At 41.7% G+C, this 60948-nt stretch overlaps 2 protein-coding genes and 1 long non-coding RNA gene across 4 annotated transcripts; all 3 read left to right on the forward strand.

The window, feature by feature from the left end:
* Positions 1-30458: 30458 nt before the first annotated feature.
* On the forward strand, positions 30459-30999 carry LOC134082129 (uncharacterized). The gene is made up of 4 exons (XR_009939572.1): positions 30459-30545; positions 30622-30685; positions 30766-30804; positions 30882-30999. It is a non-coding gene; the product is annotated as an uncharacterized LOC134082129 (long non-coding RNA).
* A 17209-nt stretch (positions 31000-48208) lies between these two features.
* On the forward strand, positions 48209-52843 carry LOC134083044 (uncharacterized). Of its 2 annotated transcripts, none has more exons than XM_062539153.1 (7): positions 48209-48283; positions 48815-48972; positions 49128-49268; positions 49456-49480; positions 49676-49744; positions 49838-49940; positions 50051-52843. In XM_062539153.1, the coding sequence occupies exons 1-7, from the start codon at positions 48262-48264 to the stop codon at positions 50151-50153; spliced, it is 621 nt and encodes a 206-aa protein (XP_062395137.1). In that variant the 5' UTR covers positions 48209-48261; the 3' UTR covers positions 50154-52843. The 2 variants fall into 2 exon arrangements, with proteins under 2 accessions (XP_062395137.1, XP_062395138.1); XM_062539154.1 differs by having other exon boundaries at positions 50054-52843.
* Positions 52844-56730: 3887 nt separating this feature from the next.
* LOC134082130 (uncharacterized) lies at positions 56731-59269 on the forward strand. The gene is made up of 7 exons (XM_062537777.1): positions 56731-56886; positions 57396-57544; positions 57703-57843; positions 58045-58069; positions 58348-58416; positions 58511-58607; positions 58720-59269. Exons 1-7 carry the CDS (start codon positions 56859-56861, stop codon positions 58859-58861), a joined length of 651 nt encoding a protein of 216 aa, XP_062393761.1. The 5' UTR covers positions 56731-56858; the 3' UTR covers positions 58862-59269.
* Positions 59270-60948: the final 1679 nt, after the last annotated feature.

Genomic DNA, 60948 nt, shown 5'->3' on the forward strand with positions numbered 1-60948 from the left:
ATGCACATATCAGCAAAACTTCAGCTGTAGCAAGTAGCAGCCTACCATTGGCAACGGGAGAGCGGATATAGTTGTAACACAGGGAGAGTTGTAACACCACCATTTCCAAAAAACAGTAATAAGATTAGACAAATAATCACCTCAGCAGTTGCACAATTCCATCACTAGGCCTACTGAACCTGTGGTGATTGTTAAGCCTATAATGTCACCCGTTCTAATTTAACAAAGGAAAAAGTGATTTTGACACAAGAAAGTAACATTTTTCACCATATTTCGTTTAGTACTTTTACCAATTGAAGATACAATCACATGCCTCATATTATATGAAAATGTAGTCTCTGAGGCAAAACATAATGCATTTCATCCAAGCATAAACCACAGCAGGCCTATACAACAAAAGATGGCTGTCAGGGATCGGGGTAGGTTCAATTGCTAGATTTAAAAAAAATATTACAGAATGCAGTATTGGGGGGTGGGGGTAGACCTGTCCTACACCTCACCTCTCCCTTCCAGGTGGCTTAATATTATTTATGTGTATTTTCAATCATCATTTAATGTAATTTCTCTGCCATTGTTTTTGTCAGTTTATCAACACTGGCACATCTGTAGTACAAGTTTTGTGCATTAACATTTTATACTATCCAGTCGAATTACACAGAGAAACACCCATACAAAGGCTACTTTGGTTGGTCTCCCCTACTACACTAATCAGAGTGAGAAAATGTCTGAGAAAACGAATATCCAACGGATATTAAAACCTGCTGCTAACCTACCACTTCCCTTCATTACCAAGGTCCTAAATGCATTCATTGCACAGCAGACTTCGGTTCATTTTTTTTTTTTTTTTTTTTAATGTTGACGGCAGTGTAGGCTATACAAATAGGCTAATTGTCAGTCCATTCCAACTGGAGCTGCTCATTTTCATCTTGCATTTTGCGTTTCTTTGATTCATGATTGATATTACTGCTCCCGACGCGTGCATTCTATATGTTTATGGATGCGTTCGTAAATTAGGCCTAGCCTACCACTTCGAGCACAATCTGAAACTTTTTAACCGTGCGTTATTCTTTTCAGAATGTCAGATTGTACGAACGCACCCTATCCTAGTGTGACAGGCGAGCTGCATTGTTTGCTTTCTATGTCAATCACTGCTGTCGTTTTATTTGATTGATTAGGATAGCATAAAAGCCAGATTTGAAGTCAGTTTGCGGGCGGGTCGCAATTAACATCCAACACTCAGCATCCTGCCCGCGGGACCTGGACTACGATTTATCATTATAATGACGTAACAAAACGATGCAGGTCGGTACGTCATAGAGCGCGGAGTTCAGTGTTGTATTCACTTTGATTTCACACTGCGATCGTTATACACGGTAAGTGCACTGTCCCCTTCAGGTATGAATTACTTTGGTCAAATTGTCAAATTTCTTTTCCCTTTATTTGTGTCTAGTCGAGGAAGTTTTCATTTCAGCCTTTCTTATATGGGTTAGAGTATGCTAGTTATTTCTTGTCTCTTTAAAAGCCAACTACACGTTGACCAGGTCAACTTCAATGTGTCTTTAGTTGGAATGGAAGCTTGCATTGTTAACTTACTGACCAAAAGTGCTTGAACCCTCTAGCTCTCACTTAACAAAGATACGGGTCTTCAAACAATATACTATGGCAACGATTCATCATGACAATTTTGTCAGTGATGGCTCAACCACTGGGAAGAATACCTGGTAAGCCGCTGCCTCACCACAAAGGATTCTTCTTAATGTGAATAATAATCTGAATCACTAGCTAATAGGCTATACCTTCATTTCTCTCCTCACATAATATTTAGCCTACAATTACATTAAATGAACAAAAACAAGATAATACTGTACAGAATCATTGTAAAATAATAAAAGGCTTTCTTTTGCTTTTCAGGTGTCTCGACTCTGCTGTCGAGGAAAAGCCCAAATACAGGCTGAACATACATGAGGTGATGGCCAGAGCTGGGGGCAAAGAGGAATGGGACATGGACCTGGGCTCACTGGACTTTGATACAACCTCCATCACGTCGGACACAGTCATGTCCAAAGATGTAGCTGGGGACAAAGAGGAATGGGACTTGGACCTGGGCTCGCTGGACTTTGATGCAACCTCCATCACGTCGGACACAGTCATGTCCAAAGATGTGGCTGAGGCCCCAGAGTCCTCAGTGGAACCCAGCACTGGCTGTACAGTCACTGGCTGCACAGAGGCAAAGGGCAAAACCACTGTGAGCTTTGAGGGAAATGACTACTGTTCCCTAGTCAGTAATGTGCTGGTCCAGTTGATGCGAAAGATTGAGCCCACCACCGAGGACATGGCTGATTTCACATCCTTCCACAGCGGCCTCACTGAAATGATCCTCTCAGAGCTTTGCTCTGCATCAGGCCTGTTACAAAATGAGGTGTACCCACAATCTATCAAGATCCAGAAAATATGCAAGAAAATGCACAAGGACCTTTTGAAAAACTTTGTCTCCAAAGACATGGTCCATAAACTTTTAGTTTATCGGCTGCCTGTGTTCAGCACGATCCTGACTAAATGTTTAGTGAAAGAGCTCCTTCGATTAAGCCAGGGGGAGGCTGAGAGAGCACCTAGATGCAAATTATTTAACTTCTTTCAGAGATTCCAACTTTGCAGAAGGCTTTGTGCAGCTTTCAAGAAAAAGGTAGTTGTTTCCATTCATTCTCAAAATTCAATTTGTAAAGTAGTATTAGTGTGATAATAATAATTATAATAATCAGCATCGTTGTGTTTGCTTTCATTTCCAGAATTCCAGAACAAACCGGAGAGCCAACAAAGTGCAGCCCTTGTCTGGAGAAGTCACAGAAAACTAGCCATTCAATTAATTTGATTATGCAGATTTTTAAAAATATATGTATACATGATATATTGGTTGCTGTGATGATTCTTTATTTGAATTCTATTATGTTAAAGAAAAGAAGCGTGTTAGACATTACTTTTTTGCTTGTTTGAGGGAGGGGCATGGTTGGGATGCCTTTAAGCAATACTTTAAAAATGTCTATCTTCTTTACATTGAGTTAACTGTGGTGATAGTTAATATGCATTAACTTACATATTGTTTCCCAATAGGGTGTACAGAGGCAACATCTTACCCAACATCAACATGACGCACAGTGCCCAGCAGCTGGAGGGGAACAACAGCAGGCCAAAGCACCACAAAGCTCTCAGGATAAAACTGGGATTTTGATGTTGTCATACTCATACACATGTCCAGATTTTCCAATTGTCAGTAAATAAATACATTGACATGTCCAACTTTGCCTTTCTATACCTACTTGAAATTAGTGAGTTGAGTTACCCCTTTTGGTTTATCTGAGATCGTTTCAACTCACATTATTATGCACACAGTGTGTTATATATTTATATATATATATGTTATATTTGGACAAAAGCGTCTGCTAAATAACCATAACCATAACCATAACCATAACCATATATCCAGTACGTGTGTATATAGATGAGATAAGACGTAGGCCTACAGTGTGTCATACACCTCTGGAAAAAAATGAAGAAACCACTGCATGTTTTTGTAAGAATACAATAGTGTTCAAATTATGTCGAGGATGACCAAGGAGATATGAGTAGATCCACAGTCATGTATGGATAATATTGTATAGTAGTGTATGCTCAGACCCTAACTGATAACAGCTTGGTAACAGTGCTATTAGAGCCTGATAGGAGACATAAGGAAAAATCTGCAAAAGCATTCCTTCTTTGAAGATTGATGCAGCAGTATGTCGCTAAAGGAGCTGCTTAGCACTCCCGCTAGTTGTTCCGTGCAGAGGGTGAGAGGGGTTAGCTATGATGGATGCAGGTTTGTACAACATCCTTCTCTCAGACTCAGCCACCACAATGGAGTCCAGAAAGCAGACCATTACAGAGCCAGCGGTCCTAACTATCTTATATATGGCCATTTCTCAATTAGGTGTTCCCTCACAACGTCAGAGCGGCTGGATCGAAGTCTGATGGACTGAGAGCTGAGGCGAATTAAGACGGACGGGATTTTAGCCCTTTTACCATGATTTCTCTTTGTTTTGTTTTGTTTTTGTGTGTGTGTGTGTGTGTGTGTGACGGTCTAAAATGGTACAATACTGTTAGGCGGTGGGCCGAAGCCCCGTATCTGTTCAATTGTGGAAAAAGTGAGAGGGATTACATGCTTTTTTACTATGCAGTAGGATACATTTATTTTAAGCGATATGCCACTTGTTGCCACTGACGTCGTGTTCAAAAAAACTTGAAATATTAGTTTGATTAACTCTCAGTAGTACAGGCGAACGCTGTGGTCGCCAATGTCAATCTATCAATAGCATTGTGCGCTACTGACATATGAATATTACTAAGCCTATCAGATTTGGCTACTGAGGATTCCGGGCGCGTCACTATTCCTCACTGTTCCCATAACAACCAGCATATAGATATTAACGCCGCCATTTTGGGAGTCAAAAAATAGCGGAGTCCAATAGCGACACACTTGAGATTGAATCAAAGTTTGCTTCATTGAGTATTTTAAATGACCTGGTGCAAGGTGATCGACTTCCTAGACCTTAAGTAAGATACTATGACACTGATTATTTAGTTAACACCACGTCTTGATAAACGCTTGACCATTAAAGCTTAGAGTTTGAAGATATTTTCAGGCTGGATTTCCGTAGGCTATCGATAACGCTGCAGGGAACAGCTTCTATTATCGGTCCTAAACAGTGCTATTTGTTCCTCAGGCTTGGACGTGACAGGTAGTCAGCCTACATGAATAAACAAAAATATGTGCCAAGGTATATTGCCTGAAAGAGTGGACGTGCTAGCAGTGCATCCAAGCTGCCTACCACAGATCCTTCAGCGAACTGTTTTGACTGGCTATCAAACATATCAATGGGGGCTACAGTAGCCTAGGCCTATCTGGATTACATCTATTTATTTCGTTTGGCAAATGACAACGTGTTAACTACGATTACATTTATTTCGTTTGGCAAAATGACGACGTGTTGGATGGTCACTAGACGCTAGTTAGCAGGAGTCATTAATTAGCCCACTATGTGTTTCTATAGGCATAGGCTACAAGTTATCTTAACTAAGTTTACAGCACACTTGGATTAACTCTGAAAGACAGCATATGACGTTTACTGGATATCTGAGGATTTTTCTCCATGGACAATTAGAAAGCAGGAGAGAAGAAAGATGACAGAACAGAACTGGCCGTCAGCTTATAGCTAGCTTTCAAGCAAGGTATGAACTTTCCCTCCAGTGCTAGCAAGGATATTGTTATTCAGTTGTGTTATCATTTGCCTTTAAATTGAGTGAACGTATCTATTCAAAATAAACTGAACGTTTCCCCAATCTGGACATACGTTTTAGTTTGGTGCCACCGATTCATGAGCAGTCGTGCAATGTGTGGTCCCTGCAGTGAAACCATACGAAGCTATAGCAACGATATTTAACATACGGCCTACGATTGATTCCTGCAACTATACCCATGCAGCATAGGCAGACTGCTAATCCTTGTTTTTGAAATGATTTAAGATGATATGATGGTGAAACGATTTAAGATGTTATGAACACAAATATCCCTTTGCATACATTTGCAAACATGCTTTGGGTAGACACGTTTTTGAATTTGATCTTACAGTTGTCATCATATAGCCTAGCATAGCCTAGTTTAATTGGGCTATATTTTAGGCCTATGCATAAATAACCTAGCCTGATAAGCTACCTCGAAACACTCCGACATTTGATGTCCGTAGGTACATCGCAATTTTAACAGTCTTGCAACTGCAACAACATTTTCTTTTATTTGGACTTCAGAAAGACTTTCAATGAGGAACATTTAAAAACCCATAACTTGAAAGTAGCCTAGGGTGTACGCCTTCTAACACGAAGACATTTCACAGACAAAATTGTGAAAGCCTACCTGTCGAAATTGCTGCTTTTATAGCTTTGTTTAATGCTAAATTATAGGCTCTGAAAGAAAAACACTGTGCGCACGACGTTGGTATACGGCATATTTAAATGAAATCGGTTGAAAAATAAAGACTTGAAGACTTAGGCTAAAGTTAATTGAGAGTGAGACCTCTAAGATTGGACGCTATCCTTGGTGTTAAATTATACAATAATGCCATTGTTGACTCCCGTCATGGCGAAACGGGGGCGAAACCTAGAATTCTGTGACATCAGCTAGGAAACCTCAATACGAATCAGCTGCTGGACAACAACATACAAACTTTTTAGCAGCCGGTTACCTGTATGGACATCGCCGAAGAGGATTGATTTTGTGGGGGTAAGTATCTTTGATAGGCTATATTATATTTTCATCCGGCTTTATACCATGTTGGTTTCGTAGACAGCGATGGTCAAATGTGTTTTGTCAATGTAACGGCAATGTTAGTTAATTGGTTTGCGTTTTTGGTAGGCTAAAGCTTGCTAGCTTGTTGAGCTAAACCCGTCTTAAAGTGGTCTACATTTATTTTGAACAACTCCTTCGTGTACAAAACGTCTGTAATTAAGTTAAAATGCACACTGTTAGTGTTAACACGGAACCATTCATTTGGCTACAGTACCTGTTAATTTACTTAAAATTGACAGGCTGTATTGACAAGATGGCTTTTTAGCACATGTGCGGTAGAGTTGTTGTCGTAAGTGACAGTCTAACAGATTAGGCTAAGAAGGCTAACCAGTGTAAGTGTTGCTAGCATGAAGAGACATTGCAAAATAATAATAACATAATTTAGCTAATAGCTCAAGAGATGAACACCATTCAGGAATGCCACTCTAGTCACTTAGGGTGACCAGATTTGAGTTTGCAAAAAAGAGGACACTTTTATGAAAAAACCTTTTATGATCCCTTCAGGTCTGAAAATTTGCCTATGAGTTGGCTGTCCACTTTACTTGCCCTTTCCCTGCCCCGTGGGAAACCAAGAAAATGGCAGGCAAGGACTGGTTCACTGGTTTCCTCGATCGGAGTGGCAGCCTCTCCGTCGCCCAGAGGCCACCAGCCAGCAGAGGCTGGCAAGCTTCAATAGGAACAACATGGAAGCGTTCTTTACCAATCTCAAGAAAGTCCTTGACTGTCACGGGTTCCAGGCTGTGGCGTGGATGTGTGGAATGTTGACGAGACAGGTATTTAATATAAAACAAATGTACAACTAACTACATTCATAAATAGAAACTACGTAAACAGAACTACAGTATATATGTGTTTTACAGGTGTCACCACAGTCCAGGTGCCAGACCGTGTTGTCACCAAGACCGGCCAGAAGCAGGTTGGCTCAGCGACCTCTGCAGGGAGGGGGACCCTGGTCACCACGGCCCTGGCAGGCAATGCCCAAAGTGACTTCATCCCACTAATCTTTGTCCTCCCCCGTAAATGGTTCAAGGACCATCTCCTACAAGGAGGACCCACTGGCTGTGCTGGCTCCGGGAACCAGACAGGCTGGATGAAGGAGGACTTCCTCCTGTTCCTGGCCCACTTCGCCAGGCACATTCGGGTGTCGAAGCAGTCAAAGCTTTTCATCTGGCCATTTAAACCCACTGCATTTAAATATGAGGGCTTCGCCGGGTCCTTTACAACAGACCGTCCTCCCCAGGCTCCAGGTGGTGAGGTAAGTAACAGTTTATCAAACGATTAATCATAGTTCATAGACAGACAGCCCAGAAGTCCAGGTTCATAAAAAAGGTCCAAGTGCGTGCATAAAAAATGTAATCTTTAAAAATGTGTCATATGGCAGGCATGGACGAGCCTGGTGAAGCAGTCCAGCCCGGTGAAGCTGTCCTTTCAGATGCCATGGACCTCAGCCCGGAGATTGTCCGGCCTTACCCTAAAGGCCTATTCGGACGGGATTAGTTTCATGGGGGGACGTACAGTAATGCAGGTTTATCATATGACCTCTGTAATATAAATGTCCAATTCGGACGGGACTAGACATCTCTGTCATTTTACTTGACATGGGAGGAGTAACTACGTTTACGTTCTGCCGTCACATCTTCGTCGCTGTGCACGTGATACTTTGCGTCAGGTACGTGCGGCATTTTCAGATTTGAAAGACTACAAGTTGGTTAAACTAGCAAATGTTAGCTTTATGTTATGCCATAAGTAGTTTGAAATGGCTAACAATATCAAGCTAATAGGCAAACTAGCTAACGTCCTATTAGGAGCTACACAGCATGTCATGTTTTCATTCAGACTATGGTGGAATTGTTTTCCAATCAGGATGTGACGAAATATTACAGACATCTTTACAGAGGGTCGCGTTCGCACGGGATTAATATTACCTAAGGTAATTTCTCCGGACCGTTTTACGGAAGGTAAAAGTGTCTGTAAATGTCACCGACATATTCCGTTATGTTTACTGACATGGCGCGTCCGGACGGGACTACATTACCTGGTAATTATTACTTTACCTGATGTCACCCCATAAAACTAATCCCGTCCGAATAGGCCTTAAGGCTGGGCTTGGAAAACAAATAAAGAGACGAGGGAGAAGGAGGCAAGTGGTCTTTCATCCCATATCTTGTCTGTTCTTCTTTTGTCAACAGTCATCACATTTCAAGTAGGCTAATTGAATTAGCATTAAAATGTCCATTTTAATGTTTTCAGGACAACTGTCATAAAAAAGCAGAAATCAGTGAAGCAGCGTCGTCCAGCCAAACAGAATCCCTGCCAGGGGAAGAGTGGTTTTCTGCTATAAATTGGTTGGCATGTCGAGCATCATAAAGGGCAGCAGATATCTTTGCCATGCCAACAGCAACCATCTGCAGAGGTGCACAATGTGGTGGAGATGATGACCATTCTCCATGAGGTCATCCATTTCCCACGAGCAGACCAGCTGGAGGAGGTTGGAGATTGCTTTGCTCTCCTGGCTCGAAGTCAGTTCTTCAAAGCAGCGGTCGGTGCCATTGATGGGTGCCATGTGAGAATACTTCCACTGTCACAGTCACAGGTCACAGTTCTACTCAAATGCCATCAGAAACAGTCCAGGAAGTTCCAAGCAGCTTTTCTCCACTGTCAATCACCTTCTCAAACCGCAACCCCCTCCACTCACTGCCACTACAGAAGAACAGTGCAATAAATTCATGGATTTCTTCAGAACAAAAATTGCACATATTCGCTCTGCTCTTTCTGGTCCTCCCGCCCCTACTGCTCCTCTAGCATGTACCATCACCCAACCACTAAACAGTTTTCATGAGGTTTCACCAGACAAGGTGCAAAACATCATTGGGAAGATGAAATCCTCCACCTGTCCCCTGGACCCTCTCCCAACCTCCCTGGTGAAAACCCATATCACTGTCCTAACCCCCCTGATCACGGCTGTGATAAATCATTCCCTCCAAACTGGTCACGTTCCCTCTGCTTTAAAAACTGCCATAATCAGACCATTACTCAAAAAACCCACTTTTGATCCAGAAATCCTCTCCAACTACAGACCCATCTCCAATCTCCCCTTTATATCAAAGGTACTTGAGAAAGCAGTTGCCACCCACCTTCAGGACCACCTCAAGCAAAATAACCTCTTCGAAAAATTCCAGTCCGGTTTCCGTTCCGCCCACAGCACAGAGACTGCCCTTGTCAGAGTTACCAATGACCTCCTCATGTCGTCCGACAATGGCTGTCCCTCCCTCCTCATCCTCCTGGACCTTTCTGCTGCATTTGACACTGTCGACCATGACATTCTTCTAAACCGGCTTCACTGTACCACTGGACTAAATAACACTGCTCTCAGTTGGTTCAACTCATATCTCACAAACCGGACAGAATCTCCCTGGGTCACTCCAAATCAAGTACACACACAGTCACCTGCGGTGTCCCCCAGGGGTCAGTCCTGGGCCCCATCCTCTTCATCCTCTACCTCACTCCCCTTGGCCAAATCATCAGCCGTCACAACATCTCATTCCACTGCTATGCTGATGACACACAGCTCTATGTCAATGCCACAGCTGCAACCCCATCCTCACAGTCATCCCCATCAAAACTCACCACCTGTCTGGAGGAGATAAAGGTATGGATGGAGCACAACTTTCTCCAACTAAACAGCTCCAAAACCGAAGCCATCCTGGTTGGCACTCCCCACCAGACCAAATCACCATCAATAACCAGCATCACCTTCTCTGGCTCCAACATCCCCCTTTCATCAACAGTCACAAATCTGGGTGTAAAAATGGACTCACAACTCACATTTGAAGCACATATAAATCACCTCTGCAAGACCTCCTTCTACCACCTCCGTAACATTTCCAAACTCCGCCCCATCCTCTCTCTCTCAGATGCTGAAAAGCTGGTTCATGCCTTTATCTCCTCCAGACTGGACTACTGTAACGCACTTCTCATTGGGATCCCTAGCAAGTCTGCAGAGACTCCAGTACATCCAAAACTCGGCAGCTAGGATCCTGATGAGAGTGCGGAAACATGAGCACATCACCCCCATCCTCCACTCACTCCACTGGCTTCCGGTCTCCAGCAGGATTGAGTACAAGATTTCCCTCCTCACTCACCAATGCATTTATGGTCATGCCCCCCCCTACCTCAAAGAAATAATCAACCCACAAAACACAACACGCTCCCTCCGCTCCACTCACTCAAACCTCCTCCACATACCCAGAACCAGACTCAGGACCATGGGAGACAGGGCTTTCTGTGCTGCTGCCCCGCGTCTATGGAATGCCCTCCCTGACACCTTGAGGGCACCACAATCCATTGACTGTTTTAAAAAAGACCTAAAGACATTTCTTTTTAGCAAAGCTTTTGGTCCCTTTTAGATGTTCTTAAACCTTTTTCTTTTCTTTTTAATGAAATTGCTCATCTTATTTTTGTTTTTAACCTGTAGCACTTTGAGATCTCTGATGTAAAGTGCATTATAAATAAAATATATTATTACAGTGCATGCAAATGCACTGTTCTGTTCTCCCTAGGCATCTTCTTCTTCTTCTTCTTCTTCTTATTCTCCTAACCAGGTCCTAATTCGCTTCAACCGTTTAACGTAGAAACTTGGTTCAAACTTTGTTACGTAGGTCTTGAAAATAAGACTAATTGTATGTATATTTCAGTTCTGTAAACTTGATACTTTTTGAAATATTAGCAAAATATTTTTCCCCATTGACTTTTCATAGACCTCTGAAGCTGCCCTCTGCCCATATAAGGAGATCCGGGAGTTAATTGAAGCCAACTGCCCATATATGGCAAGCCTTTTTGTAGGCAAACTTCAGAGGTCTATCGCACTGCACTGCTGATTAAGCTGATTTGCACCTGTGTCAAGTTTAATTGACAGCCAGTTAAATTGAACCTGCATTATCAGCTCTCTCTGTCTACCCATTCACTCATACACACACACCTGACTGCAGCACTTCATATATACCACACTTCTCCATGCACTCCACAACATTCTCACCTCAACCTAACTCGCACGCATGCACGCACGCACTCACACTCAGAGGTGGAAAAGTCAAGCTTCAGAGAGTAAAAGTCCAATCACGTATTGGTTCTATCTGTGCACTTAAACACAGGTGATCTCACCAATTAGCTGCTCTGCCTGGCTGAAGAGTTGTACTACTTAGAATCAGCTGGTTGGTTGGACTTTTCCACCTCTGTCCCTAAGCCACATACATCACACTGCCCCCCTCCCCCCTTCCCTCACCTTCCTCTGTCCACACCTGTTTGTAAATTTAAGTTTGTTTCACATTTTATCTTATGTCTTGCTTTTGCATGCACTGGTAATTTCCTCGAAATTACGTTTTCTAGTTATTATTATTATTCACTGTGGGAACCTCAAAAAAAGGGCTATATCAACAGAAAATTGTTCCCGTCAATAATACTGCAAGCCATTTGTAATGCGAAGTTTGCATTTTTGGATATCTACATCGGAAACACTGGATCAGTCCATGATGCCATGGTGTTGAGGAGGTCACCCACCTATAAACAGGCCCTCTATCCACCGGCAGGGTACTATCTGTTGGGTGATGGGGGTTATCCATGCCTTCAACACCCGAATCTCAATCATGACACCCTACCGGCAGCCTTTTGCAAGTATGACCATTTTTTCCATTGTTTAAACATTTTTTGAAAACTTTATGATTCCCAAACATTTGAAGTGCTGATTTGGAAATTAGCCTGTGTATGATTACACTACACTACTGAAAACACTGATAATGAACACACTGGAACTCTGACTGTCATGTCACAGATCGGCCCACACTTCATTTCATGGCCAAGAGGCTGTGAGAAGAGGATGTCGTCAGCTGTCTTTCAACGTATCTCTGAAATCGTGATCGTTGAAAATGCATTTGGCAGGATGAAGTGCATATGCAAGTGCGTAAGAGACCTGCAAAACACCAGGATGGATATAGTGGTGATGATTATCATGGCTGCATGCTTCTTGCACAACCTTACCCTTGGAGCTGTGAATGGCTGTGATGAACACCCTGAGGGCTGTCCGAGACATGAGGATGGGAACGAGTCATTTTGACCATTGTCTTCAAATATAGTCTTCAAGTTTGGGTATGGGATTCACAAAACGGCTTTGGAAAATACACAAAATTATGCTTTTTTATTTTTCAGCTCTTATGTGATGTGTTGGTTAACCAACAGATCCTTTTGGATCAACAGAAAAACAGGATCAGGATGATTCAGGACCCCCACCGATCTATCCAGGGAGGCCGGATGATTTCCACCACCTCCAGGCATATTGTTTATTTCCCCCTGGGGGACGCATGGGCTCTAGAGGCCCTGGAGGGTGACCTGGTAAACCAGCAGGAACTTTTTCAGGAGTTGGTGAGCTGGTATAAGTAATGCTGAATGATTGATACAAATAATTAGCCTGGGTGTTCCCATACTGCCCTGCGCTGATTCCTGATTCAATCCCGCTGCTAAGCCAGTCTGGAAACTAACGCCCAAATGTTCGCCTGATGTTGGCGAACCAATCACAGAACATCCGTTGTTTCCGTTGCCTTCTTGCGTCTACATTCGATGCCAAAGGATTTACACTGATATCAATGGCAGCCCTTAGCGTTGCATACGAACGAGTTGGGTGAGCTATGCGAATTGGTTTAATTCGATCAGCGTCATAAATGTTCGCTGCGCCATTTTGTTGACATACCAATAGCCTAGTTACGGCAACTGAGCTGTCTGCTGATAACCGCATCAGTATTTCTTCGACCACATTTTACACAATGGTGTGTTATATAATACACGGCTGTTCAAACAATAGGTTCATTTTTATGCCATTCCAATGGTCAGAAAACTGGAAGGAAAGGAGACTGAGAAGTTGAGCCAGTGAAGTAGAGACTTGTGGCTAGTCAGATTAAGCCTACCTTACATTGACAGACTTTGCAAAGATTTGGAAAAGATTTTTGAAAGACTACTGTGTCAGACCCTCTCACATCTAAAGACAATTCATTGAGTTTCTAGTCACAGGCCAGTCTCAGATTAGGATTTTGCAAAGACTGTGGGTCACTATTTACAAGACTGCAGCTAGATTGCTTCAAATTATTTCCATCGTGCAATAGGGTACACGTCATCATTAACAGGAACTCGCATGATAGCCTACTCACATCAAAGTCATTTTTTCTGCGTTTCTGCAGCATTGTTTGATGTGTGACATCACTAACAGATATAGAGTTGTTCTGTCACGTAGCTGCCGACTAATAAATTATAAGAAATGAAATAACAAATAATCATATAGGCTACAGCTGTCGCCTATTTTGCCCCATTTTGCGCCATCTTGAGGGTAGAGGCTAGCTCAAGCAACATAGGCTAGGTAGCCATCATGGCTAACACACACTATTATTTAAACCATTTAAGCTCAGAAGAGAGGATAAGATACAGCACAAAACTAGCAAAAATAAGGGGAAATTATCCATACAGAATAATTGACCTCTCAGATGACTGGAATTATTTACCATCGATATATGTGACCCTCCATAGCGAAAACAGTCGCTTGTCGCACAATAGAGATTGAGAATGTGACGTAAAACGCAACTTATTTTGGGAATCGGTGGCCCAAAACTTAAAGCGTAAGTTTGGCGGAAATTGAAAATAAAGCTATTTTCTGAATGAAAATACATCAATTAAGCCGTGGAGTAAGTCATTTTCGCTCATCACGCAGTACAGAGCTAGCACGGGCAGGAGCTACAGTCCAAAATCGCAAACAGTGGGTTAGCATGGGGCAAACAACCACATGCTTTCAAAATCGCATTATAACCACTAACATTGCTCAAAACAGCGCCAAACCTCATCAGTAACTTGTTCTAGGTGTCTACACATAAAAAGAAGCACCAATCAGTCTGTAAACTTTGAAATAGTCAGTATACACGTAGAATCAATTCGAGACCGCAACCATGAAGCACAGAAAATGTGACGGAATGGCATGGATAGAATTAGTAAGGAAGCGCAAGTTTATGTTCTGTTTTTCACACAATTTTTTCACGCTTAATTTTCATTATTATCATGCCAGATCATAGACCCAGAACACTAGTTTACATGGGCTGGCATCAGGTGAGCCAAACATACCCATAATTCTTTGTGTTTTGATGAAGTTGGTCACATGTCTTAAACCCTATTCGCACAGAATTAGTATTACCTGTGGACCTCTGGTCATTTTCAAATGATCACCCCAACTCTGTGTTACTTGCAGCGCATTCGCACAGGATAAGCAAAGTCTGTAAATTACTCTATTTTCACTGACATTAGCCTACACCCAGATATGTCGTATGCTGACGTCCAAAAACAACGCAGAAAGTAGAAAATATATGCAATTGCAATAGCAATCACTGAGATGCAGATTCGCACGGGATTAGTATTATCACCGGACGTCTGTGTTAGGCGAAATACAGTAGGTAATTTGCGGCGGAAATTTTACTTACAAATTACAGACATGGCACATTCGCACGGGACTAAGATCTCTCAGGCATTCTCCGCAATTATCACAATTCACCAAAGGTCCACAGGTAATACTAATCCCGTGCGAATAGGGCTTTAGCGATCTGTATACTATTTTGAAAAAATCCACAATAAATAACTAATTTGTTAAAATGTTGAATTTCACGTTTTCGCTTAATTCGATAATATCCAGTCAACAGTTTCATATCGTGAACACATTTCACGGAAAAACATAGATTTTGACTGTTCAACCCGGTGAAGATTCAACGCATTAGCAGTCATTCCCGTTGTCCACGCCGCTTAAAGAGACCCTATGCAACTTTTTCATAGTCATAAAATCACTTAGAAATCGTTTTGCTTGACTGACCAGTTTTATCGAAAACAGTCACATTTCCTCCTGCCCCTAGTGTCCCTCTCCGCTATTACAACCTTGCAACTTTCTGATAAACGAACGTCTGCTGTTTACATCTGGAAGTCAGAGACGCGAAAGGAACAAGAAGAACCACGCTTGCAATTTATATATTTATATTAAAGCGTCTATTCATCTAGCAGAACACCTTGACCTAAGGATGCTAGGAACGTTAAGGCCTAACTTTCCCTAACACAACCACGATAATACCTGACCCTATTCTAAGACATACAAACACAAACACTCTCACCGTGAACCATACAGTACCGACCAAAATGTCACCCACACATCACAACCTTTGCCGTATGACCAGAGCCCCTTCCCTCAGGCCAACAGGGAAGGAGCCGAGAACAACCTTTGACTTACCCCACTTTCCTCCGGATACGCAGGCACTCACGAACTAAGGCGCACCGGCCCGACAACTGATCCCAAACGGGTCACCTCTAATCTCCGTGGAAAGAGTAGGGCTACTTCATGCACACCGGGGGGGAAAGAACCCCTTAAGATGGAGACTCGGACCAAAAAGATGTATTTCTCTTCCCCACTGGAAGCGGTTTTATTAGTTTTATTTTGGTTCCAATAAATGTAATAGTAAAGTAAAAATCCAATAAAAGTAAAAGCTAAAAAGGTATAAAAATAGGACTGGAATACAAAATAAAAGAACAAAGTAAAACCTACTGACTAAAAGTTAACATCCCAATCCCCATGCAGGTTCAAAAGCAACGACCAAAAACACAAAAATTCAAAAGGAAAAATGGTTATAATAAATGTTATACAAAAGTATTTCTGTCTTCTTCCCAATGGTAACTAAAAAGCGACCCTGCGTGACCACCCCCCACCAGGTCCCAGCAGCCCGCTTCCTCTGTCGCTACATCTCGAAAAAGCGCAAAAGCAAAAAGCCAAAAAGCCTCGAACTTAGCTTGTTCTCTTTTTATACTCCTTTCCCTAAGACCCCAACACTGCACCTCATTCTGGTGTCAACCGTTTTTTTTGACAATCAGATGATTTGCCTTGCTATGACCCCTACACCACATTGACGTGTGCTTTTCTGGGTATTGTTCCATTCAGATATCTCTGAGCACCTTGTGTTCTTTTGTGGTTTGTCTTGAGTGAGCTTAGCAGACAGCCTACCCTTGTGTGGTTATATGAACATCCTGTGCACCTGCAGACACCACATACCTTACACAGGCTTACATTTAAAAATGATTACATTTCAAACATAAAAATGTGAAATACTTCACATATCATTGGCCAAAACTCCCTAACCATTCCTTGTGCTTGGGCATCTCACATTTTATTCACACAAGGTTTGGTTCACAAATGTAATTTCTTTTTTGTTTTCAAAGTCTCTCGGCAGCATGGTTCGTTCCAAATTTGATACATTTATTTTACAATATATAGCCTATATGTATAAATATACACACTAAAGGTGTCGGGGAAGCTCTGCAGAGAAATATGCAAGCATAAAACGAGCGAAAACGAAAAACGAAACCAGAGATGAAATCGCCAATCCTGCATTATTCCTCTTTAAAAAATTGTTCTCTTCTGGCATATCATGACAGGAGAACCATGTCAATTTTGGATGCGGTTATCTGAGCGATAGTTTCTGTAACCCTGCAGTCACACACGCTACAAGAGACAGCAACAAAACGACAGGCTGCCGTTCATTTTCAATGGGAGTAGACTTTGGCCAGAGACAAGCGACAAGCTTGCCGCTGTCGCGAGCAAGGCGGGGCTAAAATAGACAAGCAGGCTATTTTATGCAAATGTTGAGCGAAGCGACAAAGCGACTGCCAATCGGAGTGAAGGCAGTGTGACGTTCCTTGTTTGAAAGTAAAGTTGAAATTAAATTGAAATTATTTTTTTTATCCAAGATGGCGGACCTAACTAATCGAAGGCAGTATTTCTGTACAAACAAGTAAGTTCAGGGTAATATTTTGCTACTTCTAGTGAGGAATATGAACTTTAAAATCTGAAAAGCCAGGTTTTGTAACTGAAAAATATATCTAAAGGTATGTACGAGCTATCGGTCAGCCATCTAGCACGTAGCAATCGTTAGCCGTCAATCACTCGCGAATCACCTCCCCACTCAACGGCAAGTTGGTGGAGTTGTCGCTGTCTCCTGTAGCGTGTGTGACTGTAGGGTAATACCTTCGATATACATATTGTTGGAAAGCTTAGTTTATGGCCGTTCATGTGAGTACAATAAGTGATGGTATAAAAGGATAGTATGGCCAATGTTCACTCACTGCTTGTCATTCATTTACCTGTTAACTGGGCTAGTCTGCTAGCAGCAAGTGCTGTATAAAGGATAATTGTTACACATTTCTTATATCGATGTAACATTCAGAATACCAATCTTATATCTGACATCTTCGCTGTGTCCATGGGCAATTTGCTGTGAGCTAATAGTTCGGACGAGTTTGTTTATTGTGTAGCGCTAGCCAATAACCTACGTAAACCTTCCTTGATCACTTAAGATCGCTTCAGATTGACATACACCAGTTAGGGGTAAAATGCCTATGTCTAAATCACCGACACAGTTAGGTAAAGCTCTACGGACTAACAGTATGAGTAATCCTTTGGGCAATGAACATAACTAGCAATGTCGCCACAGTAGTTCGTACAGTCTGCTGCCTCTGGTTTGGCGCCGTATAGCACTTCCTGCAGAATGATTGAGTGATACGAGGTCCAATAGACTTCCTGTATAGCTTTATTTGTAGAGGAGGGTCTTGTCGACGAAATAATCCCTGATTGGGTTATATCCGAGCATCGATTTAATAGGAGACGTCCCTTGTTTTGCTAACGTAGCCAGTAACAGTAGTCCGTAGACTAGGTCTGCGAAACCGTAACAGTAGTTCGTACAGTGCTGTTTTGTGCGATTTAAACATATATTTTACACCTTATAACGTGTTTTCACATTGTTTAATGTCGGTCGATTAAGTAGTTAAAGGAGTCCTAGAATTCAAAACCACATTCACCTTGTTCCTGTTGAATTTAGGCTGCGAGCAGTGTCCAAAGGACAACACCAAAGACTTTACCGCGTCCCCCGCCTGCTTTCGTATGCAAATTGGGAAATAGAAACAGCCGTGTTGAAATGCTCCAATCTGAACAGAGCTCAGATAACACGTAATAGGCGCCCATCCCCCTTTAGATACACCCCTCGGCCCCTCTCATTTGCATACCTTCGATTAATAATTCTTGTTAAACTGCTCTTACAATGCTAGTATCTAGATATGTGGTCTATGGCAGAGGCGTTGTAATGCTAGCGTTATTACAGCTAACTTTGTAGAGTTACTATACTAAGAAATGTACTGATAAAACTTACCAATCTAACACATTCATTCTGTTGGGGAATCTGCTGCACTTCATCTTCGTCAGAACCTTCTTCTGACTCGGTTTATACATGTACGGCTGTATTCCTTATTTAAATCCATTGTTGATAGCTTTATCAAAGACTTTGGCTTTATTTACCAGCAGTAAACGTAGTTTCACTTTGCTCTAGCTTCAGACCGGTGGATTGAGCCAATCAACTTTCAGGACATATCGGCCAATAGACCAATCAGCGCGCATCTCATTTGAATATTCATGAACTTGCTGAGTGGGCGGGAAAAACAAACTGTTTCATTGCAAGGCTTATTTATGACCTTGTATTAGGCGATCTAGCAGTGCTCCTGGGGCGTTTTCAGCCCCACAAATTTACATATGACATTATTTAGGCTCAAAGATCAATTTGTAATGGTCAAAAAATGCGTTCTATGACTCCTTTAATGCATAGGTTTGTTGATCAATTACCTGCCAAGGATTATTTTAGGATTTAGCTTAGCTGTAGTTTAGCCTTACCAGCTAAGTCATTTGGTACTGCCACGTCCTTTCTGTGATAACTGATACTTTTGAATAAATCAATTGAAACTCTGAGTGCAGCAGTGACAACTTTTATTATAAACACAAAGTGCATCAAGTCAAGTGTTTGCGTGGAGGGGGACATAGAAAAGTGGCACATGTAAGAACACTTGTGAGACATCTGAACAGGTTGATGTTATGAGGCTTCGTGCCGACGGCAAACCACAGCCAACGAGTGGCGTCCAGCTGCAGCCTGCACTGTCAGGCCCCTCCTGCACTCTCAGGCCCTGCACTGTCAGGACCGGAAGTGATGTGTTTTTCATGTGTCCCCAGTTCCGCGAAGATGAGAGGTTTATAAAGCGAGACGATTCATAAGTAACTAGACAATCTTTGTAGATACGTTTGGCTAAGTAAATTGGGAAGTTCGCGATGGCATCACGAGAATGAATCTATTAGATCGTGATACCATCACGTTTTGTTTGTTTACCTATAGAGCTCCCCAGTCCCGCCCACAGCCTTGTCCGGAAGTAAAAATCCAATACAATTTCTCCATTGACAATTGGAGAATAAGCCATAACATCGTAACCGTCCATGGTAGACTTAAAACCAGCTACGATGTGACTAAGCGATTATACCTGCTCATATAGATGTCAAAAGATAATGGGGGCATCAACCTTGTTTTGAGAAAACAATGCTTTATTCACGATTTAACGAGAGAGTACTACACTACCCGACACCCTAACGTGTAAAACTGGTGAAAGCAGAGCCTTTGATTGGTAGAGATCGCCGTTGCCATGGCAATGCCAAACAAACTGTACTCAGCTTTTCCCGCGCCTATCGTCCAGCTTCGTCTCGCTGGAACTTCAAAACTTAAAATGGCTGCAGGGCTGATCAGGACCGATGTGTGGTCTTCCGGAAAATAACGGTTTTCTCATCTTGAAGGTTGAATTTACTCAATGGAAACGGTAGGAAGTAATCATCTTCTTTTCTCAGATTAATATGGAACCATGTTAAACTATCTTTAGGCTGCAAATGTTGGAAATGTGTGTACGTTTGCAAAGCATCCTGGGATTTGAGTTCTCTATCTCGGAATTTAAGATATGTACACAGTCTTGTACCTTTCGCTTTTTTTACATTTTCTGTTCATTTTTTCACTCGAAATTATAAGTTATATGCTTATGAGTCACATCGTAGCTGGTTAGCCTAAGGCATGGTCTAAAACTCTTTATATCCGAATTTTTCCAGAAGTCAATGGGAGAAATGAATGAGAATTTTACTTCCGGACAAGCACCTCTCTCGGAGGAGGGGCGGGACTGGGGAGCTCTATAGCAACGGTTGCAATGCGTGGCTGGTTGAAATGAATGAGAGCGTCTCACGGAAATTCGTGATGGCATCATGAGATATTAACTTAAAGATCGTGATACCATCAGCTTATATTTATTATGGCTTCAATGTGAACTTTGAGATATGCTTATGTTCTCACTTGAACGCTTTGCATCGTCCTTTTCACAAATGCACCATATTTTTAAGCAAATAAAGTTGTTTACTTAAGATTACTGAGCGTTTTATCAACGCAAAAATATTCTCGCTGCACCGGTAGGGACTCGGTGAGACGTGATCCCATCTTGCCGTGAGACTGGGTTGTTGTTTGTACAAACATTCAACATCCAAAACTATAACTGAAAAACGTCGACACTGACAAATGTAATACACTTTGCTCATTTGTGCTACGTTATAAAAATAAAACGCAGACACTGATTAGAAGATGCACTTGCTAATTTGTGCTTCATTCTCAACGATCATTGAAAAACTACTTCCTCGTGATAGCACGTGACTACGCTTGGTTTCCGGTCCTGACAGTGCAGGCTGCAGCTGGACGCTCGTGCAGCCAACAGCACCACTTGTAGCCTACGATAATGCTTAATGAAAACACAACTGCATGTTAGTATTGCTAGTACTGTCCCTCCTTCGTTTGTATACAGTACAATGTGGGAACGTTAGCATGTTTACATATGTCATAACATGTTTATGATCGCAATGAACGGTAATGTTACTCAACCGTATAATAATAACATTAATTTGTAAAGCCTTCGTGTGCATGGAAGACGTTATAACGCCGCATTACAGCATAGGACATTCATATGTGCCATGTTAAAGAGAAATATATATTGTAAAGCATTTCAAATGTGAAAAGAACATAATTGCAACAATCACAAGAGAATGCATCAGATTAAGAACCCTTGTAAGACCAGGACACAGAACACAACATGCGTACTGAATGAAGTGCCATTTCAAGAAGCCCTTGTAAGACCAGAACACAATACAAAAAAAAATATATGTAAAAAACCAACAAACTATGTACAATATGTACAGTATTTACAGGGGGGGAGAGGGGCGCACCATGCAAGTGTCCGTCCTCGGGAGGGGGGGAGGGCAGAGTGGAGAGGGGTGCACCACACAAGTGTCCGTCCTCACATCTCCATCTCTGATGCCACCTGGAGCGACACCGTTTCCCGGCACTTGTGACAGTACCATGCACCCTCTGGTACCACACTGACCCCCAGGCACTCAGTGTGGTACCAGAGGGTACACATGTCACACCGTACCCACTCGTGAAAATCACGGGAGGACTCAGGCGGAGCCATGTCCTTCCACAAAGTGCAATACTGCTCTGGGTCCTCCCGTGCAGCACGTAGTGCCGCCTGCCTCTCCTCCCGCCGCTGTCTTGCAGCCTGCTGCGCTGCCTGCTGTGCTGCCCGTGCAGCCGCCCGCTCAGCCTGCTGGGCTGCCACTTGCTGCTGCCGGAGCCGTCGCTGCGCCACCCTCTCTCGCTGTGAAGATGCAATACCAGACAATTTCATGAAAAAGCACAGAGAGAGCAACACAAGCAAATTTGAGCAATGGATTTAATGACGACTAAGGTTAGCAGGCAATCGGAGGAGGAGGGGGACTAATGAACGGCAAATGTGAGTTACACCGAGTTTTCAGATTTTTTTTTGTAACTCCCGCCTCTGTGTACAACGCAGGCTTCTGATTTGCTCTGAGTGGTTCAAATTTGCATAAAGTTGGGAGATTGCCAACTTTGATTCGCCCCATGAGGCGAATTCGCTTCATCTCGCCCTACCGGAGCGAATTTCGCTTCCCTGTTCATTTTCAATGGGTGCGAGGCGAAATTTAACTTGTGTGGAAACCCACCGTCAGACTTCCAGAGGCTCCGCAACATGGATCCCGCTGCTCTATTTTTTTTGTGGGAACACCTAAACCGGCAAAACTTTTAGCCATCCTCACAGCAAAGTTTGTTCTCATAATTTTAGCATAGGCAACGTTAAGGTTAGATATAAGGATTGTGCGATACCGATAGCTCACCTAAGTTAATACAATTGGCATAACATTTTGTTTAATGTAGTTGTGCGTGGCTGGTGTTGGTAGCGTAGCTCTGAACTTATCACTAATTGGTAAAACGTATGCTAGTCTACAAAACAGTCTATGTAGAATTGTTTCAGTAGATACATCTAATTTGTGTAGTGTTCTTGTTAGCCCTATCACTGTACAAAGATACAGGATCCTCAAACAATATAAGACCTACTCTCTGGCGACAATTCATCATGACAGTAGTGCACTGTGAAGATTGCCGGGTAAGCCTCACCACAGTGTTCTTTATTTCAGTTAGCCTATTAGCTGGTTTCATTGTCATCGACCTCAATGCAATTCAAACCAGCTAATAGGGTAACTGAAATAAAACCATGTCAATCTCTTGGTATGGTGAAGGGTATGTGTTGATGTGGGGTTATTTTAATTCCAAAGGCCATGGGGACCTTTATCATAGTGTCCTGGATATATGAAATAACAAAAAAATAAAACAAAAAAATCTATGGGAATTTTAACACATACTTAGGTTAACATAGGCGTTCCAATACTTATGACCCCTGTATTTTAACGAAAACATTAATTTATTTGCGCTACATTATTCATTCACAAAGAAAATTTATGTCCTTAAAGCTGCCGTTGGCAGCATTTTTTTTTAAAAGTCATATTAGCTTAAACTGTCATGGGATTCTGAAGGTATAATATTAAATAGGCTGTTTAGGAAAAATCCTGAATGCTCTAGCTCCCTCTGAAGCCTGTAATCGTGCTTGCAAAAATTCACGTTAGGGGGGAGGAATCGCTATCTGTCAGCAGGGTTGCCAGATGGGGCGGTTTCACGCCCAATTGGGCAGTTCTGCAATCTATTTTGCGGGCAAAAATAGGGTTGGGCGGGTAGATAAAAATTGGGCTGGTTTTGGATCATTTCGGTGGGTTATGTTGCCGAAACACCGGTACTTTGTCTTCCTAATTTGTGTGTGTTGATGGCTGCAGGAAACGCTGTTGTGCATGAACATCAGAAATGTCTAGGAGAAAATAGCTTTCGAGGACGCTACTGCGCTACTTGATTAATAAAAGAGCTTAGCTACAGAAAGGTTACTTGGTTTTGTAAATAGCGACGTTACCGTCAAGCTACTGAAAAATTTAGTTAAGCTAGTAGCGTTGCTACAAGTACAGGTAGCGACACTACTGCCCATCACTGGTTTGGTGAATTTACGCTATATCCCAAAATGGAACACACTGACTACTAGGGAAATAAAGCTAACGACATGTACACTAATACATCTGGCGTAATAATCAAGGTTAGTTGCAAACGTACCATGGGCGCAGTGATATCACGCACTACTACTGCTTGTTGCCTATGGGGACTATTTTCAGATATCACTGCGCCCAAGGTACGTTTGCAACTTCCCTTGATTATTTTGCCAGATGAGAGTGTAGTTCCATGTCAAAACAGCCTAGAAAAGCCAGGTTTCACTTTCAGTTGGTCTTATTGGACTAACTTGAGAAGAGAAGGTTTGCATGGGGAAATTAGCGGAAATCTTAGTCACTTTTAAGCATGATGCTAGCAGGCGAGAAGCTAATGGTCTAATCTGATTCAATGATCTATACTAGGCTGAAGCTAAAAATTGTATCGCCAGACTCACAGAATGGCTGGATGAACGGGAAAAGGGTAAATATCGATTGTTTTGCTCGAGGGGAGGTGGAAAATTAGCTTATTTCCAAAAATGGAATATTCCTTTAATTTGTCTGCTGCCGCTGTGCTCCTATGGAAATACTCCACATTCCCCTTCACCTTCACCACAGTGGGCCCCAGCACACTCAGCCCAGCCCTCACGATCAGGTTCAATGTGTGGGCAAAACAAGGCAAGTGTCTCCAAGATGTTTTCCGGACAGCTATGGTCATGTTGGCAGCATTGTCAGTCACACAGGCTACTACCTTTTCACCGAAATCCCATTCAGCCGCGATTCTTAGCAGATTTTCTGCTAAATTGTCAGCTGTGTGCCTGTTACTGATTTCGTAACAATTTAGCAGACAGCTGATCAGTTAAAATGTTTCGATGAAGTGGCATGTCACTGACATGAAGCTGATGGTAGCCCTCGATGTCCAGCAGTCTGTCGCATGCCCCACTCTCTCTGCTGTTTTAGTGGAGTGACATCACTGGTACATGTCAGGCATAAATCATGCAGAAATAGTTTTCCTACCAAGCAGGATTTAGGATGGATTTAGGGCCTTTGTTCAAATCTCTTTGCAGGTCTTTCATTTTAGGTACCTCAGTGACCTTGGCCCTAGCAGTACCAAGATCGAATTCCTGGTGGCCTTGCTCTCCTATGGTTGTCTCCTCTCCTTGAACTGGAATTGCAACTATTTGACATGTACTATAACACATGTTTGATGTAGTGTTTGATACAAGTTTACCCTTTGAACTGAAAATAAATAAATAGAAAAAAAGCACCAGAAATTGTTCTGTCCAATACAGGTCTTATAATATGTATTCCTTTAGGAGGATTTGGGCAGTTGATGATAGTTGGTGGTGTCTCAGTCAGTCGTTTCCTCTTGTTCTATAAAAGTGATAGTAGTATGTAGTACTGTGTGTGTAGTATGCACCTGAACACCTGTTTCATTTCATGTTTGCATCCAGTATGGTAATGGGATGCCCCTGCATTAGTTGTAATGCTTCATGGCAGTGATATGAGTTATTTGCCATTAGTGCATGCTTCTATAGCTCATCCCTTGTCAAGACATTTCCAGTGGTATGTGGTATGTTGGGGTTGAAATGATCCTCACAAACCCCATATCCCCAGCTGTGAGATGAGATCATTTGTGGTTATGGTAAGAGAAAGGTCTGCCCTTCTTATATTGATCAGCCATCTCTTTTTTCTACACATATACAGTATATGGGTACTGTGACTAAAAGCACAATATTAATAAGTACAACATTGCCAAGGTGAAAGCTCCACTAACCTCCTGAGACCCGGGGAAAAAAAAGTTTTAATTTTGAGATTTTTTTTAGATGATTTAAGTATTTTGGTCTAAAGAAACATGCTGCAGCAAAAAAAATTCCAAAAATGTTCTTAGTTGCTGAGTTATGAGATGTCCTCTGCAAAGGACATCGGAACTATCCGAATGTCCTATCCCTATGGGAATAGTAATAGTATTGCATTAAAGTCAATGGAGTGTTAGGGTATGTGAGATATTACAGGCAAATAGGTGGCCAAGAAAGGCTTTGCTCCCCCTCAAGTGTTTTTAACATAGCTTTCAGAGATGGCTACTATAATGAAGTGTTGCCATAATGGCTGAATAAGCATTCAGACGGCAATAATAATGAGCCTGGCTCATCGGTGTTGCAGCCAGTCTGCATACATGGCACACTGTAGAGCTAGGTTTTAGGTTTGGAGGGGTTACTACACTCTTCCTTTAATCAACATGTGTTGAAGAAGTGCAATGGCTTGCTGTGAGGGCATCAGAGAGTATACACCATGATAGGGACTCTCATTATTTGACCTCTGACCCCTGTGCCAAAGACCCAAGAGACGAATGAAACGTTAGTGTTCAGGGCATCCTAGGATGGCAGAGGTACACTAAAGGGATGCTTGATGGATAAATTGTAAATGTGAAAGCACTTTTAGGAGTGGCAAATAATCATTTACAGGTAAATGGAGTAATCAGTTACCCAAAATACAAATTGGGTAATGTACATTGAGGCAAATTCACCTACGATGTACTTATTTCTTAATAAACCTTAAAGTTCTAGCTTACACACTGCTTCTGGAGCTGTATTGTACCTTAAGGGATCCCCTTTTATCCTGTATCTCCTTTTATTTATTAGAAATAAGTAGAAAAGACCTTGTTGTCTCACTCAACCCTCTGCCTTCTAAAACATAGAAATTGGTTAAAAAGCAGGGGTACTGAGTCCCGATGTCCACTACAGGGGACATTGAACAAAAGTTATGTTTTGAAGGTGTTAGAATTGTTGAATCTTTCTGAAATTTCTCTGAATTCAAGTTGAGACTGTCATTTTTATGACACAAAATGGTCAATTACCTCTGTTGCTGCCATGAAATGAAAAAAATTCAATAGCCGCCATTTTGAAAACTAAATGTGTGAAATCTGTTAACCCAACCCACATAATTGTGGTATCACCAGAAAGCCCAGGATGTCCTCTTGAGAGTACAAAAGGATTTGAATAGTTGGCATGAATGGTATTTCATTTATAAGACTCAGACTGATGTCCCATACAGAGGACAAAAATGAATGGCCGGGTCTCATAAGGACACACCAGTTCAAAAACGGGATGAGCCTGAGGACGAGGAAGACATAGCGAGAGAAATGACAATTCAGGAAGAGATCCTGGCGCAGGCAATGATGGAGAGAGAGGCGCAGCTGAACGGGGAGGAAGAGAAGGCTGACAAGGTGAAGCAGCAGAAGCTCTTCAAACATCTTCAGAACCAGCACCAGCAAAACCAGAACCTTCTGGAGGAGAGGAGGAACTATGAGGAGAAGAAGGTATAATAAGGAGAAGAAAAAGTTCCCTCAGAAGATGTTGAAAGAAGAGGCCAAAACTGAACTTTGGGGACAAGTCACGGCAGAGGGGATGAGGCCAGAGTCGAACGAGTGATGGGAGGAAAGTCAAATGAACTTCACACAGGAACATGAGGAAAGGATTAGAACTCAGAAAACCAGGAAGAGTATAAGGAGCCAGCATAGACAGTAAAAGATATGGACAGAGCTATCACGTAGACGGCAGCAGAGACCGAGGAAGCAAATTTCAACGTTTTTTTTAGGTCTTCTTATTCCGTCATAGGTCTCCTGCGCAGGCTCAGGTGTCGTACATGTGACGTAGGCACGTAGTCTGACCGAGTCTGACCTATGGCGACGCTTTACTACTCTATGGACGCATGCGCATTTTCACGTTAGCATTGACTTCGGAAAAACGTTAATTACTCAGCCGATAAGACCGTTACGAGATTATTATGTCAATTTCACAATGTAGTATGTACCCCGACAATAGAAAATGTTCATATAAAGGCTTAAAACGCTTCAGCTCTAACGTAATTTGATGTCAAAGTGGCGCTTACGCCCCATAGGATTCAATGGAATGGCCAGCTAGCCACGGTCTTCTCGTTAGCATGGCGGCCGCCATACTGTCTACACTCTCAGAACGTTCGCTGCCCCCTTGGGAGCCAGGAGAGACCGAGGCAAGAACATTCTCAGCCTGAGCAGCACAGACCACACACCAAGGGTAAACGCACAGAGAAAGGAAAAGAGGACACAAACATGTCTCAGGCTAAAAGGAGGAAGACACGTCAAGCAATGGGGAAGCAGGAGAAATACCTCAGGTAAAGTGCCAGGAGTAGACAACGTTTTGTTATCAGGGGAGACACGTTGATGAAGGCGTTCACCGCTGTTGTGACATTTTTTTGCCAACCGTTTTGCCGTTGTGTTCGCCTGTCAGAATGTTGTTGTTGCACTTGAATGAACGGGAATGTTATGCGCAATGCCCAAACATTCGTAGTGTATTTGTGCATTAGACAGCCAGAGAAAGCAGGAAGCCAGAGAAAAAGTGGAGGAGGAGATCTAGGGTAGCCTGATTACCATCGACTTTCAAAGGCTCTGCGAGACTTTAGTCTGACCAACAGCCTGTGCTAACACGGTTTCTCCAAGCACTGGTTGACCCACCTCCTTTAAGTGCCTCGATTTGCTACTGGTCGATGTCAGAAAGCGGTTTGCCGAGTTTAAACCAATAACAACACTCTTTCCGCTGCCTTGAACACGCCTCTACCCAGAGCCGTTGGAGCTGCTCAAAGTTGATTGGTTCTCGACCAAAGGGGGCAGTTCCGCAGATTTCGGGAACTCAGAAATCCTTCCCGATTAGCAGTTGACCAGACCAGCGACAGAAACAGCCTGAAGGCGTTACGTCACTGGGAGGGCGTGCCAGGCTAGATCTAGGGGACAAGAGGGCTCAAACAGGGGCTCTGCAGCGCCACAGGTTGGTGAATCGGTGGAAGGGTAGAGTGGGGGGAAACGCCCCCCTCGGGTAAAATACCCACCACCTTATTATTCCCGTTCACCCACTTTTAAAGATGCCTCCTAGAGCGTTTGCGCTATCGACGCGGTTCTAACACCCAAAAAACAGGCCCGATCCGTAGCTTGCTTGTAGATGTCGGATGGCTGCCAGTTGTCGTTTTGCTGGTATTCCCGTTTTCGGTCCCGGAAATGAATGGGGAATATATTTGTTTTGTATTTTTTTTGCAGCCTTTTTGTAGCATTGTTGACATAACAGAAGTTATTAGCTAAGTTAGCTAATCAACCTGGTTAGTATTGTTAGCATTTTTAACATAACTGTTAGAAATCATCAGCTAAGTTAGCTAATCAACCTGGTTAGCATAGTTAGCATTTTTGCAAGCCTATTCTTGCAGCTCCTCGGAAATGCACATTTCTAGTTTGTATTACAACCTCTATTACTGTTAGGCAGGGCTCCAGAGTGTGACCAATTTGGTCGCATATGCGGGCTAAAATTTTAAAAGTGCGTCTGCTGGTCGCACTGGTGCATCTGACGCTGCTCGGGCAACAGCATTCTTTCACAAGTTTTCATTGTAGACTATGCGTGCAACTTTACCAAACTGTATAGAAGTAAATCCCCTCTCCTTGGCCCGCTTTCTCTCCCTCTCTCGTGCGCGCTCAGTGGACACCCGCCCCTCGACATGCACATTCATAATCGTGAAAGCAATGACACATAGATGACTAGCTAAATTATAATTAAATCTGGTTAGCATCATAGCATACTACACAAATTTGATTAAAACTCTTGCATTCAAGTTGACTGATCGTCTCAATGTTTTCCAACTCCAAGACTTAAAAGGGCCTGTCCCAAGGAGAAAAAGCATTAGCCTACTTTGAAACTTAAACATACGTGGGGAACAGTCCAATCAGTAGACGATAATAAGCTAGCCAACTTTGTTTACAATATTTTGAGGCTTCAAGCTGACAGCTGAATTAAAGAGGCGGAATCATGAATGTTATGAATATCAGAAATTTCAGTATATAGAATATAAAGAATTATATTGTATACATACAGATATATAAATTGTTATAATTCTTTAAAAAAAATCTGTATATTCCTTATATTGTGTTTCAAATAAAGACAAGCTTTTTCTACGCCTTATTGTTAATAAAATCATTCACATTATATGAAAGAAGAGCGATAAAAAAAATGGCATTTTGGCCTTAAAGGCGATGAAATGAAAAATGTGGGTGCACCTACATTTTGTGCTGGTGCACCTAAAAAAAATAGCTAGGCGCACCCAGGGTTACCAATTCCGCTTATTGTAAGCTACTTTGGGCTTGCTTTTTTGTGAAGTCCCTTGGAAAAATCAGAAGTCGCGGGTTGCGGGTTTTTGGGCTTGTTTTTCCGAGTTGTGCCTTGTTTATAATTTGCTCTGTACACCGCCTCCCTTTGCCCTGTATACAATCTTGATGCACCACATACAATTCCTATGCACCACGCACAAACACAGCCTTTTTAATAACGTACCGAGGACCTCTCGCCGTTTTTTTTTTTTTTTTGGTCTTCGGTTGCTTGTTTTGGGCTTGTTTTCAGGGTCCATGTAGCTTATGTTCCTAGCTGGCAACACTGGCACCAGTGCAACCAATGCAAAAAGTTAGTCTGGAGCCATGTCATTGTCATCGTCCTCTTCATCCTCCTCATCATCGCTAAATGATGTTTGTGTGTGTGTGTGTGTTCTCTTGATAGGCCCTAGTGGTTCATCCGTGGTCCCCAGCACTAGCGCATCACTAAATTTCATTTGTATTACAACCTCTATTACTGTACTGTCATTGTCATTGTAGTGGGGTAGGCTCACCCCCTCTGAACCTCCCGTGCTGTCACGTCATTATTAGCTAATTACTTGTCAATCCCCCTGATTAGCAGCCGCTGCCAAAACACCTTTAAAAAGACCTGGAAGTACCGGTGAGTGACTGCGCTGGTAACTTTTGCTCTCCCCCCTCATTGAGATGGCTCCCTGTCTGTTGCGGTAGGTCTCAATCCTTAGCGGGTTGCGTTGGTTATTAACATTTTACATTTTATGAGCTTACCTTCTTGTTTTGTAGCTTCCTTGCAATGTCCGTCCTCCACCGTTCCCGTTGAGGGTATTCCTGCTCTTTGCCAGCTCAGGTATGCTTCTTAATGTTAGTTTATGCGACACCGTCGCTACAAGTTCACGCACACTGATTTATTTAACTATGTGCTTATAGTACGGATCTTTGACTTCGCCGCCATTGTCTCTGGAGCGGGTATGTAACGCAGCATTCCATGATAAAGACATATGATAAAAGGTGTTATTTTTGTAACTTTGGTCTGCATCTTGCAGGTGCATGTAGCCTGGTTGACTGGAGGGCCGGACTTCACGGGCGTTGCTGTTTTGTCTTACGATTTGGTTTCCGTCTAGTGTTCATCTCGTCTCCTTCGTCTCCTGTTTGTATCTGTGATTTCCTCGTGATCTTGTTTGTCTGGGTCTTTGTCCAGTGCCTTAGTACCCAATTCTATTGTTTTGTGGGGTTTTTGTTTGGGGGTTTTCTTTTGCTTTGGTTGGTGAGTTTGCCTAACTATAATACCTGCTGCATGTCGTCAGCCTCTCCGAGGCGCTGTGGCCTGATGTGCATCTCCCTCCATCTGTTTGCATGTGATTGTGTATGCGGGCTACTGTCGCTTTGCATGACTTAAGTTGTAGTTTTGTCAGTGTTGGCAAGTGTTGTTATTGTCCTTCATGTATTGTTGTAGTGTCTTCCTTGGTTTATGTATTATCTTCTGGTGCCTTAATTGTGTGTTTGTTTTATTTGTTTATTTGGCAGGTCGGGTGCTGCTTAGGGGAGGCTAGACACCTGGTGGTGGGACCCTATCACTGCATGCTTGCCTTGCTGTGCCGTGCCGTGCTGTGTGCTGTGCTGTGCTGTGCTGTGCTGTGCTGTGTGCTGTGCTGTGTTGGGCTGTGCGGTTCAGTGCACTGCTCGCAGCAGCTTGTTTAGAGATTCACTTCACCAAGTGTGTGTGTGTGTGTACACGTGTGGATTTTGGAACACTCCCATCAGTAGCGTGCCTCCCTCAGGTAAGCCCCACCTAGCTATATTCATTTTGAGAAGTGCAACCTTTATTGTTAAATTAAACCTCAGACTACAGTGTTAAATAAATATATTTTTACATTCTCTTAACCCATGCGAGTCTTCCAGGCCTCTTCCTCCAACAGGTCTTTAGCTCCCACCTCCCCTTTCCCCTTGTTTCTTCAATAAACTTTTATTCAATTGGAATTCACGTCTTCTGCGTATTGCATACGAACCTGTGTAGTTCATATATTCTACTGTGGTATTTCCCTGGGGGTAATTACAGTGATTGTCCTGGGGTGGCGTAGTCGGGCTATTGGTTGGGGTACATCCTGTTATCCCTCCCTCACACTGCTTTGTCACATCATCATCATCATCATCATCAGTACATTGCATGTTTGTATATGTATGTGCGTTCTTTTGACAGATTTTGGGGGTCTGTATTCTAATGTATTTCTTATTCCTTTTTAAAGGAAAGAGTCAATCACCCTCCAGTATTCTAGAAGAGCTGTTCCCTAAGCCACGAATACAACACAAGAGGCCAAGAAAGCGGGCAAGTGAATCATCCGCTGTGCTGACCTCCTCGCCATACAAAAATATGTTGGAAGAAAAGATATTTGCGCGACAATACAAAGGCATATAATACCAAAAAAAGTAAAAAGCAACAGTGCAACTCAAATGAAGAAAAAGAATGATGATGATACAGAATGCCTCTACTGTGGGGAGTGATTTTCAGTTAGTGGGGCATGTAGAATGTCCCATGAGATTCGAGGGGAGTTTATCTGTGAAATTTGCATGGATCGTGTGGCGCCCCTAAGTAGGTGACCACAGGTTTGTTTTATATTTGTTTATTTACTGTATTTATATTTACCTTATTCACTTAGAACGGCACTATGCCTAGTAGGACTTTTATTTTTATACTATAGAACTTTCAATGAGTGATGCAGACTGACGTTCCATCTGGGGTTGTTTTGAGTGGTGGACCCCCGCGGTCACTTCAGAAGCAACTTCGTGACTAAACACTAACATCGGTGTCTGTCTGCTCCTCATTCCGTTTCTCCCATAGACTGTATATATAGAACTGGACAGTGTGGCTGCATTCAGCAGTGTTCTATGGAATTGAAGCAACCGAGGCGACGCCATCTTGCAGCCAGTCTGAAGTACGCTTGCGCAGTAGGATTGGACGCATGCTGAGATCGGAGCAGACACGCCCACACAACGAGTGAATCACGCCCCTCACCGCACCGCGTCGACGCGCTTGCTGCTGAGAAGCTAAACTGTTTGTCAGTTCGTTCGTGTAGCAGGGCTGCACCCGTTGGTGAACTTTCTCTGGTAAATGTTACGTATGTAACACAAACCTCTTGTCTGTTAGTGAAATACACAACTTATATTTTGTATTGTAGCCACCAGTTTACTAGCTAATAACTTCATTTAAATAACGTAGGCCGTTATATTAACGTTGTCAGCTCAAAAGCCTTGCCAAGCACAGACATTAGCAGCTAGCTGCTACCGTTTACGTTAGCATAGATGCTAACGTTAGTAGCGATAGCTAGTTGGTTAAGTTAAGACTAACGTTAGCACACAGACGCTGACAATATGTTATGTTTGGCTCGGCCTATTTTGTTTTGCCGTTATCAAAAGGCTGTTTTAATATGCCACCTCAACATGGAGAGTGAATCTGTGTTTGGCGTAGCTGCTAGTTAATTTTAAACACAGCCTGCCTGTTGTCGTGCCCATTGGCAGAGTAATGAAATGTCCGCATTGAAAAACAAACGAATAGCTGCTAACGTTAGTTTCGCATTCTTAGTATGCTTACCAGTATGTGTTAACAGTAAAGGATCAGCTATAAAACTTTGCCTTTTCTTGTAGGTGGCATTTCCCATGTCCTTTCTCCAGTCCCCGGACGTCCATCTCATCCACTTTGACAGGAACAACCTCAGACATGTCGAGCGTGATATTGAAAGGTGTAGATTGCCTGAACAGTGTAGGACACTTGCTATGTTCATGATCATGAACATATTGTATCACATTTTAAACTTGCAGTATATCCCTGAACTCAAACTTAAAGGAATACGCCACCCAAAAATGAAATTAAGCTAGTCTCGGTCACCCCCAGAGTTAGAACAGTGAAAAAAACCCGGTTAAAATCCGTCCGGGCATTCTCCTGCTTTGGGAGCAGCGATGTTAGCTTTAGCTTAGAACAGTTGCTGTAGTTGAAGGGTGTCAGTGAGCACGTCCTCCAAAAAGTGACCGAGACGTCTACATTTTTTTCTAAATATATCTTGGGAGCCGTGTGTTCAAAACGAGTACAAATCATAATGCAAAATCGAACGAGACTATTACCTGGGCAGATCTTTACTTGGAACTATTTTCAGCCTCATCGCGGACGAAGCACCGCTAGCTAGGCGCAAAGTTCTCACGTAGCACCACTTGTAAACTCCCAACTAGCTTCGACTGGAACTTCACAAGACTGCTACGTGAGAACTTTGCGCCTAGCTAGCGGTGCTTCGTCGGCGATGAGGCTGAAAATAGTTCCAAGTAAAGATCTGCCCAGGTAATAGTCTCCACGGACTGAACGCACGGCTGCAAGCGGCTGAAGCTGCGGTCACGCACTGTCAATCAACGCCCTTTTTAGATTTGTTAAAATAACTTAAAAAATAATAATTTCCCAGAGAAAAGAAAAATGGTGTGTATTGAAGCACATTGAAAACTATTTTTTCGAATAACATGTTGTAAATATAAAATTAGTTTTAGGTGAGAAAAGTGACACGGAAAGTTGGCTACTTGCCCATTGAAATACATGGGGATGGGCGGAGCTACGAATTGTACTGCAGCCAGCCACCAGGGGGCTCTGGACTAGCGGTTGCTTCAATTCCAACGGACGACACACTGTCCAGGTCTATAGTTTCTCCTGTCTTACAGGTTAGTGCCGGGTAAACTGTCCTTCTTTGTTGCTGATTGTCAGCTCTGTATTGATGTTTGTCTGACAACCTATTTTTTATGTAAATTGAAACGTCATAACTTTAGTTTTACATTTAAATGTATGAGATCGCTAGCTGAGGTAAACTTTCAGTTGCCGTCTCGCGAGCTAGCTCTGGCGGCAAAGAGAAGTAGCCTACTAGACGTTAGCCGCCGTCTTTTAGCTAACTGGCTCATAGGAATAGTATTGAGTCATGTATTTGACAGTTAGCCTTGCATAGTAAGTTAGCACACTCGGTTTTTCAAGATTGTTATCTTACGATGTTTAACGAGCACATTTAAAGCTGACACACACTGGTTTTTATATATTACGATAATCGAGTTCATTGAGTATTTGTGTTATGAGACACGGGATAATAAACGAGAGTATAACATTTTGACAAAGGTTTAAAGATACGGTTATATGAGTGAATACACGGTTTTAAAGAAACAGCAATTTTGTTAATGTTAAAGATGCACTGATTTGAACATATAAGCTACAGTTTAATGATTATAGATATTGATAACTTGATTTAATGATTTATTCGAATTACATGAATGTTTAATATAGTCATGAATACTGGAGTGAATGATATTTGATTTGAATGTGAGTGGGTTACATGTAGCCTAGTATTTAGCACTGAGTGCCTTAATGAGAAACTGTTTTGTCTGTGTGTAGCCTATGTTCAGTATGGAGAGTGTCATAGTGGTCTGCCAGACAGTTTTCATTTAAAGTAATGGTATAGCCATTTAATATTGCACAATTCAAGCAAAGTAGCCTTTTATTCATTGATGTAAACATGATTAGTATTGTAACAGTAATTTAACTTGTGGTATTTTATCAGTATTGATATGGATGTTAGTTATGGGTCAATGTAATGTAATGTATGAATGGAATTGTATTTGTATTGACATGTCACACCATAATACGCTTGTATTTGGGCTTTAAAAACAGCCATTGATGATTCAAAGTATATTTTATTGATTGATTGTTATTTAATAAATCAGAAGCAACTTCGTGACTAAACACTAACATCGGTGTCTGTCTGCTCCTCATTCCGTTTCTCCTGTCTTACAGGAATATTTATTATTTGTTGCCACGGTCCTGACCGGGACTTGTAACAATAACAATGAATAGCTACATGTATGAATGAATGTTTATTTATTTACTTATTTATGACACACATATATAATATTAAAGATATGTATTGACTAATGACAACATATTTGTTGTTTGCATGGTTTAGTCATATGTTATGTCATTGTAACACTTGTGTGCTAGGCAAGTGCTATAATTAATTAATAAATAATGAGTAATGTTGTTACTGGACCAGTATTAAGGCCTATTCGGACGGGATTAGTTTTATGGGGTGACATCAGGTAAAGTAATAATTACCAGGTAATGTAGTCCCGTCCGGACGCGCCATGTCAGTAAACATAACGGAGTATGTCGGTGACATTTACAGACACTTTTACCTTCCGTAAAACGGTCCGGAGAAATTACCTTAGGTAAAATTAATCCCGTGCGAACGCGACCCTCTGTAAAGATGTCTGTAATATTTCGTCACATCCTGATTTGAAAACAATTCCACCATAGTCTGAATGAAAACATAACATGTTGTGCAGCTCATAATAGGACGTTAGCTAGTTTGCCTATTAGCTTGATATTGTTAGCCATTTCAAACTACTTATGGCATAACATAAAGCTAACGTTTGCTAGTTTAACCAACTTGTGTAGTCTTTCAAATCTGAAAATGCCGCACGTACCTGACGCAAGTATCACGTGCACGGCGACGAAGATGTGACGGCAGAACGTAAACGTAGTTACTCCTCCCATGTCAGGTAAAATAACAGAGATGTTTAGTCCCGTCCGAATTGGACATTTATATTACAGAGGTCATATGATAAACCTGCATTACTCTACGTCCCCCCATAAAACTAATCCCGTCCGAATAGGCCTTTAGGATAATACAGTGCTACCCCCTGTTGCGTGAGCGGTGTATTGCGTTTTGCCATTGCCCGCGTTGCTTGCGTTCGCTGTGTACAGTATGACGGGGCAGTCACACGCTTGCGTCCGCCAACGTATGCCTCATTTTGTCACATTTCCATAAACGCGAACTGATTGGTTTGTCAGTGTTCGAAAATTTGCATACACGGAATTTCATTGGCTGGCGCTTGCGCGATCCGTCAAACATTGAACATTTCTCAACTTTTTAGCGGAGGCAACGTATCTCAGGCAACGCATCGGACCCACAATTCAGTGCGGCATGAAATGAAGTCCAGCCAATGTAAAGTGAATGGGAAAACAACGGACGAACGTTGGCGGACGCAAGCGTGTGACTGCCCCGTGAAAGGGAGCCCGTCACTCGCGTAGCTAACGTTGCTTGTTTGCGTTGCTCGCGTTGACTATGTAAGCGCCCTTAGGCTACTAGGTTCGATGAGTGGTGTATTGCATAAGAGAAAGAGACATGAGACATGCAAGTTTGTATAAATAAGCCGACAGTTTACTGAATGAAGAATAAATACTAAGTAGGTCAGTAGTGAGTAGAATAAAATGTTTCAATAAACAATCAATATCAATAAATATACAGTACAAGATATTTCAATAAATGGATCAATAAATATTCACAGTGCAATATGTAATAAATGCCTTCAGTTTAATCTAGTTGGATATCTAGATTAAATGGATTTAAATAAGTTTAAATATGAGTTTGTTCTAGTTATCTTTTGAGACCGGTCTGTTATAAATAGTTTGTCTTAGGAACAGTTGCTTTAGCTATTTTCCAACTATTTGTTTTTATCTGCTTCTTGTTTCTTTTGAGTTAACTCTAATTTCTTTAGGGGAAGAGGTAAGTATTTGTAATGTCTAAGTTAGTGTGATTATTTCACTTTATAGAATCTAACTTTTTCTTTACAGGTCAAGGGTAAGTATTTAAATATTCCTTTTGTTTGTTCTTTTGCTTAACTATTGTTATTCTGTTTCACTTTGACAGGAAAACATAAAAGAAAACTTAAAACACATTAAAACCAGTTAACATTCATACATTCACACATCACAAGTTTATATATTCTATTCAAAGGCCTTAAATATCTGTGTTGCAACACTTTAACTAATTCAGTTCAGAGGATCCGTTCAATTAAATTCGTTGAGAGTTCATATCCAGTGTGGTTCCAGTATGAGTACGCTATATCTCCAGTGTGAGTATACTAAAGCTCCAGTGTGGTTCCAGTATGAGTAGGCTATATCTCCAGTGTGAATATACTAAAGCTCCAGTGTGGTTAACGTGAGTTAAGATCAAACCGTGCGTTGTTTCAGTTCAGTTCTTTCCGTTAGATTTCCTTGGGTAGGCTCGCCATCTACAGTGGGTACGGGTTGAGAATGCACCTTCTCCCGCGGGACTCCCGAAGAGATCCCGCAGGCCGTCAAGCCGATTTTTTTCGAGGCTAAGGCAATGTACCCAAACAACCACCAAGTGGCAGAAAGTTTCATCCCGCATTTCAACCGCATTTAATGATGAAGACCGCATATCCGTCAATAGTCGACTCCTTAATCTCATTTAATCATTAAAATGAAGGTGATGACTGGCGAAATTATTCAAACGACTTTTTAATAAACCATTGTTGAAATGAATGAAAATGGTTATAGAAAATCGCCTAGGCTACAGCCTAACGCCGACACAGCTGATTCTTTGATTGATTCTAAGCTGTTTTGATGTAGGGGATGGGTAAACTGGCGCGCTACAAACATGCTTCCAATCAAATGTAATATTAGTAGGACTAGCCTACTTAGACACTTTAGTCATAGGCAACGTTGCCATGTTAATTTGGGCTAGAAGTGCTTGCTTGTGGTGGCGCTCCTTTCCGCTGCTTCTCCCGAATTGTGTGGCAAATTTGTCAACAATCAGCTTACATGTCAAATCATATTTATTTCTCTTTGTCGCCATGGTATTGGGGGAACCGCGGAGAAACGAGATGGTCAGTCCTCGTATTTTTTCTTCGCGTTTCGTTATAAGAAATATATAAGTAATAGTTAAAGTCTTCTTCCGTATTGAACAGATACGCGACGCTCTTTGTTCCGTATTTTAATGAACTACTCAATGCACACACACTACAATGAAAAACACACAAAGAAAACACTAAACATATAGCCTACAACCTAATGACACTTTAATGCAGCGTTTCTCAAACTATGGGCCGCGAAACGTGGAGACTGCTGCTGGTCCGCGAGACATGGAGTGAAATAAGGTCTGGTGCTTCATCTGATAATTTGCTGCGCAATTGACCGAGCAACCGCGGGCCGACAGAAAAAGAAAGCAAACGTTGATGCTATCGGGAGGAAATGCTTGCTAATTTGATGTGTTTAAACATAGAGCCATACAATTAGGTGTGTCTGTTATTATGATAATTTTCGAGCATAACTGCTTGTCCATAGCTCAGTGACAGGTGTTAATAATATGGCCTTGCCATAAGCACTGCTGTGGATTGCAGGTGCTTCTTTTATTATGCGGTTAGAGCATAAGCGCTTACTCATATAGACTATAACTCAGGGACAGGTGCAAAGTTTCCTACGATGGGGAGAAGTGACCGCAAGGACTGCATCGATAAGATCAACGAATGCCTTCGCAAGCCCCGAAACCCCGGCGATACATTTTCTTTACTTTAATTCAATAAAAAAAATGTTTATCTGAAGAACTTTTCCGAGGTTGTCTTGTCTACCAAATCCTAAACTTAAATAGCGTAAACATTTTATCTTATGAAAAAACTCTTAGGGGGAACAGTTAGGCAGCCCTTCCTCCATATCGTAGTAGGCCTATAGGCAATTTATTAGAGGGGTCAAAAAAACTCATAAAGTAGGCTAGCCTGCTACTTTTTCCAGACTAAATGTGTCACTTTAGTGATTGGCTCTTTCAAATGCAAATTAGGTGGATGGGCTTTTGAATGGGCCTGCTGCAGGTGAGAGGACAAATCCTAAGAAGTTATTGTTTTTACAAAGTGCCATTATCATTGCCATATTCTCTTAAAACATAGGCTATATATTTGAAAACGAGTTGATTAAAGGTTTCTAATGGTGTTTCTATAATATGATAAAAGCAGAGATTGAGATGTGTGTTTGGAACAGTTTTTCAAATCCCCCGGGGGGTATTTAGACTCCAGGGTGTTAAGCACTCATTCACAACTGTCCCATCGCTAAATGCTCTCTTGTGTTGCGTGATCACACAAGTAGCCTATACCTGTCGTAGTGTGCTTTTAATTTGATAGGCCTAATTATTATCTCCGCCAAGGAGGTTGTTTTCATCGGGGCTCAGTGTGAAAGGAACAGGTCAACCCTGCGATTAGGGGTGTGTGACTGATGACTTATTTGGCAAGGCTATTATTAGGCTTAGGCTACTATGCATGGCTGTAGGCAGCTAGAGGCCACTGAGATCTGGACCTCATCGGTTTTGAGAGCTGGAAATACATGTGTTTGCTAAATATCGGTATATTGTTGTGCATGTTGCGTTCGCGACTCGGGGAAGTGAAAGCAGTTCTGTATAGACATTGCAAGTTTTCATGGTGATCATCAGCGCAGCTGTAGCTGATTGTGAAAGCCGATTGGAAATACATAAGTTTAGAGCGAACGTTTCAACTATGTTTGCCATGGTAGACAAAAACACTCAAATAAAACAATATCCAAAAAAATAACTGTAGTGCGTAATGGACAGAGAGAGAGAGAGAGAGAGAGAAAGAGAGAGGGGGGGGAGAGAGAGATTCATGCATGCTGCATTACCGTGACCCTATACCTTGGATGTTTTTTTTCTCATTGGAATACAGCAGGACAGGATGCCTTTTCTATCAAACGCAAAAGCTGAGATTGTTGGAAGGACTAGGCTAGGGCCTACTCAACAAACTTGTTTTTCGTTTCTGGGAGATCTCGTTATCGTTTTGGATTGTCGGATTTTATACTTATTGTATATATAGGATGAACAAAGTCTATGGATTTGCTATATTAAATCCAGTAGCCTAATAATTAGGCTATGTGCCACGTCCGATTTCGCAAGTGGTGTAGTAGCCTAGGCTACATTTCAAAAATCGACAGCCGCCTGTGAGATCCATTTCATGAAGAGCAATTGTCTTGTGCGATCATTCCCCCTCCCCCACACTCGTCTAACCAGTTCACTACATTATAGCCTACCTATATGCGGCACTGAGGACGACACTTGAGCCCGACACTATGTCAATGTAAAAATGTGTGTGAGTGTGCGCTGAACCACAAATTCACATATTAACTTTTCTTTTCAGCAGACATCGCAAACATAAAAAAAATCGCAAAACAGAAAATCTTTCATTTTTTTAAATAAAACTATGCCTTTTGTCTTAAAGGGATAGTTCGGGTTTTAAGACACGAAGTTATATGGGTTCCCTGTCAGCAACGTTGTGCATCAGCACTGACTTAAGGCCTATTCATACCTCCGGAGCCGGACGAAATTTGCCGGTCCGGTACAAACGTTGCCTCCAGAGCTAGCCTTCATACCTCCGTCCGTTTTTACCGTTTTTGTGGATGTGACGCGATACATCCTCTAGGGGGCAGACATAAGGGTAATATATCCTCACTGAAGTTCAGTTCGTTTTATGATATCTAGGCATACAGAGGCACGTCAAGTTTATTGCCATCCAACAGTTAATGTTAACTAAACCTGACAACAAACCATCACGACTTTTGGCTTTGGCAACCTAACGTTAATAGACAGCAGTTAACAGCCACAATCTCCGTTTAGCCAGATAACCTTTGGTTAGCCCGCTAACGTCAAATTGCCAGTGCTAGCAAGTTTGGTCATTTATGTTATGTGTGATACCACCGTCCTCGACAAAATAGCAGACATAAATTTGCTTTTAAATGTCCAAATGTCTGTCTTTTTCGTCGATTTTCGCAAATGGTTGGCACTTGACTCTATACTGCCGCCGCGATTTGCGGTGGTATTGCTCCGTTTCGCCCTATATAGCTTAAAGGGATAGTTCGGGTTTTAAGACACAAAGTTATTAGCCTGGCACGCCCTCCCAGTGACGTAACGCCTTCGGCTGTTCTTGAAAGTCGATGTTAATCAGGCTACAAAGTTATATGGGTTCCCTGTCAGCAACGTTGTGCATCAGCAATGACTTACCCCCCGACAGCGTCCTGTGAGCCGAGATCCAGCACTGGCAATTTGACGTTAGCGGGCTAACCAAAGGTTAATATATAATTGTTGATACATTACTTGTCTTACACTTTTAGAGATTAAAAACGATCTGTTCATTTTGGTGCTCGTATATGAAGCAAACTGGTTGGTAAGAAAGGGGGCGTGACCAGGAGGAGATGACAGGTCTAGGAGACAAGAGGGCTCAATCAGGGGCTCTGCAGCGCCACAGGTTGGTGAATCGTTGGAATAGCGAGCAGAAACGGAAATGTTCAACATTTCATTTATTTAATAGACACTTATAGCACCTTTTTAACATCATTTGGATAAACAAGCACAGTTAAATAATATGTGCTGTGAACAGATGATACTTTTATGAAGAGACTTCTCTTAGAGCTGTGTAGCTTTTAGCATACTCCATTATGTGCTTGTGGATTCCTCCTCTTCAATGAAAGGTGCATATCAGGTCACGGAGAATGTGGATTGCTGTCTTTTAAAATGACCTTTACAAAGTAACTTGAGTTAAAAGTTATTCGTTTTATAGTTTCTGTATCTTTACTGAAATAGCTTTACTATTTATTTGAATAATAGTTTCTTTATGAACTGTCTATGCAATGCACTTTATATGTGTGCCATTAAAGGTGCTCTAAGCAATGTTACGCAAGTGTTAAGCTGAAAACAAAAACGTGGTCTCTTTGTGCAAAGTCACTACTGTGTTCCCCACCACTGATATCTGAATAGGGCTCCTCAGTCAAATAACACAGGTTATGTTATGTGATATGTCTTAATAGGGCCCCTCAATCATACACCATGGGTTAATCACCCCTGATGTCTGAATGGCAAGATGCAAGATGCCTGAAATCTGTTGATGGTTATGTCGTATTTTTAAGTCTCAATCTGTTCATTTCTTTCCACAACACTCGCCAGAAGTCATCATTTAAAGAGTAATTTTTCAAATTGTTCTCACAGGAGTGGGGTGGGGGAGGGGTCTATTATGCCCCCGGACCCCTCATTGGTGAGATACCAACTTTCTGAGGTTGGCATGGGGGGCCCTTTTCATACCTGTGCACAATGGCCCAGTAGCCCATATCTGTCTATGATTAAAGACACTCACAAGAATAGCTACTGTAAAAAAAGATGATGCTCCGAATTCTAAGATAATACGTCAAACTGTAAGGATGCTTTGTTAGAACTTTGATATAGTAACCTATACCTCCAATGTCACATTGGGGCTTTTCATCTCCACAGTTCTGACTGCACCACTGGACCAGCTGCTCCACCTCCTGTCTGTAAGCAGACACATCACCATTCTGAATCAAATCAATGATAGTGGTATCATCCGCAAACTTCAGGAGTTTTACAGATGGGCTCTTTGAGGTGCATTCATTAGTGTAGAAGAGCAGCGGGGAAAGGACACACCCCTGTACAGATGGACCGGATTTTGGATGAGATACTCCCCAATCTGACGTGTTGCTGCATGGCAGTCAGAAAGCTGATGATCCACTGACATCCACTGAAGCTTTTTGATGATGGAGAGGGATGCTACTCTAGTAGGAACTGGTAGTGCGTTCCAACAAGGCGGAACAACATAAAAACAGTTTGGAATGGCCTGAGTAGGCTATGCCGGTGGTAGAGCAAGACGTTCGCCTGAGGAGCGCAACGGTCGGGTGGTGGCATATGCCTGTAGAATGAGGGCATGCAAGGTGGGGGTAGAGATGACTTGGTAGGCAAGCGTTAGAGACTTGAATTTGGTGCGGGCGGGCAAAGGAAGCCAGTGTAGCTGGATGAGCAATGGGGTGACATGCTCCCTTTTGGGTTGACTGTAGACAAGTCACCAGGTGCAACTCTGCAGACAGTACTTGACCTGCAGTGAGTAGCAGCCTACTACTACAGCACTCAGAATGAGAAAATGTCCATGTATTTTTGGTAAATATTTTGAAACATTTAGTTTCATACTGTTTCACTATAATCAATGCCATAGCCTAAAATTTAGATGCAACCTAACGGCAGTTGGTCTGTCTCGTCAGAGTAGACTTTCGCTGCAGCCTGCAGGACAAGCAAGTTGGATACTTGGCTCGTCAGGCTAATAATGCCAAATATCAGCAAAACTTCGCCTGTAGTAGGCTAAGTAGGCTACCATTGGCAACTACTATCAGAATGAGAAAGTGTCTGAGACAACGAATGTCAAACCTGCTGCTAACTTTCTTTAATTAACAAGGTCCTAAATGAATTAATTACACAGCAGACTTCGTTTTATTGCTTGATATTGACGGTAATGTAGGCTATACAAATAATTGTTAGTCCATTCCGATTGGAGCTGCCCATTTTCATTATACATTTTGCGACACATAATTCATATTATTGCTCCCAACGCGTGGATTCCTGAGTTATGGATGCGTTTGTAAATTAGTCCTAGGCCTACCGCTCCGAGCACAATCTGAAACTTTTAACCGTGCGTTATTCTAATTTCAGAATATTAGATTGTATTTACGGACGCACCCTACTAGTGTGACAGGTGAGCCTCGGCATTGTTTACTTTTGATCTCAGTCACTGCTGCCGTTTTATTTTATTGATTAGGCATTGTCATAAAACAAAGCCAGATTTGAAGTCAGTTTGCGGGCGGGTCGCAATTAAAATCCAAAGTGGCGGGCCTAGTTGATCCCTGGACTGGGCCTGCGATTAATCACTATTATGACGTAACAAAACGATGCAGGCCGGGACGTCATAGAGCGCTGAGTTAAGTTTTTTTTTATTATTAGGCCTATTATTCACTTTGAATTAACACTGCGGTCGTTGGTACACGGTAAGTGCACTGTCCCCTTCAGGTACGAATGATTTTTTTGTGTGTGTCTATAGAGTCTGAAAAAAGTTTTCATTTCAACCTTTCTTAGCCTATATGGGTATTCAGTATAGTTGTGTCTTTAAAAGCTATAAACTACACGTTGACCAGGTCAACTTCAATGTGTCTTTTGTTGGAATGGAAGCTTGCATTGTTAATCTACTAACCAAGAGTGCTTGAACCCTCTAGTTCTTCTCACTTTACAAAGATACAGGGTCTTCAAATAATATTAAAGATACTGCTCTACTACACTATGGCGACAATTCATCATGACAATTTTGTCAGTGATGGACCAACCACTTGGAAGAATACTGGGTAAGCCTCACCACAAAAATATTCTTCTTAATGTGAATGATAATGTGAATCACTAAATGTAGCTAGTCATACATACCTTGACTTCTTTCCTCACAGTAATATTTACAATTGCATTACCATAAACAAGATAATGCTGTACATAAACATTGTGAAATAGTAAAATGCTTTGCTTTTCAGGCTTTTCGACTCTGCTGTCGAGGAAAAGCCCAAATACAGGCTGAACATACATGAGGTGATGGCCAGAGCTGGGGGCAAAGAGGAATGGGACATGGACCTGGGCTCACTGGACTTTGATACAACCTCCATCACGTCGGACACAGTCACGTCCAAAGATGTAGCTGGGGACAAAGAGGAATGGGACTTGGACCTGGGCTCGCTGGACTTTGATGCAACCTCCATCACGTCGGACACAGTCATGTCCAAAGATGTGGCTGAAGCCCCACAGCTATCAGTGGAACTCAGTACAGTCATTGGCTGCACAGAGGCAAAGGACAAAACCACTGTGAGCTTTGAGGGAAACGACTACTGTTCCCTAGTCAGTAATGTGCTGGTCCAGCTGATGCAAAAGATTGAGCCCACCACCGAGGACATGGCTGATTTCACGGCCTTCCACAGCGACCTCACTGAAAGGATCCTCTCAGAGCTTTGCTCTGCATCAGGCCTGTTACGAAATGAGGTGTACCCACAATCAATCAAGATCCAGAAAATATGCAAGAAAATGCACAAGGACCTTTTGAAAAACTTTGTCTCCAAAGACATGGTCCATAAACTTTTAGTTTATCGGCTGCCTGTGTTCAGCACGATCCTGACTAAATGTTTAGTGAAGGAGCTCCTTCGGTTAAGCCAGGGGGAGGCTGAGAGAGCACCTAGATGCAAATTATTGAACTTCTTTCAGAGATTTCAACTCTGCCGAAGGCTTTGTGCAGTTTTCAAGAAAAAGGTAGTTGTTTTCATTCATTCTCATTCAATCTGTAAAGTATTATTAGTGTGATAACAACAACAACAATAATGATAATAATCAGCATTGTTATCATTATTACTGTCATTACCATGATCATGATTGGTTTGCTTTCATTTCCAGAATTCCAGAACAAACCTCCAAAGAGCCAACAAAGTTCAGCCCATGTCTGGAGAAGTCACAGAAAACTGCCATTCTGCTGTGAAAATGGGGGTAAGTCTTCTAGAAGAGATAGATACAGTAGATAGATAGATAGATAGATACAGTAGATAGATAGATATTAGTATCATACTTGTTAAATAACATCTTCTTACAAACCGTATTAGTATCATGTATAATATAGTCTATATGATGTTTATCCTCTGCCAGTGCACTATGTAGGTCAGACTTGCTCAGCGCTCCCAGAGGGAAATCCCACTGCATCCGATCCTCCTCATGTCAGGGAGAATGCAGCAGCAAGAAATACTGTATCTCCAGAGTCCTTAAGGCCATCACCAAGGCTCTGCACAAGACACATAGGACTCTCTCATCAGCATAGACAGCACAGACCAACACCAATCTATGCACTGCCCACAGAGCTTTCATTAGAAACAGTACATCAATTGCCATACTTTATGTTTAACATTAAATTATTTTCATTTGAATTGAATTTGTATTTATTCTTATCCTTAATTCATTCTTATTACAGTTTTTTTCAATCGCTAACAAGCGTTTGTCCATTCAGTTGACACATTTTCAAAACTCTAAACACAGTTATCACAGCATCGGTCTTTTATGGCCATACCATTCACACATTTTACGTTGTTTTCACACAGTATGCAGTCAGTGAATACATTTTCACAATGCTTACATTTTCTTAACAGACAAACTATACCTCCCAACAAAATAATGGATCGTTTTTGTATTATTTTCGAATGTTAACACACAACATCCCACAATAGTTAACACAATATTCCAAACCCTAGATACAGTATAAAAACCTCTGTTTCTGCAATGTTATCAATTCAAAAGCAATATATCTCAGCTGATAATAAACAAACAATCGAATAATTGACACACAGACGATTTATGTTGGGTAAATTGGGCCAACCACAGCTGATTCCAGTCTATCTTAGACTCAGTGGCAGGGGTTATTGCTCTCTATTACATTGACACTTACACAGTGAAAAGAGGAGGTGATGTTTTTGGAAGCAGAAACTGAATAAGACAAATACCGTAATGTCTGGACGAGGAAGAGTAAGAGTAAGGGGCCCAGGGAGAAGAGCAGGCCCAGTGAGAGATGCAGTGAGAGGTGCAGGAGCACTGAGAGGAGCAGGTGCAGAGATTAGACACAGTAATATTGTGCTTTTTTTTTGTTCACCCCCTTTTTATCTGGGCTTTTTGCTGTTGTTTTTTTTGTTCAGAATGCTCTTGTGTTTCATGGATATTTTGTTCACTACAATGCTGTAAAACTTTTTCGGTTCTATCATAGTCTACTGTAAACAGTATTTATACTGCACCTCCTGTAGGCCTAGTGAACAGTAAAAAAAAAAAAAGATTTGCTTTTTACTGGAATGTATTTGAATGTGGACATATGGACATACAGTTCCCAACCAAGAAATTTAGTGTAAAAATGCTGGATTGCATGTTTTGCATGCAAATACCTGTAAAACTGAAACATAAAAGTCTATGCAGTTTTTGTAATGTCAGCAGTAGCCAGTATTTTGAAACCTAGTGTACTCTGATTGACTGCATGTATCTTGTGAAGTGAAAACAAGCTTCATTCTTTGACAAAATAACTTCATTTTGAGTCAGGTTTCCAGTGTTTTGGTAAAGTTAGTGTGTGCAGAGAAATGACGAGTTAGTGTATATGTAACAAAATGTGGTGTAAGAACATGGGATGTGCTTTTGAGAGGAAAATGTTCCATTTGGCCAATTGTGTTTTGTAGGTGAGAGTCTGTGTTTAGAGTTTTGAAAAAGTGTCAAATGAATGGACAAACGCTTGTTAGCGATTGAAAAAAACTGTATTTAACCCAGAGAGGGTTAAAGCGGAGTAATCAATATCTTTGCTTAACCTTAAGAATAGTCAATGATCACAGGTTCTTTTCACTCTGTGAAGTGTAGGCTATCTCAGCGTGCAAGTGGCAAGTGAATAACATAGGCTTCATCCAACCAACATCACATTTTCTAAAAATTAGAAATTATACATATATATACATGTATATATTAAAAACAAAATCCTCTAGGCCTACTTATTTTTGTCCATTTCAGCATGGCTGTGACCACAAGAGGACACCATAACACATTTCTAGCTCAAAGGTATGACGAAAGCATGTAGGCGGGGCTTTCTACAGTCTTTGGTAGAATACAAACCCCCAGCGCACATTGCTCGCCGACATTTGAGACGGAGTTGTAGACCTACAACTATCTACGTGTGTCTTCTAACGGAATAATGATCGTTATCGTATTCACAGGTAGGCCTAAGCTTTTAATAACACTTTGCTGCAGTTTGCTGAAATGGCTTCATTATTATTATTATTTTTGAAAGCTCAGCTCATATTGTACATGTAAACAGTTCTACGTACAGAACAGTTCCTCAATAGTTGTGCAGCTGGGAGAAATGCAAAGATGAAGGTGTATAGTAGATGACTGTTGTGGCAGAGTCACAGACAGGTTCACCGGAACACCGGGCTTCATTTATTTCTAGCCTAGCCTACTCAACAGTGCCCCTGACAGAAACCATCATAAATAACTAAATCTACCGGCATCATTTATATGATTATAGGAACTTTTTAAGTCGATATGTGGTTTGACTTAAAGTTCTAAAGAATCCTATGTTAGCCATGTTTGGTTTGAGGTTATTAGGCTACATTTCGTATGACTGTAAAGACTGTTTTTTTGAGTTGATTGATGAGTTGAGCCTGTTGAGGTATGAAATAGATAATAATACTGTCAATTCTGTGCGTGCGTGCGTGCGTGCGTGCGTGCGTGCGTGCGTGTTTCAGTCCTCATGATGTCTGCCATCAACGGTCTTGATGCAGCTCCTCCAGAACCATCCCTCTGTAAGGCAGAAATGCAACACGATGGCTCCTATGTCTTTCCGTTGTCGCCAGATGACTCAACTAATCTTATCTCTGACTGTGAGCCTCAAATCATAATAAACGTGAGTTCACACAAACACACACACACACACACGTGTGCGCGCATGGCCGCATGCTAATTAAACACACAGTTGTAGTACAGTGGGACAATGCTTATCACATTCATCATGGCAAACATATAAACTGTACACCACCCCTGGGCTACTACTTTTCATAGGGAGCAGTTTCTGCTGAGTACATTAACGGGGAATTGCCAGCTTCTTTGCTGCCACCAGTCCTTCGGGCCACAATGTTCAACTTCACTTTGAGCAACTGCTCCAAGTCTGTGAAGATCGGCTTGGACTGTCCACACTTATGGGTAAGAAAGAGATGATGGCTTGCTCACAGTTATTCGTTATGACATGCTTACTGTAGCCTGTGTCATGTTGTTAAGCCTTGTATGTACTGTAGGTGACTGGTGGGGAAAGAAAAGGTGAATGAAAGAGAGAGAGAAGTTGATTGAAGTTGAGCTATTTTTCATTGAAATGTCTATTTTGTTTTAACAGCCTTTCAAAGACCTGCAGTGCTCCTGTGAGTATGTGCCTATTATAGGGTTTGTTCATATTGAAAAACATAATATCAAGCAAAACATACAGTATTTGTAAATGGTCCTTTGACCTGACTTCACCCTTTTACAGTTTTACATTTGTTTACGCTTACAAATATACACAAGTGAAAATCAAGTTGATAATATTCCACCACTTTGTATGTCTGCTTTGATTACAGGTGACTCCTCCACTAGCACAGCCCAGGCATCAAGCTCCACAGCCAAGCCACCTCCCTCTACGTCAAACTGTAAGTCTGGGATGTAACCACAACAGGCTAAGATAATTGCCATCAAAGTGTACTGAATGTTAAATGGTTATTATTTTGTCCTTCTTCCCTCAGCGGCCAGGAGCCTCCATGACATGTCCCGTTTTCCAGTGGGTGCTGTAGTCGGTTGCGGTGTTTTTGTGATCAGCATCTTTGCCTTCAGTGTCTTCATATGGAGGTATGCTACTCAAACATTTCATCCAGAATATTAATTTATTTGAGGTGCTATTTTACTCATATTCAAATACAGTTTTCTACAATGTTCTTATTTTGTTGTTATTCTTTCAGTAGGAAGAGGACTAAAGGTCGCCTTATGAAGCCCAGAATAGCCAGCACATCTGCATCAGGCTCCGATGAGGACCTTGTTGATTCCTTGACTGACATCCCTTGAAACAAGCATTCACTTCACTGCCTGCTTTTCTATCTATTTCAAAGGGTACAACCCTATATTGACTTGAGAATATGTAGTTTGCATTCCAGTTTGGGATAACTCGGTGAAAAAAACAAACGCATGGACAACTGAAGCTAATTTTTTAAAATAAATACACAATGTGTGTTTTGTCCATTTGGTCAGGCCATGAGCCAGCTGGTAGTTTGTAGGGCCACTCAGTCAATCTAGCTGTTGTCAAATTCAGACGCTTTTGCTGTTCTGTCTAGCTAGTATTTGTTGATAGAGGAGCCATCATGCGTGTGTAGGGGCGGGGAGGGATACCAGACACCACTGTTGACTCTTTCTGGAGGGGTCATGGGCCTAAATCAATGAAATGTCCATAAGGAAGGTGCCTGCTTGATAACCCCAGTGAATGCTCTGGAACGGCTGTGATTTTGTCAGTGACTTTGGTTTTGACAATATGGCTATATTAGCCTATCTCACGCAAAAATGGCGTCTTTCAACTTTCCTTTCCGGTCGCTGGAGCTAAACTTCCGGTCAGGGTAATAGCCGTTCATAGTGAATGACCACGGGGGAGCAGAGAAGCTAGAGGTGGTGTAATAAAACTCTGTGAACCGGTATCAAATAAAAATGTCCCGCTTTTAGCTTTCGTACATTTCTCCTTGATGTGGACCGTCGAAGAAAATGGATTCAAGCCACGAAGAGAGAGGAGGGAACACTATTTAACGTCTATAATGTCACAGTTGTTTGTAGCATAGCATTTTCGTATTAGCGACCTGTTCGGAATAGCTAGCTTCTAACGTTAGCGCTTTAAGTAAAGCCAGGTAGAGTTAAATAAGACAGTGCCTTGTGTTTGTTCAACGGTCTCTGACACAACCCAAGCCAGGACGTCTGTTTTCACGACGACAACGAGGGACTGGGGTTGTTTGAGAAGTCCAACCGTGTGGAAAGGAAGATGTTGCTGTTGCTAGCTTAGCTAGCTTTGCTTCGGACAACGAACAACGAACGACCGTCACGGTAAGTTTTGATCAACATTGAGTAGCGTTAAATGAATTGGCAAGGAGATAAATAGCCAGATGTACATTTGCAAATATCATGTTTGTTTGGAGGTTTTTATTGGCTCTGTGCACTAGATATAGACGAACTTCCGTGTTTGTCTTATGGTTGGCGAACGTGATTCTTGCCGTCTCTTCGTTGTCATAGCTGTCAGAAAAGCACTGACTAATGAGCACTTCAATCATACCAAAACGTAAGAAATACAATGCATGCAACTGTGTTTTGAGCTCCTTAAAACCGTGGGCGACAGCTGTGTGCCAGTTTGCTCGGTTTCAGGTCGATTTTAGCTTCCAGCTTTTTTCTGAAAACACCACCCTGTGTGTGCACGGAGGAGGGCAGGATTTCGGTGCCTGCTAACGTTACACGTTCATGGAACGATTTATATCCACAATCCAATATTGAACGTGTAGTAGACGTACATGATACTTGTTTCGTTACGCTGCTTTATTGAAGTGCATTTACAAGCTGTTGTGTCTTATATTATATCTAGCCTATCTGGCTATCTGGTATTAGCCGTCTAGCTAGCCGACTGACCTTTGCCTTCATAATTATATATAAATTGTACATGGGACAATTTATATCCCCGGTCCAGTCTGGATCGCTTAGTTTTCGTGTGGAGTTCCACAATTTCCTCCACCTGTGATAGACTTATCTTTTGAAAATGCCGCAAATTCCTTGTAAACTTGTACATCGCTCCGATTACATTGGACTCTCCATAAGACAGTGTTGACCGGAAGTAGCACGACACCTAGCGAATATTCAAAATGGCGGCGTGATATAGGCTAATTGGAGGATTTTTTTTTTTTTTAAATTTACCATCTCTCCTCTTTTCTGAAGTCTCTGGCACTCCTAATTTCTTAGGTGGGCTGAAACGGTGAAGGCTTCTCTCATTCATATCCATTTTATTATTATTATTAATGTTTATTTGGTATGGACATATAGTTACATTGGACACACAATGATGCATTGTTTGAGTGTTTATAGCACAGGTGCTAATTCACAACATGTGTCCATTTGTTGTTATTTACTGTATTTATATTTAATAAATTATCATTTATTAATTTAATAATGAATACATATTCGTATTGTTTGCTATTGTTGTATATTGGTAGCCCGGTTGTAAACCAGACCCTGGACGCACTGGACGCACTGCACGCAATTGGATGTAGGATGTTTACTCTGACTGATTCCAGACCTCGACGCAATGTGTACTGAGTTTGAATGATGCAGCGTTGTCGTCATCAGTTTAGCTCGCCTTTGGCCTGCCAATATCAGATAGCCTACACCGATTTGATAGTTACCTGACAAAGAAATGTATATATTTATCATTATGAACTTCATTTGTGTGCGTCAAAGTTATAATCCACACTTTCATATGTGTGTTCAAAGTTGCTATTCACAGTTTCACATGGGAACCTCACAGGAACGCTATGCACCTGCAGATAAGAAACTGGACATGAGCGAGAGGAGGATTTTAGGGAGGTTTCGACCAAGGTCATGCTGACTTGTTTTGCTCTCTGCTTTTCTTTAATAAAAGAGCCTCTTTGCGTCCAAGAGCTCAGAGACTGTTTCGGAGAGGTAAAGCAAGTCCTCTCTATGTCTCTCCTCTTGGCGCCAGAGTATACTGAAAATTATACTACTTGTCTGTGGTTCTTGTGTCATAATATTGGGAAGATTTTCCTGACATTATCCCTGATGGTTGGGGTAAACGTAACTTGTCACAACTCTCCCTTTATATGGCTCTGATAATAATCTTTCCAGTGCAAGTGAGTTCCAGTTTATACTGTGCACGTGATGTCATAACTACTGGCTGGTGGGCAAGAACATCATTGTCCAGCAACAAACTCCAATAAACTATCAAGGATCTTGCCAGGACATCATCAGTTTTACTTTACGAAAGTTGGTTTTTGAGATGAAAACAACATGCAAGATAGTTGTTGTGCGATTGGATAAGCCAGGGTTATGTTTTTTAAAATCTTTCTGTAACTACTTGTCAAGGAATCATTTGCCAGCAGTATTTCTTGCCCACCAGGTATCCATGGTAGTCATGTGACTGCAAAGTATGAATACTCAAATGTAAGGCAACACTTTGAGGAACTCAAAAGGTGTAGCCTAGTGCAACACATGATGACTAGTTTAGCATGTCAAGACAAGTTATCATGTTAGTCCTCTATATGTGTCCTGTTATGTGTGAATGTGCTCACAAAGAAAATGTATTCACACAGTATGGCTCTGTTAATAGGACCAAACCAAGTTATTATGCAAATCAACACTGTGCTTTAGGAGCATAGAAGGAAAGGGGGCATTTTTTTCTCACTGTTAAGTGAAAATATCAACAACCTGATTGGCTATGTGCTGTGGTGTGATAAAGTGATGTCATCTATTGTGCAATGCATGGTTCTTCAAAAGGCACAGGACTTGTTGGCATATCTTCTCAGGTCTCACGACCTCGACTTCCTGTGCACTCTCACTGGCAAAGGAACATATCAGGTTTTTATATCACTGGCATGTTTGTATTGAGAACAAGCAGCCTGAGGTTTAAACCTTTGCCGGTTAATGACTGTAGTTTTTTTTGTGTGAGAGGGTAAGATAGTGAACATAGGCACAATCAAACAATACAGGCAAATAAGGTAATACACTGGAAAACAAATGCTTGTGATGTTGGAGGTCAACTTGAATTTCCAACAAAGATAGAGACTAGACACTATGTCAGAATTATCATGCTTTGAGATCAGACATGAGCGTGTTTATCCTGAATGTGAGTACATTGCTTCAGGGCCCAATTATGTTCCCCCCTTGTGTTGCCACTTTGACTGTTTTTAGCTGTGGATTAACTACTGCCAAAGGAAATAAAAACTTGAACTGTGAAAAAAGTGTACTGTCCACTTGGTCATTGTCCCAATATCTGCACTTTATGCTTAACTAAGTATTTGAAGTGTGCAAAGGTGGTTTGAGACAGCACACATGTTTAAATAAACAGGAGACCTGTCCTTGTCCCATTCTGTCTTCTGTTTGTCACACTTTTGTTTGTCAGTGATTCTTAAAGTACAATGGATTATTTTAGTTTGTCTAAAACGTGGTTTCAGTTAGACTTTTTAGTTAGGGGCTTCAAATTTTGGGTACTTCCCTTACTTGTCACCTCATTCATACTTCCTGCTAGTTACATAACTCTCACAAGATAACATATTGACCTGATTCTGACATGTGTCTCTATCTGCCATTTGCCAATCGCCAACATTTTTTAATTTAATTTGATTTTATCTAATCTTGGCTACAAGTATATTCAGTTTAAAGCACAAGCTGTGGACACCTCTACTTGCTAGTGGAATAAATCTAATAATCTCTTGATCTCTCGCTGTGTGCTTCCATTCCTCTGTGTTTGTGTGTGTGTGTGTGTGTGTGTGTGTGTGTGTGTGTGTTCCTTTTTGAAATTAAGGCCATCTCATCATATTGTAATCTCCGGTCTCATGTCCTGTTCTGTGCATGTCCAAGAAGAGGGACTGGCTCATGCTTGTTTGAGGCCTCAATCAAATTCTCTGGCACAACTCTAAAGATGGCTCACCAGCTTCACCAGCAAAGACCAGCAATAGCTGGAAGAAAACCATGCAAAGACTAAAACAGCTAAAAACAGCAACCAGCATAAGCTGGTTTCTTGTTGGTTTTTATGCAGGGATGTCTTACAATTTGTCCTAACTGCACGTGACTGTTGCATATTTGGATGCTATACTTGTCCACACTGTATCCATTAGATACCAGTGGGAGCTGTGGCCCTAATGTTGCTGTGTACAGGTGTTTCTTCAAACTCTGTATTAGCATTTCAAAATCAATGCTAAAAAGCAATCTCCCAATAATCACACAGACCACTACAAAAGAGCTAGGCTGTAGTCTGGATTGAAACACCACTAAATTACATCTCCTTTGTGCCTGTATTACCACCTAGAACAAGCATTATGTTCTGACCGACTGTAAAGGTTCTGACACCCAAATGCCGAGAGAGAGAGAAATGTTGTCTCTTTAAACACAACAAACTCGTATTTTATTGATCTCCAGTAACCTTGATGTGAGAGCATCTGGCTTCTGGGATTTTGTCTTTCCACACTTTATCTGAGATTGTTATCACTTATGATAACGTTTTCCACTTATGAAGGTTAGTTTTATGACTCTATAGGATAAGCAGCAAAGCTGACAGCCGTAAGTCATGGCGGCTTGGTGGTGATTGTTACTCCTTGCGAAGAAGCTAAAAGAAAACTATAGCCATCACGCATGGATGTAAAATTGTAGATTTATGTATTATTCTTGATTGAGAGAAATGTCAAAGATCATGATGAATACAGTATCTGCATTACCGATATACTAGTTCTGAGGGCCTAGTTCAGTCGCAAGCTCAGCTACTTGAGCTGAACATATCTCAGTTGAAATAGAAGACAAGGGCTTTCCAGGCTGGAGATTCCCAATCTCTGACAGCAGGTTGCCAATTGGCACCATTCCAAATTCTGTCCATAAAGGTCAATACCATGACATGCTGGAATAACTTTAAAGCAAAGAGTACAGAAGTACTTATATGTTTAAAGTTAATGGACAGAATTCACTTCCAACATAAAAGCTTATGTTTGGTAAGATTTCAGGACAGGGACCTGACAGGGTGTTGTCATAGGGTCCTCTGCATTTGATTCATCCACGAATCACGATTAGTGAACACCCACAGTCACACACACACACACACACACACAAAGGAGCAGTGGACACACAGTGAGTAGTGAGTACACACACGTGATATCATGAGGGAAGAATCTTCTCATTCTCGCTCTTGAACACTGACAGATATCCCAACGTAATAGTGCTTATTAACACCACAGACAACATGGCTTCTATGATGAAAGTTCACTGTGTGGGTGTTTTTTCAAACTCTGAAATAGCATCTCAAAACAATGTCCCCATGTGAAGGTAAAAAGGTAATCATACTAACTGACAGACACATACTGTAGGCCCAATCCCAAAGTCCAGACTCACAGACGCTTAACATCTGAGATCAATTACTGTCTGTGAGTTTTTAGTCCTTAGTCCTCAAGGCTCACTGTGGGATTCAGCCATACCATTGTAGAGTGGAGAGAGAGTGTGTCTGAGAGAGTTAGGCCCTATGGCTGAGCTTTAGCTGATCATGGTTGTAGGGAGTAATTGAACTCTCACTTTCAGCCACAACCACGGCAGAGATGAATAATCCATGGTTTATAGGGTTCAACATTGTCACCTCCATTGACTAAACCATAGGACTATTTTATGTCATCTGTATTTGAATTTTCGCAGAAACTTCATAGTTGTTGGTAAAGTATTATGCCTATCACTAGCGTTGACATTTTGTTCACTTTCGTAGTCTATCCAAAGTCTATAGTAGGCTGCCTACACCATTATAGTTTGTCAAACCGTGCGCCTCATCGATGGCACTGGCACCTGTTGGGTTAATAGCCTACGGTAGGCGGAGCTGGTAGAAGCTCCCGGCCGGTTCCAAAGTTGTGCTCTTGCATTAACCAGATCCAGCGTGGAGAGGAGCAGTGAGCGTCGTCGCTGACATCAAAAGGCTTCTACGTTCGCTATTGTCTCACAGATTGGATCTAGTCTACACCATTGCCTATCGTGTGGTGTAACAGAACAATGATCACAGCCAAAATTGTCGTCACAGGTAGGCCTTTACCAACCTTTACTGAAAATGTTGATGTCACATCGGTAATGACGCCAGTAGCAGCCAAGTAAAGTCGGAACAATATAAGTAGGGCCTAGGCTAATAGACTACACAGAATTTAACAGAATAATTACAATAGCCACCACGACGACTCTACAGAGACGTAGTCGGGAGCAGCGTGATGAATGTGTTTAGGAAGAGAGAGTGAGTGACGAAATTGGCCACGCCTCTGTCTTCAATCTAATGTGAACTATTGAAAGGACAGGTTTGGAGCACGAACAACCTCAAACCATTTCTTAAACACAATAGCACAACAACATTATATAAAGATTGTGGGCCATGTTCGGTTAGGGGTAGGCCTAATAAGGCTTCATTTTGTGTGACAAAAGTTTTTGAGTTGATAATGTGTGGTTAGTAGCCTACTGTCAAGAGAGACAAATCTGAGATCACTGTCACTCTTTGATAGGCTTTAGGCTACATGTCTTGAGTGTGTGTGGTGTGTTTTTCAGTCCTTATGCTGTCAGTCACTGGCAGTCTTGACGCAGCTCCTCCAGGGCAACCCTTCTGTAAGGCCGCAAGACAGCCCAATGGGTCTTTTGTCTTTCATTTGTGGCCAACTAAACTGGTCTCTGACTACGAGTCTCAAATCATAATTGAGGTAATCACACACACACACACACACACTAACACAATGCAGTATTCTCAAATGGGTAAATTCCTATCACACAAATTCATCATGACACAAGTGTAAACAACCCCCCGAACTGCTGTATCAGACAATCATTTCATGGAATTCTTCTGCTATACTTTCCACAGAAAAAAGTTTCTGCCATATATGAAGGAGGGAAAGTGCCAGCTTCCTGGCTGCCACCTGTCCTTAGTGTTACAATGCAGCACTTCACATTGAGCACCTGTCCAAAGTCTGTTAAAATTGGCTTGGATGGTGCAAACGAATGGGTAAGAGATGCCATCTTGCTCACAGGTATTTTCTAAGACATTTGTGTTGTGCATGCACCATGAGCGAGTGAGGGAGGGACATTAAATGAAGTTGCAACTCCTCAGTTCCCCAGTGTTTCTGATTACAGTCTGAAGCGGAAGCAAGAAAGGTTAGCGTTTGTTTTAAATCAATTTTTAATTTTAATTTTCTTTTTCTAACAGTCCCTCAAAGACCTGATTTGCTCCTGTGAGTATACCTGGTATACTTTTTCACCCTTGATTTACAGTAGAGTTTCTTCATATTTAAAAACATTTCCCTTGTAGTGTGATAGTGGAAGGAAACGTAATATCTATATTAAAGATAAACTATGTAATATGTCTGATCATATTAATTGTCCTTTTGATTGGACTTCACCCGTGTACAATTTTGCATTTGTTTACATTAATAAATATACACAAATGTCTGTACATACAGTACTGTGCATTGAAAATCAAGTTAACATGATATTTCTCTGCCTTGATTAGGTGACTCCTCTACCAGCACAGCCCAGACATCAAGCTCCACAGCCAAGCCACCTTCCTCTGCATCAAACTGTAAGTCTAGGATGTGAAACCACAACAGGCTAGATAATTGCCATCAAAGTGCACTGAAAATTAAAAGGTTATTGTTTTGTCCTTCTTCCCTCAGTAACCTGGACCAATAATGACACGTCCCCTTTTCCAGTGGGTGCTGTTATCGCTTGCAGTCTCTTGGTGCTGCTCGGTTTTGTGATCTTCATATGCTGGTATGCTTCTCAAACATTTGATCTGGAATATTTTACTTAAGGTGCTATTTTGTTCATCTTCAAGTCAATGTTCTACAATGTCCTCATTTTGGTATTACTTGTTTATTCATAGGCTTATGAAATACAGAAGGACCGGAGTCCGACAGACGGCCACGATCGTCCATCATGCGTCATCTTTCAAAGAAGAAACTGTCTCCATTCTTGACATCACAGCAACTTCCAGTTTGAAAACATCGGATGGACAACTGAAGTGAATTTAAAAAAAAAAAAAAGACCCAGAATGACACATTCTGCTTTTCTAAGAGCCAGCTGGAAGTTTACAGGGACACTCCATCAATACAGCTGTCATCAACTTAAACACATTTTCTGTTCTATCCAGCTCATCAGAAGAGCTCCATACATTTTCAATGAACAAATACAACCACACCGTTTTGTTTTCACCTTCATGTCAAGAGGAAATGACGTGGCCACCACTATGTAGATAGTACATTACATGGATGGAGGAGTTGTTTCTATAAGTTCTCTGACTCGTCATTTCTTGAGCTGCAACTGTGAACACTGCTTTCATTCATATTTATTTGTTTTTCTTATAATGTATTGATAAGGCTGTATTTATATTTTGTGTACATGTTTGTAAATAATAAATTAATGTTTGTAATGTATCAAGAGGTTTTATTGTTGTATGAGTTTTGATGATATGGGTAGTTCCTATACTCATGAGGAGAGTGTAAACAGTACTCCAAAAGGTGTGGTCCAACACTTGAGGACATGTTTAGCTAAATTCTCCTCTTGTGTGAATGTGCTCACAAAGAAGCTGTACTATTCACACACTATAAGAAAACCAAGTAATTAGTTAATGAACACTGCTTTAGGAGCATGGAAGGAAAGTTTTTTTTTTCTGACTGTTAAGTTAAAATATCAACAATCTGATTGGCTAGTCTGTTGTGGTGTGATAAAGTGATGTAATCATATTGTGCAAAGAAGCATTACTTGACGTTTTTCAAAAAACACAGGATGTGGGAAAGTCAGGTGAGGTGGTGGTATAGACCTCTGTGTTCATAGATTTCTGGAGTTCCCCAACAAGGCTGCCATATTTGCCCATATAAGGAGATCCGGGTGTTTATTGACTACCAATAAACCTCTAAAGTTCGCCTACAAAAAAGCTACCATCTTTGCCCAAATAAGGAGATCCGGTATCTTGAGATTTTTTCTATGAGAAAATGGGGATTTTGAATTATCGCATCTCTTAAACTCTCGCGGGGACAAAGAAATTGTAAATGCCAATCAAAGATCACAGTATCCACTCGAAGGCAGTTGGCAGAGGACCAAACTGTGTCACGCACAGTGTTGTGTGAGATCACAAACAAGCAGTATTCACACAGTTATTATTCTAGCAAATCAACACTGTGCTTTTGGAGCACGGAAGGAGAGGGGGCATTTTTTTCTCTTTGGCTAAAATATCAGCAACCTACCTGCAACTACCTGATTGGGTAGAAATGTGTCCTCTTGTCATACTGGAATTGGTGGTAAATGGTAAAAGGACTGAATTTATATAGTGCTCTTTACATTGTCATGCCTCACATTAGCCCATTCACACACCGATGGCAGAGACTTCCATGCAAGGCTCTGGTAGTGGTAACAGGATTTAACAAGTGTTTTTTTACCTGAAATACAATTTATACTTTCAGCTTGACAGCTGAGACATTGGTCCCTATTGTAAACAATACATGCTGTGTTTTGCAGCGGTGAATCATTAAAGACTATGGTATGAGTGTATAGCAGGATTGATTCTCTACTATGCCGTAACCCGTAACAGGTTCATCTACTGAGTGGTAGAGTAACCAAACAAGCCACAGTAATGCACTTGTAATGTTTGTAAACATGGCAGCTAACCAACTATCTTCTGGGCAGTCATTCACAGAAACATATTCGGCCAGAGGGTGTTAATCCAAATCTGCCTTTGGCCCTCCTTTGCCAGTAATTCCTGTGACTTAGTTCTATAGTTGACCAGGCTCTGGATTCCTATACTTCCTACTCCCAATAGCCTGAGTCGTTCTGTGTTGTGTTTGTTTACAAGTTCGTGAGCTTAGAATTATAAGGTTCTATCTCCGTTTAGGGTAGTTCTGAGATATTGAGCATCAAAGTTTTACATAGCTAGCAAAACTGTACTGTAGTACCTTTTTATTTTGCTAGTAATTAACTTTTTTTTTTTTTTTTTTACAAAAATAACACCACACAGGCATTAATAAGCACCTAATGGATCAGATGATGTCAAAAACTCAATTTCGACCAAAATGGAGATAGAACCTTATAATTCTCAGCTCACGAGTTGTCCCTGTTT

The sequence above is a fragment of the Sardina pilchardus genome, chromosome 6 (assembly GCF_963854185.1).
Source record: "Sardina pilchardus chromosome 6, fSarPil1.1, whole genome shotgun sequence".
Lineage (NCBI taxonomy): Eukaryota > Metazoa > Chordata > Actinopteri > Clupeiformes > Clupeidae > Sardina > Sardina pilchardus.

Bases quoted from the DNA above. Each gene is read 5' to 3' on its own strand.
- LOC134082130 (XM_062537777.1), top strand. From the start codon at position 56,859: ATGATCACAGCCAAAATTGTCGTCACAG. The intron at 57,545-57,702 runs GTAATCACACAC...TACTTTCCACAG, and splicing joins AGTCTCAAATCATAATTGAG to AAAAAAGTTTCTGCCATATA. The intron at 58,417-58,510 runs GTAAGTCTAGGA...TTCTTCCCTCAG, and splicing joins ACCTTCCTCTGCATCAAACT to TAACCTGGACCAATAATGAC.
- LOC134083044 (XM_062539153.1), top strand. From the start codon at position 48,262: ATGATCGTTATCGTATTCACAG. The intron at 48,973-49,127 runs GTGAGTTCACAC...TACTTTTCATAG, and splicing joins AGCCTCAAATCATAATAAAC to GGAGCAGTTTCTGCTGAGTA. The intron at 49,745-49,837 runs GTAAGTCTGGGA...TTCTTCCCTCAG, and splicing joins ACCTCCCTCTACGTCAAACT to CGGCCAGGAGCCTCCATGAC.